This window comes from Amphibalanus amphitrite, unplaced genomic scaffold, assembly GCF_019059575.1.
Source record: "Amphibalanus amphitrite isolate SeventyFive unplaced genomic scaffold, NRLGWU_Aamphi_draft 000083F_arrow, whole genome shotgun sequence".
Taxonomy (NCBI): Eukaryota; Metazoa; Arthropoda; class Thecostraca; order Balanomorpha; family Balanidae; genus Amphibalanus; species Amphibalanus amphitrite.
Window position 1 is genome coordinate 611,599 of NW_024881579.1, and position 60,948 is coordinate 672,546.

General features: G+C 52.7%; 3 protein-coding genes across 3 annotated transcripts; all 3 read right to left on the reverse strand.

Annotated features, from left to right (window-relative positions):
• Positions 1 to 17,316: 17,316 nt before the first annotated feature.
• On the reverse strand, positions 17,317 to 26,619 carry LOC122379747. Its single transcript, XM_043362162.1, has 3 exons — positions 26,255 to 26,619; positions 25,334 to 25,514; positions 17,317 to 17,759 (listed from the first exon to the last, which is right to left on the reverse strand). The coding sequence occupies exons 1-3, from the start codon at positions 26,297 to 26,299 to the stop codon at positions 17,602 to 17,604; spliced, it is 384 nt and encodes a 127-aa protein (XP_043218097.1). The 5' UTR covers positions 26,300 to 26,619; the 3' UTR covers positions 17,317 to 17,601.
• A 275-nt stretch (positions 26,620 to 26,894) lies between these two features.
• LOC122379748 lies at positions 26,895 to 31,765 on the reverse strand. Its single transcript, XM_043362163.1, has 2 exons — positions 31,633 to 31,765; positions 26,895 to 27,649 (listed from the first exon to the last, which is right to left on the reverse strand). The coding sequence occupies exons 1-2, from the start codon at positions 31,667 to 31,669 to the stop codon at positions 27,270 to 27,272; spliced, it is 417 nt and encodes a 138-aa protein (XP_043218098.1). The 5' UTR covers positions 31,670 to 31,765; the 3' UTR covers positions 26,895 to 27,269.
• A 548-nt stretch (positions 31,766 to 32,313) lies between these two features.
• Positions 32,314 to 49,328, reverse strand: LOC122379740 (serine/threonine-protein kinase Sgk1-like). The gene is made up of 9 exons (XM_043362151.1): positions 48,902 to 49,328; positions 43,955 to 44,026; positions 39,992 to 40,189; positions 38,777 to 38,931; positions 38,182 to 38,292; positions 37,649 to 37,744; positions 35,535 to 35,626; positions 34,173 to 34,548; positions 32,314 to 33,906 (listed from the first exon to the last, which is right to left on the reverse strand). Exons 1-9 carry the CDS (start codon positions 49,119 to 49,121, stop codon positions 33,304 to 33,306), a joined length of 1,923 nt encoding a protein of 640 aa, XP_043218086.1. The 5' UTR covers positions 49,122 to 49,328; the 3' UTR covers positions 32,314 to 33,303.
• Between the last annotated feature and the right edge of the window lie 11,620 nt (positions 49,329 to 60,948).

Sequence of the window (60,948 nt, forward strand, 5' to 3'; positions counted from 1 at the left end):
AGTTGGCATTACTTACGCTTCATCCATCTCATTCTTGCGTGAAATCTTTAAGCTCAATCTAAGGCAAAATCACCAGTTCCATTTCCCGTCCAACTGTGTTTCCACCGGTCAGGCCACTGCACCATGACGACGGATCGGTGTAGCATATAGGTACTGGAAGGTCGGGCACGCGGATTCATGACCTTACCACTATAAAACAATTCGGAAAAGCACAGATACCTCTTGCTTTGAACAAGCATGTGAAACCCAGGGAGCATTTTCAGACTATGATATTTACCCATATAGTTGTGTGGCGGCGGGAGAGAGTAGGTAGGTACACCGAACCCTGGAGACCCCCACAGGTTTCGAGCTTTCAAAATTGGCATCTGAGGGCCGCGCGCGACTCCGGCGGGGCTTTGCAACGGCTCTACTCGTATTGGGGCTCACTCAACCTGCCTAGTCCTACTGCTAAAAAGACTGGCCCTGGGCCCGAAGGACTTCATCAGTATCTGCCAGCTCCAGGACCCACACCGGCTCATGGGGTCCCGACGTAGAAATATGAGGGAATCTGCGCGGGACCATCAGGACGTAAAGTAATCTCGATCAGGAGCAACGTAAGGCTGTGCCGGAGTCTGCGTGAGCCCTCTGATCTTCAGAAACCCACCCATGTATGTTTTCACGTAGAGGCCAGTTTAGGACCCTCAGAGACCAGTACACGGCCTGCAAACTGCAAAGGCCAGTAGTTTGAGACCATCAGAGACCGAGTTGGGCTCTCAGAGGCTAATGTGGGTCCTTACTCATTACAGGCCAACATGGGTCCCTCAGAGGTCAGCGTGGGGCCCTAAAAGACCGACATGAGCCGTCATTGGACCCCAGAGGCCAGCAGAGGGCCCTCAAAGGCCAAGATGGGTCCTCCTCAGAGGCCAATGCAGGCCCTTAGAGGCCGGCATCGGGTCTTCAGCAGCCAGTGCGGGGCCCTCATTGGCACCTGAAGGGTCGTCTTGGGACACCAGAGACAGAAGTAAGGCCACCAGAGGCCGGTGTGAGACCGTCAGACGCCGGTTGGGGCCCTCATAGGCTAGATGTGGGGCCTCAGAGGTTGATCTGGGCTTTTAGCGGTCAACGTGAGCGCTTGACCGCCACTGAAGTTCCCTCAGAGGTCAGTGTAGGACGCTCAAAGACCGGTGTGGGTGCTATATTAATAGCTGGGCGTGGGTTTTTTTGAGCCTCGTGACGATCGAATAAGGGCCAGGGCCCCATACACCTATGGGGACCCATTGGTTGTTTAACCCATTTATGCCCAGGAATATTGACCATCATGAAAATCGATGAAATCAAGATATGTTACGCTTCTACCAGGGCCTTGCATGGAATCGAAAATAATTTTTGCCGGCAGCAAAAGTTTTTCGAGAAAAACGTAAAAAACGTGCGTTGCGAAATCGCAACGAAGGGCACACTGGGCGCCATCAGCGTTGCGAAAACGCAACGACGGGCACATCAGACGGACATAAAGTACACTAAACCGCCGTATATGCTAGTTTGTTTTAACATATATTTCACCAACCGTTGAAAAATATTGCTTGAGAATGCGGAACCCACATCCCTCATGCTTTATTACCCGCCTAAGAGCCTCAATGAGGGAGCATAACTTAAGGGTTCGCGAACGGGGAGATGGCAACAAACGGTCATTATCAACAACAATTGTCCATTTAAAGTACCTAGTGGTCGGCACGTACCCTGGGCGGTGCTTTCTTTTTGGAAGTTAGACAGAGCCATTAGCCCATTACCCTCTCATATGAGAACCCCAAACTGAAAACAATTTAACCGAGGATTGGGAGTCAACCAGTGCCTCGCCTAAGCGCCTATCCGCAATACCATTGTTAACCACCCTCCTAGGAGTAAAGACAAATTCAAATGCAGGGTAGTCGTGCACACTCTTATCAAAAAATGAACCTATCCGGCTTTCACAAATTACCTGCGTAAGGCGTAGAGCGTCATAACAACTCGGCTTAAAGTGTCTCCCAGGACCCATTTTATCACTTTTACACCTAATCCAAAATTTTCATTGTCCCACTCTCAGCGACCTTCACACTTGTAACCTCTTTCTCGAGACAATGCCTGCAGGGCAGACTGGTGATTCGACGCAGTTTTCACACTTTCCAAGTGTTTCGTCAATCCGTCCTTTCCATCTTTAGGATAGTAGAATCCTTCTCCATGCCTCAACCTTTGTTTCGAGCTGGACGGGCAACTAGGTATATCGCATTCGAGCAGCTCCCATAGGAGCACAGGTCTGTAGCCGGATACAGAAAGTGCTTGGGAAGGGGGGGCTGGTTCATGGGTGGCCTGGATGGATGGGCTCAGCCTCGACGATTCACCATGCCCGCTCAGACCAATGTTTTCCCTAATTCCAATAATGCTTCTAGCTCTAAAATGGTCTGATTAGACAAAAGGCCTACCCTCAGTAAACAAACAAGCAATGCTTCACATCAACCACCTTATCAATCCGTGCAAACCATGAATTCTAAAAATAAACTTATTTTCCAGACGCCCTCATCACTCCTGCCGAAGGGGTCTGTTACCCCCCCCCCCCCCCCCGAGGGGGCATATCCCACATTTGCCGCTTCTGGGAGTTATCTTTTCTAACGTAAGGGCCAGCGGATTGCATCCAGAGAATGACAATGCCTATCTGTTGTCTGATACCAGACTACGTACCCATTATTTAGTACAAAGTAGATCCAATTTTCAAAGTACCTCGCTATCTCTCAGCTCCGTTAGCATCGCCGAGCGTTTGATGCAGGTCCTTTTTCTACCATGCGATTTTCAGATGCTCGAAAACCCATTGCTCAAATAGCCCGATAATCTGCGAGAAAAAGAAATGAGTGTTTGATAGCTGTTTAAGTGAGTTAATGTGAAACGTGTCGCAACATTCACGTGCAAATGCACCTTGCACTTTACATACCTACACATCCCTCACGACTACAAAACGAGAAAGAGAGAGAGAGAGAGAGAGAGAGAGAGAGAGAGAGAGAGAGAGAGAGAGAGAGAGAGAGAGAGAGAGAGAGAGAGAGAGAGAGAGAGAGAGAGAGAGAGAGAGAGAGAAGGAGAGAGAGAGTTGGGGGAGCGTGGAAGAGAGGGAGGAAGATTGGGGAGAGAAGGAAAGAACCCACACCGTATCTCAAGTGAAGTCTATTTGATGTTCCTATACTTCCGCTGCCCTGCCAATTTGCCCCTCGTTGCGTTTTCGCAACACCCCCGGTCTTTCCGATGTGCCCAACGTTGCGTTACCGCAACACGACTGTAGTCATATTTGAAAATAGTCACAAACCCTATTTGCAGCATAATTTGTTAATAAAATGTATATTCTAGCTATTGTAGGGACTCTGCAGAATATGTTCACACATTATTCATTACGATATAATCAGGGATGCGGAGCCGTGGAAATTTCAGACGGCTCCGGCTCCGGCTCCGGCTCCGGAGAAAAAAATCGGCTCCGGCTCCGGCTCCGGCTCCGGGTGAAATGTTATGGCGGCTCCGGCTCCGGCTCCGGCTCCGAGTAAAATGGTCCGGCTCCGGCGGCTCCGGCTCCGGCGGCTCCGGCTCCGACTCAGTACATCCCCTATGCAATCAATTAAATACGGGTGGAAGAAAAATTGGATTGGTACACGTTGCTTCTGTATTTGCATAACAACTAACAACTAAGGCTATTTTTCTCAACAGCACATGCAATCAGCGAACAGAGTATATAAGCACGTGGCGAAATGTTATGAGCATGACTTATGTGTTAAGTATCCTTCTCAGAAAAAAAAAATACCCGAGGCATTAATGGCCGGAACCAGGAAACCCGTCTCGTCCTGCACTCACTCAGAGTTGCTGATAGTAAGTGACAACGTTCGCATAGTAGGTATGCGCCTGACTAGATCGAACTGACAGACCGCCCTCATTGTGTGCTGTTTATTCGCTGTTGCAGCGGATGAGAAGCATGGCCTCCAGAATGTCCTCCTTCAGACGCGATCGCAGGTCGGTGAGCAGCAGTTTCATAGCCGAAAACAGCCTCTCTACCGATACCTGCGTCGCTGGAAGGGCGGCCATCACCATGCTGGTTGACTTGAGGGGATCGGGATAGTGCTCTATGATGTCCCACACTGTGGCTCCCTTCATGCGCCCCATGTTTCGGAAGTCCATTTTGGCGACCTCCATCGTGGATGTCGATGCTCTTTTTTGCGCTTTGTGTCCTTGTTCCAGCCGATCCAGCTCGCGTTCAAAAGGATCATCCTCCTGTGGAGAATGTACGCAAACCGTTTGTTAGCCACGTTTTTTTTCATTGCAGTGGCAAATAGTACGTACGTATGCATTACACAGTCGCTTACACTTGCTACCAGGGGCGTAGGCAGGGGGGGGGCCACTGGGCCATGGCCCCCCCCTTGGGCGCCGAAGGCGCCCTTTGCGATTGGAGGGCGCCGAAGGCGCCCTCCAATCGCAAATGCAATTGTGATATAATCGAATCGAAAAACAATCGCGACTGGAGGGCGCCCTCCAATCGCGAATGTGTTTACAGGGAAAATACGGATGGAGGGCGCCCTCGGAGGACGCCCATTCCAAATACGCCCTCCAAATACGGTTGGAGGGCTCCCTCGGGCGCCCTCCAACCACATTTGTAGGCTGTAGCTCTCTAAGCGTAACGGTGGTCGCCTATGTAAGCCGCTGTCCTGTAAATAAGCGCCCTCTCACCCGAAGGCGTCCTCCTGTAGGTCGCCACCCTGCTACACATTGCCGCCCTTCTGCTGATCGGCGTCCTCATAATTATTGGCGCTCTTCTACCTATTGCGCCCTCATGTGAAATTTTGAAGGCCGCCTTTCTCCCTTTTGGCACCCTCTTGTTCAGTGCCGCCCTCCTACCTATTGGTTCCCTAGTCCTTCCTGTTGAATGCTAATCGGGGCCCTTCTCCTATTGGCGCCCTCGTGTTGATCGCCGCCCTCCTAACCACTGGCACCCTCCTGTTGATCACCGCCTTCCTATCTACTGGCACCTTCCTGTTGACCAGCGCCCTCCGCACAGACGCCCTCCTGTTCGTGTCATCCTCTTGAGCAAAGGCGCCCTCCTCACCATTGCCACGCCCATTTTAATCGTCACCCTTCCGCTCATTGGCGACTTGCAGTTGATGACCGCCCTCCCACCTATTGGCGACCTCTTGTTGATCGCCACCCTCCTATTGGTGCTCTCCTGTTCCTCGCCACCCTCTTACCTGGTGGCGCCCTCCTGTTGATTGTTGATCGGGGCCCTCCTACCTATTGGTGCCCTCCTGTTGATCGCTGCCCTTCTATCCATTTGCGCCCTCCTGCTGCTCGCCAACTTCCTACCTATCGGTGCCCTACTGTCGAAACTCGGGATGTTGATCGGGGCTCTTCTACCTATTAGCGCCCTCCTGTGGATCGCAGCCCTTCTACCTATTGGCAACATCCGTTGATCGCTGCCCTCCTATCATTTATTTACTCCTTTGGCATGTTCTTCAACTTAGTCGTTCTATTGCACATAGTTGATGTCTTGCCTGTGAAAACTGCCACAAATGAACGTGCATTCAGCACAATGAATGAAGTACCTATACCTACCAAAACTATCTACGCTCTACGATGCATAAAACACGTCTTTGGTCTTAACGGATTGATCCTACTTTACGTGCATCATGGCATCTATATGTATTACGATTAAGTATTGTCAACAGGTTCGGCCGCAACAGCAGGCATCTGAAGTTTCGGTGATTGAAACTGGTTATGTGGGTACACTGTATGCACCTGTGAGAAGGCTATGAAGGCTGGTCTGAGGTAATTTGGATGATGTTTACGCATCTCGCGCTCCGGTATCAATCCGATACGGTGATCTGGTGCGTAGATATGCCACCGCTAATAAACTTTTATACATCGACACCCATGAGCCAAGCTTTCTATACAGTTTGTGTGGCAGCGGCCCGACCAAACCTTAGGTATTTTTTATACCTTCAAATTTGGTAAAAGAGCGAGAGGAGCTTTGAACAGTGATCGTATAAAAGGCGTGCCTAAAAAGCGGAGGAAAAGGTTGTTTTCAAAAATTTCGCGCGCCTTCGGCGCAGCATTTCAAGACCACTCGACCTTTTGTGACCTGGAGTTTAAAGAATACACACGATGCAAAATCAATGCAGCACGACCTATACGAGGTTACGCAAAAAAAAAACTGGTGGCATGGTAAAAAACGCCTCCCAACCCCCCCCCCCCCCCCGTTGAGTGATTTTTTATCTCGCGACCGTATGGCGCCCTCCTTGGGTGAGGTGGCGCCCTCCAAACCCTTGGCCCCCCCCTTCGCGATTTTCTAAATACGCCGCTGCTTGCTACCCAGAATCCTAGACATGATTAGGTACATCAGCGGTGAAGGTGCTGGGTAGCATGTGCTGACGACTGTACAATGTAGGTACATATGGCATTTAATGCTGTTTACTGGGCTTCATGGAATAAATTAACATAACCACAGCCAGCTCATTTACTTTTCTACTTTTGACTATTGACTAAACCGCGCAGAAAAAAGGCTCGTAAAATACGCGGAACTATTAAGATGGAACTGTCAATATGCGATGTGATAAGTTGTAAAAACTAAAGCAAACATTCCTTTCATTTGAACACATTTTATAGTTATATTCGATGTCTTATGTAATAATAAAAGTAAAACTCCTGTATTGTATGCACAAAACAGCCGGGCATCAAATGTTAAACAACAATAGTAAATTAAATCAAAGGGGTACCTGTTCAGAAGTGATGCTTGCGTTGGGGGAGTCGACTGCTGGAGCTGTTCCATGCACCTGCTGAACCCGATCTGCGATGTTTTCGAATGCTTGTCCGGCCCTCTCGAACCTTTCGCCCAGAAGAATACGGTAGCGCGTGTCCGCGTAGATGGCAGCGAGCAGAACATCCGACTCCAGCATCTTCTCCTCACGTTGTTTCATGCTTGCCGCGATGGCAGAACCGATCGCACCTCCTTTCTCCAGCAGCTCTCGGAGCCTGCACCACTCCTTGAAGAACACTCCTGCTGTTAGGTCGGCGCTCTGCAGACGAATGGTGACGGCATAGGGCTGCTCTAGAACGTCCGCCAACTGCTGGACTTGTTGCCAAATCCTTTCTGGCATGTGAAGTTCGGGCGCTACCGCGGCATAGTCTTGCACCACATCTTTCAGGGTCAGCAGCCGCTTAAGCATCAGATAGCTGCTACCCCATCGCGTCTCGACGTCAATTATGGGATGCAGCTGACCCTTGCTTTTTAGGGATGATAGCATGTTTGGTGCTCGGAGCTTTTTCACGACGCTGCGTGCCTGTGCCAGGACCGTGCTTGCCCCTCGTTGCTTCAAACCATCGCGGATAGCCAGTTGTAGCGTATGAACGGCGCACCGCACCGTGTAGATAGTGTTGTCCAATGATGCGCTGGCGGACTGATCAGATGAATCTACAACCAAGGCCAGGATGTCATCGTCATCATCGTCAGCATCTTCTTCCTGTGTTGCATTGATGTTCTCGTGTTCGCCACTCTCCTGCTCTTCGTCATTCAGCAGCTCCACGGTCTTCAGCATTGACCTGGCATTGTCTGTTACAATAGCCAATATCTGGTCCTTCCTGAGCTCATACCTCTCCATCACTTCTTTCACCAGCTTCATTGTCGCTTCTGCCGAGTGTTTTCCCGCACAGTCTACGACGGCCAGCGTTTTGGTGGTCGACCTGCTGTTTTCGACGTACTGGACGTTGATGGCCAGATAGCTCGATCCCAGCCTAGTGGCTCCATCGACCTTCAGGAACACCGGCTTATTCTTCATCGCTTTAATTATATCGAGTTGCAATCGTCGGGCCTTGCTGACGACCATGTCACGGACCGCCTCTCTGTCCAGGCTGACCTTCAGCTTTTTGGCAATGGGTCCAGCGATGTTCCCGAATCCAGCAGAAGAAGAGAAGAATGAAAGAGGAACTGAATCATTGGCTACCATGCTTACTATATCTTTCGTGAACTCATCTTTCGTGATGTTCATGACAACCTTGGTGCTCTCGAAGTACCTGAGGACAAAAGGAAAAGCTATCTAATATTTTGTACTTTAGGCCAAATACGATAGTACCCAACAAGCACTAGCATTCGACGATTTATCATTTTAGGGCCGAAAATGCATGACATGTCACCACAGGTAAGCGCTTTGCTCCAGGTAAGCGCTTTGCTTTTGGTCCGTTGAGCACATATATCTACCTATCGTACAATTCGAACCTAAGCTTCGTATTTGATCAGATCACAACTTTTATGACGTTAGAGATAATTAATTTCCGCCTCTTGGGACATATTACGAGTTACGACCTCGTTAGCCACAATTCAACTCGTTTTTAGCGATAAATGGATGCTAAAATTTCTTAACCTTAAAATTTGTAGTTTAAAATGAAATGAGCGAGTAAATATCCCAGGCAGCACTTAAACTCGAAAGCGTCATGTGACTTCATCTGACGTCATTGACCGCGGATGACTTTAGAAAGGTAACAAGGTCAGCCTATGCCATGACCTCGGCTTGATAACAGCTGGCAAAATGCATGTCGGCGATCAAACGCAAGCTGCAGGCACTGAAGCGCGCTAAGTACGCAAATCCCGATTGATGCGCCGTGAGAATGACCAACACTTCAGTTTTACAGGTCACGCTTCATGGGGATACGGTCTTGAAGTTTTCGGGGAGGGCATCAAATTAATTATGGTAACGCTTGCAAAATTTCGTGGCGATCCCGGCCGGTAAACATGAGAATTGAGAACTATACTAAAAAACTGGCGTATATAGTCCTCCCCCCTCCACCCACCCTCTCCACTGCCGACGAGCATGTAGTAAACGCAATAGGTGTACACTAATAAATACAGCAGAGGGCGATAAAACTGACCTGTCCAGAGATTGCTGCTGTTTTTTTTCCGGATTCGGTGGCTTGGCTTGTGCGTGCGCTCTTCGCTGGCAGTGCGTCCGCGTCCATGACACTTTGGTACACATCTGCATGGTAGCGCTTCAAATGGCGTTTCATGTTGTAGGCACGAGTGCTTCCACTTCCCTCCTTTTTTCCGCTGACGACCTTCCCGCACGACTCGCCATCGTCATCAGTAACACCGCATGTAAACGACCCGTTACCATCCGGCACGAAATGTTCATACGCGTTACTCTTTGCCATGACCGGCTCACCGCGTCCCCGCGCAAACGCACCTTGGAGAGAACTGGCAGTATTACAACTGGCAGTACAAAGGACTCGGAAGCGATGGCATTGGAAACGCAGTCGCCGCGAATCGGAGTTCACTGAACCATCGCAAGCTGACACCCGTCTCGGCTGCATTGGGGGGTGGGGGGGGGGGGGGGGGGGAGACGGTGCTGGAAGTCGCAGTCCACTGCACTGGCTTCAAAACAATGGCCGTCACCTGATGACCGGTCCTCATGTTCTGGGGATGCAGTAGACGTGGGGGGGGGGGAGGGGAGGAGCAGACAGGAAGTTGGTTGCGTACTGTGGGATACTGGGGATATTCGGCTTTTTTCATTCACTTGATGGCCCATGACGTACTTACCAGTCCATATGTTTTACTGCCTTGTACTGTCAAACCGAACTAGGTCAATTATTATTTTTTTCCTCTTCAAAAAATAAAAAGGAGCCGGAGTCGCCCCCTTTTTTGGCGGCTCCGGCTCCGGCTCCGGCTCCGGGCGATATTGCTTCACGGCTCCGGCTCCGGCTCCGGCTCCGGGCAAAATATGCCGGCTCCGGCGGCTCCGGCTCCGACTCCGGCTCCGGCTCCGCATCCCTGGATATAATTAATCACTTAATCTACTTATTTTGGTTTTCGTGACGTCATCACTGACGGGACCTTTGACTTCCCTCTGGGAGCTCTGGACGGTAAGTTACCGGCCGCACAGACTTGTAACTGCGTAGCATCATGCGCGGATCCATGCTAAACGCGCTGAAACTTGTCTCATCGGTGAGACGTTATTATACACTTCTCAAGATTTGATCACGTCGACGCTTGCTTGTGTTGCGAAAACGCAACGAAGGGCGTAAATGGGTTAAGGGGGGCAAATGATATGATAGCCCCCTTTGTTGGCCTTGGGGGGGGGGGAGGGCATGGCCCTGATGCCCCCTCCCGCGACCGCCACCGTGTACACATCACACATGCCTCTGAGATTACATACTAGCTCATGCAAACTCTATGCAGGCCCCGGAGGTCCCACACTAATCCTAAAGTCCCACTAAAGAAACCAAGCCGGCACACGGCGTCACCACCGGGCTTCTAAGGTGCACCGCACCAACCCATGAGGTCTTACTTTAGTGTCGTAGAGCCACGCTCCTTTAGCAGGGCCCACCCGCCACTGTCTGAAGAGGGTCTCATGCCAGCCATTGCTGGGCCCACGAGAGCCTCAAGTAAACCCACGCTGATATTCCATATAAGATCCGGCCATACTCGTGAACCGGTGCCAGCGACGCTGACCGCCAAATTGGCAGAACGCGAAACTGAGCCCACTCATGAGTGAAATTTACGTCCTTTGATGGCACAAGAAAGAAAATGAAACATTCAAAAAGCTTTTTTAGGACTTTTGTTCGATCTAAAAGGTGGGGCCAAAAGATAGTATGGCCCCACCTTTCAGCACCAAAGGGGGGCCATGGCCCCCGTGCCCCCCCCCCCTGGGACCGCCTATGCTCTGGAACGAATCGCTCGAGCATCGCTAACCATAAAACATACGACAAACGTTAACTTTGCAAACTATCATCTTATTTCCAATAACGGCACTGCTTATTTCGCCTCACCCCCGCCCCCCCCCCCCCCCCGGTAACAGGTTTTGAAATTGGTTGAACCCCAAAACAGTGGCTGGATTCGCCCTTGGGCAGGGGAGTAGCGAAAATTCTGCCCACCCAGTGAAAAATCCTTAGAGGAGGCCCTGGTTTATTATGCGTTCCGTCCAAAAAAGCGCAGTTCAATTTTCTCCCTTTGACTTGAGCGGTTGAGCGATCTCAAAATTGACCCGGCCTTTCTGTCAACAATGTCAAACTTGTAAAGTAAACGTTTCAAATACATATACTGTTGCCCATTAAAATTGCTGAAAGTTCTGAAGCGGTCGGTTAGTCGGTATATTTAGATATGATGAGCACAGGAACTTTCCTTGAGGTAAGGTCACTTGACATAACCTGATGTTATGAGTTATGACCTTGAATTGAAAGACTTGGGCGGGAAAATATGGGCCATTTGAAATCTTAAAATGCTAGATTTTAACAATAATTGCAAACACTATCCCGGCCAAATAGTGAGTGAGAAGAAAGCGATTACTCGACCCCATGTTTAGCTCCTATAACCCGCGCCCCGCTGGGCTATTCAGCCATACGCGCCCTGCTGGGGGGGGCAGATTCTGCCCCCCCCCCCAGCGGGGCGCGGGATGATTGAGTTAGCTGCTAGAGCCTCGCGGAAAAAAAACGAGCGCTTGCGTCGTTACGTGACGCAGCGACTGGCACCCCATTTTAAAATATCAGTGACCTCTTAGGGCAGGTCAAGGGCCCCAAGGCATTTGATCGGTTCTTGGTAAATAACTAAACGCATTATCGTCATTTCGATACAATCGTGATTCGTGTTTTCTGTTTTCAGACGCGTCGATTTATATGCTTTTTTGTTTAGGTGAAGCAATTTAGGATGTTTACCTCAAGTCAATGTCATGTTAGGGCAACGCAGGTCACGAAGCTGTTGAAAGGAGGACATGTTGCATAACATTTGATTCGGCAAGTCTTGCAAAGTCCATTGATGGCTGTCCCGACTGGCTAGCTCATTTTGATCGGGAGTTATTGACGAACACTCCTATGACCCTAGTGACGTCATAAATGACGTCACGCAAGGTGAACAATGCAAAAGTGAAGCATTAGACCTTGCCAAGAATGTATGAAGTCACGATTTCATGTGCTTGAGGTATAGTTTCAGATCATTTCCGACGCCAAATTAACAGTTTCCATAATTCCCCATTATGCTTATACGACACTAAGTGCATTGCGAATTGCATCATTTTATAACCGACAACCGTGCAGAGGTTTACCTAAGACGTCATAGTTAAGTGACCTGACCTGAAAACGTGGTTGATGTCAAGTGATCCGGCTTGAATGAAATGTAAGGCATGTGAAATGTCAGCCTTCTATCATCAGTGTGCTTTGAGCTACCGCAAAAAAATGCATGGTGGCGGCATCCTTCTCGACCGGCGAGGGTTAAACCTCGCTTCGAATGATTGCAGATAATGATGTGACCGAAAACAAAGCATTAATCTGTGTCTAGAACGGCCGCTGACTTGTTGGACAGGATCCCCAATCTTAATTCGCTAGATCTAGCAAATCACATACCGAGTATTTTGTTCCCATCTATGGGAATAAAATACTCTGTATGTGATACATATAGTTATACCTCTCGATTTGCCCTCGCGCTAAGTCTATTCTAATCATCACTGTCGCTTTTTTATCCGAGATGATGTCACCGCTAAACGGGTTGTTTTGTTTGCTTGCTTGCGCTGAATGGCCATTACAGATTATTGAAGGATTATGATAAAATAGGAATGGGGCAAGGGAGGATATGCACTGCAGGTGTTTAATTTATATCACAAAGGCATCATTTCCGGCATCGTGCAGAGTCACTATCTTCCCCTCCTCTACACTGCGGCATCTCTGCGCCCCACACGCGGCGTCCTTACTCCACGGCCGGCCGCCGCCAACTGACCCACTCGCCGGGCGCCGCGACCTGACCCGTGTCGCTGCCGCGGCCTGCGCAATAGAGTCGGGGCTGGAATCCGGGGGTTCGGCCGGCCGGCCGCCTCTGGAGCGGGGGACTTTTTTAGTAGACCTACTGTACCTACTCATTCTTCCTTGTTTTGGTACTGGCTTTGCAAGAAGATCAAACAGACGGCCATGTGCAATATCATTCCCCACGATCATTGCAAATAATACCTACAGCGTTCTTTCATTGAGCTCAAGAGATGTTTGTTCTTATGCAAAGGTTTTTATCCCACGCCCCACTGGGGGGGGGCTATTCATAGCCCCCTCCCGTTTTTCTGCAATAACTTCCAAACCACTTGACGTATCAACGCCAAACTTTCAGCACCTTCGGCTGCATCAATTTGACACCTTGTGTCAAAATTTGAACTTCGTAGTTACTATAGGTCGGCCGGAAATGACGTCAGAGTGACGTCATGTTCGGCCGATTTCGACGCAAAACATTGAACCACGGCAATCGCTCCCAAGAGCTCAGTTTTTAAGCTAGATTCAATTTCTTTGCATGAAAGGACTCAGAATTGGCTGCGCTAACAAATTGTTATCTAGGATTTTCAAAATTTTTAAAATTTCGAAAATGTTATATTATAATATTCAAAATTTATATTTTTATATTTTTTTCAAAAAGTTTTTGATTTTTCGAAAAAAAAACGGTATAGATGTGACAGTACGCATGCCTATGACTAACTCTAGCAAGTGTTATCTAAATATCTTCAAAAATGGCCAAGTTATACGCATTATCGCAAAAAATTCACAATTATTAATTTTTCAAATCAATTTTTCAGTACGTATTTGACATCGTACACCAATATAAATAACACCATCATGTTCCTGAGCTCAAACTGCATCCAATAGACACATTTTTGTTGAAAATTTTCAACTTCAAAATTTGATCTTTTTTACCTGAAAGTGACCCGACCTAAGCTAAATTCGACTCAAAATGACCTCAAAAGACACAGACGACATCAAATTTGAAATATTTGGCCTAAATGGACCATAAAACATGTGTCACATGACCGACGCATGATATAATATTTCCGTGACCTGTGATGACCTGACCCTGACCTGAAAATCAAAGTACAAGTTTGGTACCCCCAAGGTATCTAGAGCATCTGTTCACGAGTGTTCAAACCAAAAATGAGCCTGATCTGACTTGTAAGACGGCGGCCAGAGCCAAAAATGTGAACAAGCCAAAATGCTAATAATTTTTACTTTGACCTGACCTGTGACGTCATCGGTGACCTCGAGGTCAATGAAATTTGGTTTCGCTCGACAGTTTTTTTCCGGGGCTATCAGACTCCGTTTGAATTTTGACGATCGGCCCAGTAGTTTCGGAGTTAGGAGGGGGGCTATGGAGAGCCCCCTCCCCCCCCCCCAGTAGGGCGTGTTATACGCAGACCCCAGTGGGGCGCGGGTTATGGGCTTTATCTAAAAATTCAAGCTCGTGTATTCAGTCAGGGAATATCAAATTAAATAATTGTATTATGAACCACAAACAGACATCACAAACTAAAATGCTACACTAATTACTTCTGCACAAATTCTGCGATGTTCTTACCAGTAGTTTCGGTAGTTTCCACTGAATGCATAATACGTGTAAAATAATGAAATACATTCACATCAGCAACCATCAAAGAAAGCACATTGTTCCACCTTTGTGGTTTCCAGCAAATGACTCATGTTATACATTTTGGCTTTCCCATGATGATATGCTAATGCTTTTCGCCTGTCGCCGTAAAGAAGCACGGAAAGTTGTCTGGTAAGTACGAATACTAATCTGAAGACAAGCTAGGTATGTGTATGTATGTAGGTACATATTTTACATCATTCGTTTATATTGCGTCGTTTGGCAAAGGTTTCTACACATGGTTTCGTTTTACAAAAGCGATGTCATCTCTCTAAGTACCAGCTTTTCATGGAATATCAGCTCAATATCATGTCAACTGATGCCAAGAGCATTAAAAGCTTAAAAGCACACAAAGCTCATTCACTGAAGGACGCTGGGTGGAGAGCGCACCACGACTGACTCTCAGCCTCTCAGCTATGGTATTTTACGGGTCGAGGCAATTGTCTGGTGTTACGCTGCATTCACTGATGCAGTCTCCAAAGTGTTTCATGGAGGGATGCTGCTGTGTGAGTTACGCAGTCTGCTGTGTCGGGTAGAATCGGATGCTGCTGTATGGGATAGTTGGTGGGTAGCAACCTCCGTCTCCGGATACTGTTCTATGCTGCGTTGCAGTTTCCAGGCGACGGTGATGCTTTTCTGTGAACAATTGTAGTTTCTGAATGCATTGTGACGTAAACCTCTACATACAGATTACAGAGGTCCGTGATTGTGATACATAATTCTTATTGAACTGATAGCAATATCATATTATGACACTCGATCGGTGTTATATGTAGTGTAGCGCATATACCCATTCTTTTACAATATAGGATAGCGTTCAATGCATTTGTGGATCAACACCAAATATTAACCCGCGCCCCAGTGGCGGTCTCAGCCAACTTCGCCCTAGTGGGGGGGGGGGGGATATGTTACCACCCACCTCTAACTCAAAAACTAAGAGGGCTAGAAAGACGCGGTAAAAAGCGGTCGATAGCTCTCAATGCGTACGTTTGAAAGTATTTCAGTCATTTTTCATCTTAGAGCAATATTGGGATCACTAGAGGTTATCAAAGGTCAAAATTTGCCAGTTGTCATAATATTTTTCAGAAAACATACCGTTATCTCAGGAACTATGGTAGCTAGAAAAACGCATGGAACAGCAATCGATAGCTTTTGAACTCTTCTTTTGATAAGGTCATAATCAAAATTGACCTCAGGTCAACGGTTTAGCCTCTAGCCCTATTCCTGGCGGGGGGGGGGCCTCAGGAGCCCCCCCCCCCTGAGGTTTTTTGGTTATTTCTCCCAAACGCGTTGAGCTAGGAAGCTCAAATTTTCTGACTTTTCCTAAAAGGCTTCTACGCAACATGTCTGAAAATTTTGAGTTGATCTGACCTCAGGTCAGGTCACCAGAGGCGGTTTGGTGACCCTACCTCAGAAAAGTTTGCAATCACGCCAGAGCTAGAGTTTTTGACCGATCAATTTCTTCTCTTCAGCCTTTAGTTAGGGTACCAGTATGTGCAATTTGTATATCTCGGAATTTTGATATCGGTGACCTAAGGTCAGGTCAGTTTCGCGACCTCCCCATTATAAGTCAATGGGGGAAAAATCAACTCCCTGTTTTTACCACTAAAACGGGTCGCAATGGCCCCATATACCATACATGACTTCATATACGATCAACCTTCACTACCTTGAGGTCTGTTTTGCTGTTGGGCAGCTGTGAGGTCATGTGACGTCATCAAAGGTCACCAAAGGTTTTTGGCCAATAACTCCGTACATGAACAAGATACAGACGCGTGGATGGTCTCATTGTGTTCAGCTCGTCAAGACGCATCGAATGATATACATGATGACCTCGAGGTCACGTGACCTGAGGTCAACCTTTGACCTTGACCTTTCGAGGTCAACATATATATCATTCGATGCGGATTGACGAGAGGATCACGATGATGCCCTTAGTTTGTTCCTATCTTGACTAATTCGAAAGTTATTCGAGAAAAACTCTCTCCATATCTAGCGCCGCCATTTTGACTTTTTCGACCCCTGTGACGTCATCTTTGACCTGACCTGAAAATGACCTTTGTAAAAATTGTAGATCTTGACCGTGCGTATCCGATGCCGTTTACCGCTTGTCGCTATCTTGCTTCGTTCTCGAGATCTCAGGGGGGGCCGAATCGGCCCCCCCGCCAGTTTCTTGTCCCGGCGGAGCCCGCCAGGAATAGGGCTAGAGGGCAAACACTCCAAAAATAGCTGTTTTTACGAAAAGTGTTTTTCGACAATAACTTTCGACTACAAAAAGCCACGACATTTCTATTGCCAGAATCGTGTTCCTCTCGCCGACACGCGTCGAATGAACTATAATTTGACCTTGAAAGGTCAACTTGAAATTTTGACCTCAGGTCAAGGTCATGACCTGACCGGAAAAGGTCATGTTGCACATCAGTCGATGCGTCTCAACAAGAAAAACACAATGAGACCATCTCCAGCGTTCTATCTCTTTCCAATCGCGAGTTATTGGCAAAAATCTGTTTGTAGCCTCAAATGACCTCGGATGACCTTTCTAGAGGCTATCAGCAAAAATGACACCTAGGTCATCACGGGTGGTCCAAATCATTGTAATTCTGAAATATTTGGACTGTTCCTATGCGTACACACGGATCTAGAGGCATTTTCATTTTTCTCCATTGACTTGTAATGGAAAGGTCACGCCACTGACCTGACCTTAGGTCACGGATATAAAAAATCCGAGATATACAAAGTGTAGGCGCCCATAACAGCATGCCATCCACCAAGTTTAAAACCTTTCTGACGAACACTGCAGGCTGGACATGATTGCAAACTATTTTAGACTTGATCAGTAAACTTGACCTGGTGACCTGATCTGACATGACCTGGGGTCGAAAATTTCACACATTATCCAAAATTGATGTACCAAAAGCTACCCCAAGCGGCGCGGCGCTACGCGCCGCGGTTTTTTATTCACACGCAAAAAACGCGACAGAGTGGTAACATATGCCCCCCCCACACACACACACACTAGGGCGAAGGTTAACAACACTAAAGAGTACAATACGCAATCAATAAATGGGACAGTTTCTTGTTATGCTTAGCGTCACTTTACATAAATCATACAAATCCTGCCGAAACTCTCCTAGACTCCGTGACATTGATAACAATCAACTAAGACTTGTAACAGTTCTATAGCGTCACACCGCCTGCGCTCATCACGTGCCGCCCTTCTCTTCCTCCACGGGGTACGCCCCGCCGTGCTGCTTCTCGTCGAGGTAGGTTATATGTTCGTCGCCCATCTCCGTCTCCCGGCGCTCCAGGAGATAGGTGCCCACGTGGCAGCTGCCCGCTATCCCGACCACCAGCAGCACCACTGCAGTGAAAGAAACGTCAGAGATCTGTATCAGCACCACTGGGGAAGGGAGTAACGTCAGAGATCTGTATCAGTACCACTGATTAACCCGCGCCCCGTAGGGGGGGGGGCCGAAACGGCCCCCCCTGTACTTTTCGGTCGATATCTCCTAAACGGCTAGAGATATCGCCACCAAACTTTCAGGACCCCTCCGGGCATCAATTTTACACATTGTGACCAAAAATTTTTCCAGAGGCTATGATAGGTTGGCCACAAATGACGTCAGAGTGACGTCATGTTCTGTCATTTTCGACCGAAAAAAGACCTTCGCGAGAAGACCTGTCAGGACTACAGCTTTGAAGATACAGAAAAATGATCAAGACATAAAAGGTGTAGAATTGACAGGGCTACAAAACTGCAATCTCGAATTTTTGAAATTTTTGAGTTTTGACCCCCAAAAATCAAAAAAGCATTTTTTGGATATATTCGTCAAAAAATCCAAAAAGTTTTTTGAGTTTCGAAAAAACCGGAATATATGTGATAGTGCCTACCGTCTTCTATCTACATACCAAATTTCAGATCGATACCTCGTTTTTTGGCCAAGTTATAGCGAAAAAACTGTTCAAAAATGATGACGTCAAATTTTCAAACTCAATTTTTGGCAATTCTAGAACTCGTAGAGCAAAACGAAGACCACCATTAGACTCCCCGTGACGAGCTGCATCGAATCGATACCCATTTTATGCAAAAATATCAACTTTGAAATTTGACCTAATTTGACCTGACCTTGACCTGACCTTCACAAAAACGTGACCTAGGCTGGCCCCAAAGGCTGCCTAACCCACATAATCGCATTTGTCATGTAAAATGGACCATAAAACATGTATCACACGACACATTCATATTGTGACCCCCGGTGACCTGACCTCGCTGTGACCTGACCTGGTATCAGTGACCTCAGATAGCAAAGTATGTGTTTGACGAACAATGTACCATCGATGGTTTTCAATAAATTACCAATTTAATCGCTTTCACAGCACATTTCTTGAATTGCCTGTGAACGGTGAAAATCTGACCTTTGACCTGACCTGTGACGTCATCGGTTTGACCTAGGTCAATGAAAATTGGTCACAAGGTAGTTCCCGGGTGGGGCTATCGAACGCCGTTTGAATTTTGAAAATCGGCCGGTAACTTTCCGAGATCTTAGGGGGGGCCGAAACGGCCCCCCCCCCCCCCTACGGGTGGTAGGGTCCGCCGATAGCCCTACGGGGCGCGGGTTAAAGAAGCGATACCAGACATTTGTCAGTACCTACTGCACTGGAGTGACCATGACACATGTCATTGGCAAATGGTAGCAGGCAGCAGCGCTTTGCTGACATAAGACATACCACCAGCAATGCATTTCTGCTGCTAGAAGGAGTGACGCTATACTAGCCGTCTTCACGACGGGCTATCCGGCGAGTGCACTTCATTTGACCAAATCTGCACCTAATCTCTTTTACGGCAAATATCTTTATTTTATGAATTTATTTCAGCGTTTAATCGATGATGCTCCCTGATAATATGACAAAGCAGGCATATAAGCAATTAGTACAACCCTAGCTGATAGCTACTAAGAGACACACTGAACCTAATTTGACCAAATCTGCACCTAATCTGCACCAGATGTGCACCAAATGTGTACCAGATGACCGTCGTGAAAACGGCTACTGTCGCATACTATGACGTGTGATAGTCAAAGCCTCACATAACTGTATTTTTAACCCGCGCCCCACTGGGGTCTGCGTAACACGCCCTACTGCAGGGGGGGGGGGCTATTCATAGCCCCCCTCCTAACTCCGAAACTACTGGGCCGATCGTCAAAATTCAAACGGCGTCTGATAGCCCCGGAAAACTGTCGAGCGAAATCTAATTTTATTGACCTCGAGGTCACCGATGACGTCACAGGTCAGGGCAAAGTAAAAATTATTAGCATTTTGGCTTGTTCACGTTTTGGGCTCTGGCCGCCGTCTTACAAGTCAGATCAGGCTCATTTTTGTTTCACACACTCGTGAACAGATGCTCTAGATACCCTGAGGGTACCAAACTTGTACTTTGATTTTCAGGTCAAGGTCAGGTCATCACAGGTCACGAAAATATTATATCATGCGTCGGTCACGTGACACATGTTTTATGGTCCATTTAGGCCAAAAATTTCGAATTTGATGTCGTCTGTGTCATTCGAGGTCATTTTGAGTCGAATTTAGCTTAGGTCAGGTCACTTTCAGGTCAAAAAAGGTCAAATTTTGAAGTTATAATTTTCCAACAAGAAAAGGTGTCTATTGGATGCTGTTTGAGCTAAGGAACACGATGGCGCTATTTATATTGGCGTACGATGTCAAATAAGTGGTGAAAAATTGATTTGAAAAATTAATAATTGTGAATTTTTTGCAATAATGCGTATAACTTGGCCATTTTTGAAGATATTTAGCAAAAACTTGCTAGAGTTAGTCATAATAACGCGTTCTATCACACATGTTCCGGTTTTTTCGAAAAGTCAAAAACCTTTTGAAAAAATGTAAGAATGTAATTTTTGAATTTTATTATATAAAATTTTCGACATTTTCAAAATTTTGAAAATCCGAGATAGCAGTTTGATAGCGCAGTCTATTTTGAGTCCTCTCATGCAAAAAAATGGATCTAGCTTAAGAACTGAGCCCTTGGGAGGGATTGCCGTGTTCAATGTTTTGCGTCGAAATCGGCCGAACATGACGTCACTCTGACGTCATTTCCGGCCGACCTATGGTAGCTACGAAGTTCAAATTTTGACGCAAGGTGTCAAATTGATGCAGCCGAAGGTACTGAACGTTTGGCGTTGATACGTCAAGCGGTTTGGAAGTTATTGCAGAAAAACGGGAGGGGGGCTATGAATAGCCCCCCCCCCCCCAGTGGGGCGCGGGTTAAGCATGTTCTTGCTAAATATTCCATGGCTCGTGCTCAAAGATCAAGGTGCGCAAACATCAACTTTAGAACGATCCCCTCTTTTACCAGACTAAGAAATTACAGAATGTGTACTGCATAGGCTAATTTGTACCTATTCAAAGTCAAAATCTACACACAGCATCCACGCGCTATGGCAGCGCCAACGGAGGCATATCATATCCGGCACCTCTGCTCTGCCTATCTGTGCATTCTTTCCTCAGGCGGGGCCGTGAGGAAGGGCGTGGCCATCCCACGTGGCGCTGCATGACTCGGCTCGGGCGTTCCAGCAGCGGTCCAGCCCGACTGAAGGGACTCTCTAAAGTACACGAATGATCCTATAGGGGTGCCAGAGGTGGCCCACCCAGCTTAGATGAATAGAGTCATGGGATGCACAAATAGTCCGAGGTGCTGATGGTGGTCCAGCCCAGATGATGAGACCTTTTAAACGTAGAGTACACTAATGATCAGGAGGTGCGGCCTAGAAAACCAACAATGCCGGTCACCTCGGGACTTTACAGTTCACACTGGTAAATCTGCAGGACTTCACGGGCCGTGATATGACGCAGTTCTCGGTGAGCTTGGAGCGCAGTTAGTGCATGGGTTCGGCGCAGCTGCGGATGAATTGCAATTCGGAAGTTTGTGCCCATGGGTGTCTGCATGTGCGATGTAAACACAACAGCAGACAGGCCCTTTTCCAATCAAGGTGGCACACGTCATTGAAAAATACACATGCACAACACCCAGTGGTAATAGCTGAAAGGGCAGAAGAATATGCGTAAAAAATGCACAGATTCGTATCCACATGCCTAAATCGTCGTCCATGGTAGCAACAGTGAATTGGCTCATTCCATATTTGGCCACGTGTAGTGCGTATCAAGCTGATAGGCGTCTTTAGGATGCTGTTTTACTTAACATTCAAATAATCCTCTTCTCTTTTTAACACGACACTATAGAAATGGGCAATGATCTCATCTCATGAACTGACATGCTTTCATTGATGCTTCAAGCCGGGTCTCTGTCCGCCTCACGGCTAACCAATATTCAGCGTTTACCATAGAGGTCGAAGCGGAAAGAACCTCCATGTTTGGCACTTCAATCTCACCGGGAAGAGCTCGAAAGTCCGGCTCACGCAACAGTTACAGCCTGCACGAGTGCTGCTTTAGATGCCTCTCTCCGGTAAACCCACACAACGAAACATTCGTGACGTCATTTTATGTTCATGCAGCGTCGATGAAATCAGAGGGCATAACATCAGCATACACCCATTATGAATTCGGGCCACGCTTTCTACCGTATATGAACATCCCTGCAGGTATAATATCAGCGAGAGTCGCCATTACCATTAGCCAGTGCACGTGCTGGGCTTTGGCAGACTGCCAGCCGTGCCACGTGAGCTTTGCTGCTTGTTTCACGCTCGCCCACACATGGCTACATGCATTCAGAGCGCGTCCCTCCCGGCTTCATGTGTCCCATAACGGAGCTTCTCCCGGTCCGCCACTTTTCATAATGATGGCAATAGAGCATAGGGGCTGCACCAGCCGCTGAAGAGGGATGCATCGGTCGAAGGGGATCTATATTTGTAACCGTAACCGACTATCTCCGTTTGTATGACTTGATTCTTACATATTTACGTAGTCTGTTTATATAGCCTTGGCCCTTGAGTTTGTCAGGGCTTCCCTAAAGTTTTTTTTTTTTTGTAACACACGCACCGACGGGGGGCGGATATCCGCCCCCCCCCCTGAGGTTTTTCGCGAATAGCGGGAAAATCGCGGCGCGTGGCACCGCGAAATTTGGTACACCTATTCTCTCATCAATTTTACACATGGTGTGCAAGGTTGAACCTCCAAACTTTTAAGGTCAGGTCACTAGGTCACTTTAAATGACCCAACCTCAAGTCACTTTTTTGCAACTTTGTCACTGTGCCAGAGCTACAGTAGATGTCCGAGGCCTTTGAAAGTCGCAGGATGTTATTAAGTCAATAGTAGCTACAATTTGTATCACTCGGAATTTTGATATCGGTGACCTAAGGTCAGGTCAATTTCTCGACCTCCCCATTATAAGTCAATGGGGGAAAAGCCAACTCCTTGTTTTTACCATTAAAACGGGTCGGAATGGCCCCATATACCATACATGACTTCATATACGATCAACTTTCACTAGGTCACAACCTTGAGGTCTGTTTTGCTGTTGGGCAGCTGTAAGGTTATATGACGTCATCAAAGGTCACCAAAGGTTTTTTGCCAATAACTCCGTACAGGAACAAGATACAGCCGCGCGGATGGTCTCATTGTGTTCAGCTCGTCAAGACGCATCGAAAGATATACATGATGACCTCGAGGTCACGTGACCTGAGGTAAATCTTTGACCTTGACCTTTCGAGGTCAACATATATGTCATTCGATGCGGATTGACGAGAGGATCACGATGATGCCCTTAGTTTGTTCCTATCTTGACTAATTCGAAAGTTATTCGAGAAAAAACTCTCCATATCTAGCGCCGCCATTTTGACTTTTTTTACCCCTGTGACGTCATCTTTGACCTGACCTGAAAATGACCTTAGTAGAAATTGTAGACCTTGTCCGTACGTATCCGATGCCGTTTAGGTACTGCTTGTCGCTATCTTGCTTCGTTCTCGAGATCTCAGGGGGGGGGGCGGTCATCCGCCCCCCCTCGTCGGTACTAAGTTGGCGCAGACCCCCGTCGGTGCGCGTGTTAACAGTGGGTGCATCTTCACGCGATACCTCTGCAACTACCTGTGTGAAACACTTTATCTTACCAAAAACCATAAACGTCAGTGTGGTATCGCATAAAAATACAATTCTATCGAAAAGTGTTTGTTTATTTCAAACAACCTGCGGTTATTTGCGGTGCTGGTGCACCATCTTGTTCTAAAACACACGTCACATCAGTAGGCATGCTCCCTGCGTACCTATACAAAAACTCTTATCTGTAGAGACTATAGAGTATGTACATTGTACATGCCGTGCTATCTTATCTGTCCACATATCGGTTGTGACTTTTATCGTATGAGTATAATTACTGATAACTGTGCATTCTGAAGGATTATTCATAAACATTACGAGGAACGCGGTCAAAGCGGATGCAATAGCAGCACAGTTATATGTGTGGACTAGTTTGTGTGGTTTGACCCGTTACGAACCAACAATTTTCCTTCCTCTCTTGAACTGGCATAATGGAAGGTTTTAGCTGAGGAAAACTACCCGGAGATCGGTGAATGCTTGTATAAGTGAAAATAATTCGATTTAAAGTTGACAAATACATTACGGACAAGGATCACGCAAGAATGGGCTCAATCTTCTATGCTTTTCGGCATCCTGATTTGTTCGGTGTCGTCTTGGTTGATCGGACTGTTGATAGTTGCTGGCAATATCCAAAAGATGAATTGTCAGCTATATGTATGTAACTACAATGTAGCAAGAATGAATAATAAGCTTTTGCTCATAACTAAATGACGCCGAAAAAATCCAAAGTTAGATTTATGTTTTTATTTTCTTTAGTTATGAGCAAAATGTTATTATTCATTCTTTGTTCAATCACGATCATGCTAAAAAACGTTCCAAACAATTCACAGTTAAATATGTCACATCAAACTTTACAATCTTAATTCTTTTGTCTTTACTTCAATGATCAGGATGCTGCAGCAGTGGAAGAAACGAAACGCATTAGCCAAAGGAGTTGGATAGCGTGACAGTTCAAAGTATGTTACATAAGCACCTGTTTCGTACAGCCTACGATCAGGAATTATGTAAGAAGTGCCGTGCTGGGGGCCTGGGGCATTCTTCTCAGCGTTTCCGAGGTCACGAATGGAGGATTATGGGATCACCGGCATTTACACGGCTTGTCTTCAGAGACTTACGCAGCCTCTCATGATTGATGCAAGCACAGTTCGTGCCTTGCATATCCTCAGTCTGGTTCGAGACAACAATCATGGACGGTATCTTTGGAACGGTATATTCACACCCATAAATTTCCAGACTAGGTGACTAGAGGACGGCTAAAGCTGTATCGGTGTAGTTGAACCCATGCAAGGCGGCAGTCTACTTTTTATACCCCTGCATTTTTGTTTCCTCGTCTTAGATTCAACCTTTAATTCCACTTTTCAAAAATAATATGAGTATCGGCTCCTACCATTCATCCAGAAGCCCGTTTTGGCACGTGTTTATCCATTACCGCGCACTCTAATCTCGCATTTCTCAATTATGATCTTGTTTACATTTTATACCTAAATATTTATTTCTTTATGTCCCTGCGTTATTTAAACTCTACAAATCCATGTTTTATATTCCACTATTAATTATGTCCTAGCGCTTCTTTCATCACATACTCAGACTTCCTAGTCTCTCTCTCTCTCTCTCTCTCTCTCTCTCTCTCTCTCTCTCTCTCTCTCTCTCTCTCTCTCTCTCTCTCTCTCTCTCTCTCTCTCTCTCTCTCTCTCTCTCTCTCTCTCTCTCTCTCTCTCTCTCTCTCTCTCTCTACTCTCTCTCTCTCTCTCTCTCTCTCTCTCTCTCTCTCCCTCTCTCTCTCTCTCTCTCTCTCTCTCTCGCTCTCTCCTAGTCTCTCTTCTCTCCTAGTCTCTCTTCTCCCCTCTTCTCTCTTCTCTCTCCTTCTCTCACCTGTCAGTCCGAGTATGACCGGTCCAGCGGTCTGCAGTGCGGTCAGCAGCTCCGGACTGGGCACAGAGCCTGGGTAGTGGTGGCTCAGGATGAATATCGATATCCCGGTCACCAGCATTGGCAGGCAGATCCAGGGCAGGGCGCGCATGTATCGGCCACACAGGCGCACACTGGTCGGCACCTGAGAGGGAGGGAGACGGGGAATAATGAGAGATTATCACGGTAAGGGCGGCAGACTGTGAGGGCAGTCAGCATTGGGAGGTGTGTGGAATGATCTGGGAAAGAGTGCGGATTGGAAGGACATGAAAAAGTCATGGGTACCGGCTCGATGTATGGTGACCTGTAGCCCGGTCAAAATAAAACGCGCTATGGACAATTTTACAAAGTTATCTAGGTTTCGGACACTTTGAATAACACGCCAAATACAGGGTAAACAGAAAATGGAACGGTCAGCTAGGGTTTTAAACAATGAAACGTCGCTCGCCGATACGGTCAGGTAGATTGCAAGCATGGGAACGATCTGTGGGTCACGGGCCTATTTAAACGGAAGATAAATGAATGGATCGCTTTGTCCTTTTTTCGTTCAACCTAAAACACCTAAGGCTAAAATGATTTATGGTTATTCGCTAATTGAATGCTGACATTATGACATATTTTTAAGTGCTGACCGACTAGCATGTAACAAACTGACTAAATAAATGCATGAAAAATAATTAAATACAAATTTGTGGTGACATCCATCTACCTAAACAATAGACAATCAACAAAGATAAATGCATATGTTTGTGTGACATCGATTGAAAAGCAGGCTGTTGTCCAATAAAACCACAGCCATGCGTCACGTGTTAGCTAATCCATGATCAAAAACGATTTACTTCCCACGCCGTTGTTGACTCGACGCCGCTCACCCCATGCACCCACCTTGTTCATTGGAGGTAGCTGGTGGGTTTCCGGGAATGATTCCATGACTACGTGCAGGCTGTTATCTTCGCCACACTTGATATAACTTTTCTATTTTTCTATACTTATTCGAAACAAATCTCCTGACATGTGTTAAGAGTAGGCAGTAAGGGAAATTACCTACTGATGTCCGTAAAATGTCTTGGAATTGGTGAGGCTACGTTTGACGCAGCAAAATAACCTCCGGAACTTCTTCACATCATCACATAAGTCGGCAGTGTGAGTAATCAAAACAAAATAATCCTCACATAGCTTCATTCAACCTCATCACTCTATACATTTAGGGCCAATCGTAAAATAACAAAGAAAAGAACGTGCAATTGTTAGAATATCATTTGCAATGATTTATCTACATGTTCTTATCTGTACGTACTGGTAAGGTTCAAGAAATTTAGAAACTTTTTCTTTGGATTGCGGTGCAAGATTTCATGATTGCTATGCAATGCAATTTCGTGACGCAAACAGATGAACGAAGGCTGATGAGAATAAGATGATCGATCATCTTATTCTCTGGGATCCTGCGTAATTGCAAGCATTCATTCGCAAGACCGAAGAGCCGTTCTGAGATTCTCGCAGGCTGCTTTCATGCAAGATGTTGAAGTTGCAGTTTGTGATCCCCTTACCCTGATGTTTTCATGAGTATACTGTATAGGCCTCTAAAATAAATACTCCCAAGCAATAAAAACAATTTTCGTTGTTATGAAAAGTACGAAATATAAGCTCAATATAATGTATCATTTCCGGTTTTGTTTCCGGACTTAATGTATTCAAAACCTTGATGGCTAGAACAGCAACAAATTCAAATGCAAAAATTGCGGATTCATGTACCTGACTTCGCCAGACGTAGCTCGGCTGTCTCAAACAGTCAACTACCAGCCCTAAAACAACTGTTCTGTGAACGTGCGACTGCCACACGGCTCAGGCAACAGCGACAAGATTACCTAACGAAAAACTGAAAGGTCACACAATGACTCACTTATATAACAATATTTCTTCCAGCCATTTGTTTGTTTATGCCGATCACCACTGATTGAATTTTGCTTAGATTTCTTCTCTTCTGGTCCAAAGTCACTGTCGGTGCAACCCTCAGTTCAGCGCCCTCTGCAGGTGACAGCAGAGGCCTGCCGCCAGATGTCAGCAGTGGCGCGGGCATCTCTCCCTCCAGGACCTCTCGCCGCCGCCGGAGCCCGATGTTGACGTCGAACTCGTTTCCGAGCAGGATGGGGATGGTGGCCAGCAGTGTGGCGGCGAACGCGAACACCAGCAGCTCGTTCTGCAGATTGCCATCAGAGTCCAGCAGGTTACCGATGTCGGTCATACTCATCCGAGGCTGGACGGTGATCGTGCCGACAGCAGCTGCCGAGAAACGTCAGCAGGGTCAGGCTTGGGGAGAGTGTGTGACACGCGTTAGTTTGCTCGAGGGACAATTGATTATCAATCTGTGGTTTATAATTTTATCTAGTGGCATAGTATAAAATACCTAAATCATTTGATGCATTTCAATTTACCTATATGCCATACGTGCTGTGCACACTGGTGCCTTTCGTTTTGCTTTATCCTAACCTACCTAAAGGTCAGAAACCATTGACAGATTCTAGTAGACGAATAGCCCATAGCCTCTAGAACCCATGAAGTATTGACCGAGGGTCATAATTTTTGCGCAAGGGCGAACTTATTTCCGAACGGACAACCAACCATGCCCATGCAGTTTTGGTGCTTCCGTCATAGGAACTGTTCGCCAAGGTATCAGCCCCCTCCCCCTCCCCGACCGGTAGCAATATGAGAAAAGACCTGTCTATCTCTAATAAATGGCGAGCTCTAAAGTCGTACAATTGATACGCCATCTCTCGCCAGGATGCGCTAACGAAATTCCAAACCATAGATGGCAGCAGCGTCGAGCGCCTGTAGGTATGCTGTGCCGCCGGGCAGGAAACGCCGAATCGGCCGCTCTCCGCACAGCGCCGCCGGAATGTATGACCTTTTATAATAAGCCTGATCGAACATAATTAATGAGAGTTGATAAAGTGTCTGACTAAGTGAACCGGGTATGACCTTCTACTTTCAGACGTATGCCTATAGATATTTTGAAGTTGATTATGGACGTCAAATTTTAGTTCCATTGGACGTGTCTCGAGGAGAGCAATACAACGCTGGTAAAGTTAACCCGGCAGGCGGTGGGCCTACCAGCCACCTTCCGCGCGGTGGGGGGGGGGCACTTTTTTGCCCCCCCCCCGTATCTCCGAAACTACTGGACGGATCCGGAAAATTCAAACGGCGTTCGATAGCCCTGTCAAATTTGACAAGGGAAACCAAATATCATTGACCTCGGGGTCACCGATGACGTCACAGGTCAGGTCAAAGATAATTTTTTTCACCGTTCACGGGGCTTCTAGGGAAAGCGCTATAACACCGAGTAAAACGCATTTTGTCGAAAAGCAGCGATAAGGCGTCAGTTGTCTAGTACATATGTTGCTATTAGAGGTCACTGGTCATACCAGGTCAGGTCACAGGTCAGGTCACCAAAGGTCGCCAAGGGTCACCAAATGAGCCCAGGATAAATGATAACAATAACACGTCAAATGTATATTTAAACACACAAAGCTTTCGGTATGAAAATACCTTGATCACTGTGTTAACAGAAATGAGGACAGAAATTGTCAGAGGTGACAATTTCTGTCCTCATTTCTGTTAACCCGCGAGTTGCTGGGGGGGGGGGCGTTAAACGCCCCCACTTTTTTCGCCGGGCCATAGCATAAAAATGGCGCGCCGCAGGCGCGCCAAATTTTGGGTACCTGTAGGGAATTGATTGAAGTTCATTGTGACAAAGTTTCAAAAAAATCGGTCGGAAAATTTTTGAGATATCGAGGTTTTGGTGACGTCATGATTTCTGAGTTTTCGACCAAAAACGGCATATGTTCAAAAAATCATATAAAATCACAGAATAGACATACAGACATGCCGTAAACGCCATTAGACTGCCAATACCATGATCAATCAAATGGCTATCTTCGATTATTGATTACCGTTCCACATTTTCCAAAATCTTGAACTGAATCTTGGCAATTTTTCGTGACTACTTCACGACCATGATACATGAATTTCTTAAATTGAAGTTTTTGAGCCAAACACGTACACATATGATAAAATGAATGTCACCATCGTGTTCTACGCCCCAAATTACTTATAAAACACGTGTCACAGGCTGCGAATATCAGTTTTGATTTTCGGGGATATGTGCCTACCCGGTTGACCTGACCTTGACCCTGACCTATGCGTGACTGACCCCTATATGGAGCTGACACTCTTGTAGGCCTTATAGAGTGGATTGTGCACCGTTTTGACAGAGTTTATGGCGAGAGGCGCCCATTGCGAAGTCCTGAAGTCCATGCTACTGAAAGCCCGATTTCAGGTGTTTGACCTGACCTTGACCCGACCTGTGACCTCAAAATTCAACTTTTAAGTACTCATCTGAAGCGTCTCGTCGCGCTCTTTCGTTTGCCGCCTCGTGCGTTTCGCTGCGCCTATTGGTTCTCGAGTTATCGGCTGGGGGCGTTTAACGCCCCCCCCCCAGCAAACGGTGGGTGGCGAAATACCCCAGCAACTGCCGGGTTAACACAGTGATCAAGGTATTTTCATACCGAAAGCTTTGTGTGTTTAAATATACATTTGACGTGTTATTGTTATCATTTATCCTAACTGTCTTGGATATTCTACAAATGAGCCCAGCTTTACTAAGGTTATGCGATGCATGTTTTATGGCCAGTTTTTCATTTCCAACTCAATGGTGTTGGTTATAAGACCATCAAGTACGGTTTAGGTCACTTTCTGGTGGAGGTCAGGTCAAGGTCAGGTCAAAAAAGGTCAAATTTCAAAGTTGATAGTTTTGCATAAAATGGGTATTGATTCGATGCAGCTCGTCACGGGGAGTCTAATGGTGGTCTTTGTTTTGCGCTACGAGGTCTAGAATTGCTGAAAATTGAGTTTGAAAATTTGATGTCATCAATTTTGAACAGTTTTTTCGCTATAACTTGGCCAAAAAGAGAGGTATCGATCTCAAATTTGGTATGTAGATAGAAAGCGATAGGGGCTATCACGTATATTCCGTTTTTTTCGAAATTCAAAAAACTTTTTGGATTTTTTGGCTATTATATTCAAAAAATTTATTTTTCATTTTTGGGGGTCAAAATCCAAAAAAATCGAAAAACCGAAATAGCAGTTTTGTAGCCCTCTTAATTCCACACCTTTTATGTCTGAAACATTTTTCTGTATCTCTAAAGCTGTAGGCCTGACAGCTCTTCCCGCGAAACCTTTTTTTGGGTCGAAAATGGCAAAAATGACGTTACTCTGACGTCATTAGCGGCCAACCTATCATAGCCTTTGGAAAAAGTTTTGGTCACCATGTGCGCTAGCTGCTCCCGGGAGGGTACTGAAAGTTTGGTGACGATCGGCGCAGCGATTCTCGAGATATATCGAAAAAAACTAAAGGGGGGCAAAAAATGCCCCCCCCCCCCCCACCGCCTGGAAGGTTAATGCCAAAAACTAAGCGTCAGAGGTACTTGCTGTATAAACTTGCACCAGAAAGTTTTTTTGCCATCTAAGGGCAAATGAAAAATAAATGAATCTATCTCAATTATATGAACCGAAAGTCTGAGGACGCAATAAACGAACAGCTAGCAGAAGATATTTCCTATAGGAAAGCTAATAATTGTTTATTCATTGTTCTATCTTTATCATTTTACATAGTAAATGCAAAAATAGCGTGAAAGAATGTCAAAGATGTGACAAATTAACCTTCAATGACCTCTGGCGACCTTATCTTTGACCTGACCTTAGAATGACCGAAGTATGTATTTCTTCATAATTTTGCCCCCATCTGGCACCGTTTATCTTACGACGAGAAGGCGCCCTTAGGGTCATTACAGAAGGCGCAAAACGTCTCACCACCGTCTCGAAATGTTACTATCGGACCACTGCGCGCCCCAGGCGTGGAGGTCGTCTGTCATTCCAGTTGCTATAGACTGTATGAAACGACTTTAAAAAACAGTTAGCAACAATAAAATGAAGCTCCAAGTAATTTCCCTAACTTCAACGCACATTTATCATGATTGGTTAGAATAGTAATGAAATAACAGATGTTACTGGTTTAGCGTTTTGCAAAGCAGCTTCAATATCCAATTACTGCAAATTCGGATGAGTTTACCGCGGGCTTTAGTCATTAGGCAACTCAAGTACACCGACATACGCACGCGCTGACGGGGAATCAATGGGATATCACGCGATCCAGCGGGTTCTGTCCGGTGTGGACCGGATCGGTGCCGAGTTCGCATGCACAGTCTCACCTGGTCCACGGTCCGACGAGGTCACTTGGTTTCCCATCCTCTACCTGCTGATGCAACCACTACAACCGCTGCAAGAATTGCGTACTGCGTGCGGCCGACCTACGCAGCCTCGGCAGCGGACAGAGTTACATCAGCTAACGGCCGACACACGCTGCATCAACAACCCCAACTCAGCTCTGTACGACCTTTGTGTGCCCTGTGTGTGTCTGTCACCTATCGTGAACAGGGGTAACGGTGCCACTGCGTAGAGGTGCAAATTCGGACACCCTACAGCCTGCCCACTCCACCGAGCGTCACAGTACGCCACCCAGCGTGACGGATTGCATGGCGTGTTGTGCCATGGAGATGCGCGTTACGCTCTAGTGGGAACGTACCGCTAGTTGGGAGCTGAAACCGGGCTGGGGGAGGTGCACCTAATGCCCGGGTGATGAGTCTGGTCTGAGAGGTTCAGTGAGTACAGCGGGCCGCCTGCTCCACTTTTGTGCTCCCCCGTCCGCATCATAATAGTGTGCAGCCAACACGCCGTCTGTCGTGTGTTTCGCCGTGACGCTAATGGAGTGATTCCTGAAAGCAGTAGGTTGTATTGCAAGTAACTTTTGCATTCGTCGTATCGGCTCGATTCAAATTTCTTTCGTTCGCAGGCGTAGTCATAACGATGCTTATCCCATTGACACAAGTGGATACTTTGTGGTATAATATATATTCTTTAAAAATATGTACAATCTAGCTAGGTCATCGGGCCGGGTCCCCGCTGGGCTGTAGTCACAGCCACCAGCCACGGCGCCTCACCGGAAAATTGCACAAATCATGAGCCGACTGTCTGCGGGACCCGCCGGGTGGCCGCGGGGCCCGTTAGCCAGGCCCGCGTCCCACTCTTCGCCGGGCCCACGGAGCCCTGCCCGGACCCCGCCGGCGACCCGGTGTGGCCCGGCCGAGCCGAACGCACGCCCACACGCACGCACGCACGCATACACCGAACCGCGCGCCGTTTGCACACGCCCGGGACCATACCCATAAATAGCATATCTCTCTGCAAAACACGAACATGGACCAACACACGGAATCGACAAAACGGCTAGAGCATTGGTAATAAATATAGCTGTCCTCTGGCTGCGCCGGCGCTGCCGGTCTGGTCGGAGTCGGTTACAGGACAACACCGGACTCTGACCACTGGGCCGAATACCCGACCTTCTGACTGACTGACTCACTGACTCACTGACTGACTCACTGACTCGCTGACGACTGACTGAATAGACTTTGAGGCACAGTCTCACATAATTCGCTCGCGATTTGTGGCTTTGCGCGCACCCGCGTTAAAAATACATGTCATACGAAAGCTCGCGGTATTGTAATTTACCTAGAGGTCTGATTCCTCGGCCAGTCCACGGGGCGTACTGGCGAGGGCCGCGGCTAGCACGGCTCGGCAATGATCCCCCAGGGTGCGCGCCATATATCGGTAACTACCAAACAGTTGCTGTGGCAGCACAGGAACGTGAACACTTCGTAAAGATCTCATAAAACTTGTCAACATTCACAACAGAACAGAAGGTTGGTTCGCCCGCGGCGCCGCCGCGACCCTCACCCGTAGCCCGCCAGCGCCAGCCGACTGTAGCGGCGGCTGACGGCACTGTTTGTACTGGATCTGGCCACCAGGGGCGCTGCGGTCGCTCGTCAGTGGAGACCGGCCGGCCGGGGCCGCGGCGACTGCAGCGAGCTGAAAGGGGGCAGCGGCGGCAGCGGCGGCAGTGCGGTCTGCACCACCACGCGCCGCTCCACGGCCGCCTGCAGGAACCTGCGCTGCTTCTTGGGCGGCAGCGCGTCAGTCGGCCAGTCGGCGTCAGCAGCGTCAAAGTCGAGTCGACGCTGACACGAGAGGTGTCGTTTCTGGCCACGAGGCGCGGCGATCACCTCGATCACCTCGATGTCAGAGTCGGAGTCCTCTCGGATGGGGCTGGGGGAGCGAGGGTGGGGCGGCAGGAGGGCCGAGGACACCCACTCCTCTTCCACCTCCTCTTCCATGCCCTCCTCGTCGTCCTCAGTCTCCTCCTCTCGGGACTGGCCGGCGCCGCAGGCGCTGTCCGGACTGACGGGGCTGGCCGGCAGCGTCAGCAGACTGGCCACCTCGTCCAGCGGCGTGCCCGGCTCCGTCTCCCACTGGGCGTCATCGTCTTCCACGACGGCACCCTCGGGGACCAGGTGCCGGGTGTCAGCCGGCACGGCCAGCTCCAGGTCCGAGTCGTACCAGCCCAGCTCGCTGCTGCAGTACGGGTAGTTCTGTGGAACAAGACAAACAGTCGGTCAGCGAAATGTAGCCGTAAAAGTCGGAGATAACACGGAGAGAGATCGGTAAAGCCTTCAGTGCCAGGAAGTGGCTCCCGAGTGTGAGGATAACTGCCAAACTGTCCAGCTACGGTAATCGTTCACAGTTAAGCCATGGCAATGTGACAGCAATCTAACCGCGCTTCCTGAAAACAGTCGCCCAACCCGTCGGGCCAACTTTCTACGGACGGTGTTGTCACAAGTCGCCAGCGACCTCTCACCTTGTATTTGGCCGGGTTGTCGTAGCCAGTGCCGGCGCCCTTGTCTCTCCTCTCCTTTTTCTGCGAGGGCACTCCGGAGAAGGCGGACGGCAGGCGGCGCGCCGAGTCGTCTGCCGGGAGCTCGCGCACCACGCGCCGGATGTCGAACGGCGGATCGTCGTGCCGGCCAGAGGCGATAGCCGGCCAGTCGAGCGGCGCGAAGAAGGCGTGGTTGGGCAGCTCGGCAGCCGTGGGTCGGTCGGCCGGCCGGCGCTGCAGCAGCGTCTGCACCATGTTCAGCGCCGAGAGCACCAGCGGTCGCTCGTGCCACAGCAGCACGCCCAGCTTCTCCTCAACGTACGAGTGGGGCAGCTCCACCGGATCGTGCAGGATTGAGCTGAAAAAGAGAGAGACGAGCGGTCAGATCTCGGCCGGGGCGGGGTTCGCGGAAATTCCTGACAGGGTGACAGGCGGTGCCGGGGCGGGCCCAGGCGGGGTAGAGCGGTGGAAAATGTGAAGGGCGCGAGCTGTGCGTGTCGATAGAGCTGCACGACCGGTCGCGCGACTTGGCTGGCACTTCCAGCTGCCACGCCGGAATCCTTTCACTTTCGGAGTTGGAAAGAGAGAGGGGGCGGCTCGGAACGAGGCCAGTGGGTCAGGCTTGCGACAGCGCGCGCTCCGACCGACGCGATTCGATTTCAGCTTGCAGGTCAGACGGCCTGCACCAATTGACTGGTCAGCAACAGACGCCGCAACAACTGAGCTGCAGTTTCTATCGCTTTTCCCAGGTAATGAGTTTCTCCGGGCCGAGCTTAGCTATTTCACGACAGCATGCATGGCGGTATGCTGACGCGCTAGTTGACATTTGCATGCCGCCTCGGGAACAATTTGAAATATGTTCTATCTTGAGCCGCTCATGATTTACGGTATCAAAAATAGGCCTCTAGCTCGGCCACTGTGAATTTAACCTTTAGACAGATAGGTACTGTGCAAACCGCGCTGTAGTTTGTTCACGCTATGACCGGCACAGGGCAGCGGAAGTACACAGCACAGCGCTGGTGAGGTCGCTCCACCCGCAGCCGTCGGTGACGGTCGGCTCGATAGCTCGGCCGCCGTGCCAGCATCGATTGTCCGCCGTCGCCGGCGACACAGCGTTCAGCGTAAGTCCGACGGAAACCCACCGACGGAAACCCTCCGAGCCTTAGGTCAGGGAGAATCCCCGGGCACCCAGTAAAAACACAGAGTATTTAACGACAGCTGTAAGCCCCCATCTCGCCCACATGAACACCCTCTGGCGCTATTATAGCCAGCGCCGGAGCGTTTCTACGCAGAAGGCGTTTGAGGCGTCACAAGCGAACAGATGCGTAGATCAGTTGAACTTACTGTTCCAGATCGATGAGCTGACGTCCGCGGAAGGGCAGCTGGCCCACGATCAGTTCGTAGGCGATCACGCCCAGACCCCACATGTCGGCCTCCTGTGAACAGACGGGTCAAGGTCAGGTCACATCGCTGCGCACTACGGCACGTGTCGATTTATATATGCAGCTCCGCGCGGCGTGGTGGCTGCTCGATGGCGTGGCGGGAGGAGATAATTTAGTGGCCCACATCGAAGCGCCCGGCGCAATTTGTTGTGATAATGGTGTATGTGATCGAAATAGCTGCACTGATGTACGATCATGAGCACCTAGTTGGAGCTGATTTTATGCTGGTTCAGCATTTCTACAGAGGTTTCTAGCTTACGGCTCGTTCGATCTATTCGTTTTATCTGTGGACCTGTGTCGGCGCTGTGAAAGTGTCCGCCGAGACGCGTCTTTGTGCCGCCGTGAGGCGGCGCATTTCTCCTGTTCTGGCGATGTCACGTGTGCGTTGTCCCCGTTCGGGGGGGGGGGCAGCGTTCGTCGGCTGGCGGCGGTCGTCGGACGGGGTCAGGGCGAGGGCGGGGGCGGGGGCGGCGGGCAGAGGCACGTGGCCGGGACGACGCGGCCTGGCAGCCCCATCGATCCGTCCCGCAGCGAGTGCGTGTGGCCGATCGGTGACCCGAGGTCGTCGGACGACCCGGCGACGACGCCGACTGCGTGGACACATACACAGTCCCTCCCCCACAGATTGGGGATAAACCGAACGGATGGGTAAAGCCAGACCCAACGGGACATCCCCTTTAACCTCCCCTGGAGCACCGCTGATGTTAATCATCCCGAGGACCGCCAGAGAGCGTTCAGCGCCTCGCTTCCCACCGGTCCGGCGCCGTTTCGAGGCCGCATGGCGCCCCTTTGACCGGCTGCCGGTCAGGAGAGCCGGTCGCCGGTCATCAGATAGCCACCAGCTGGCAGCGCGCCCGGACTGTCCTCGGACAGACCAGGCCTCGGGCCGACCAAGCGGAAGGCCTCCCGTCCATACCACGGCTGCGCGCCGTGCCGCCGGCCGGGCCAAGCTCGGCTGGTCGGGAGAGCCGGCCGGCAGCTCGTCGCCATTACCGAGCGGCGGCTTTCACTTTCCAGCGCGGCCGCCCCCGCCGCGGCGCCGGACCGACGCGGTGGGGGTCGGTGGGGAGGGGAGGGGTTGGAAGAGCTCCGGCGGGCAGAGCGCAGCATATGGTGCAGGAGAGTCACCGTCGAGCTCCGTGCCGCTCCGTCGCCAGCCCCGAGCGAGCTCCGCCGCAGGTATGGGGCAACCGGCTGCGACACAGTGACCCAATTCCTGGGCGGCGCTGCCGACGGCCACGCAGCCCCCCCCCCCCCGTTCCACCCCCGCCGGTGCTGACCTCCGCTGCTGAGTTAGGGCCGACCCTGTGCCGCTCGCTATCAGCCCGACCACACCACAGCCCGAGTGACTGCTCGGTGAGACACGCAGATTTCACCACGCCCTGCGACCGACCAGGACTCCCAGGGAGTTACGGTCGACCCACGCGAGCCGCAGAGGGACCAACTACGACGCACCGGCTGTGTGCGCCGCCGCGTCGGCACCACGCAGCCAGTCGTGTGATTTGATACAGTCGACCGGGTGCTGCGATATATCTCCGCACAAGCGATAAATTACTCTCCTCCCTGACCGGTGGCGGGTTACGCGGAATCTGGTCAATCATATGATCGTTATAAATGCCGAGAAGACGCGGCAGCGCAATGCCTAGGTCGAGGTGTGTGCCTGACGCGTGTTTTTGCGTTCGCTCACGTGTGATAACGTCGCATGTGGTGCGGAGGTTTCTCGTAAACCATCCGCCGCAGCGCAGAGCCGCCTCCCACGACTGTGTTCGACGCCTGCCTTCGACGGAGCGCGAGCCTGTGTTGTGTAACTTGTCTGTGTGTCTGTGTGTCGTGTGTGTCTCTGCGCCCTCCGTGCCCTTGTCAGCTATTCTGTGGTCCGTCTCAGGCATCTGGTGTGCGCTCTGTCAGAGTCCAGACGCTGTCGCGGCCCTGACGGGTCCGCGACCGACCCTGGTCGACGCGCGGAGTGCGGAGTTGTCCCTGTGCCCTCCCGACACACCCCTGCCGGGTACTCACATAGCTGTACTGGGTCGCCGGTCCATGCGCTCCGTTTGAGCGGATCACCTCCGGGGCCATGTAGTCGGGCGTGCCCGTCTTGCCGGTGATGTGAGCCTGAGGACAGAGGGAGCGACCGTGAGACGATGAACACGCCAAACTCGTGCACTTCGCACCGGGCCGTGCTGGTGGCGCCGGGCCGCAGCACAAACCTGGATGTGCGCGACATTTACCGAGACGAGAGCTCAAGGCCAGGCGCCAGTCACGACATGCTTGTTGTTGTGCTCGACGCTCGTAGCGAGCCACAAACTAGCGGACTGCTTTAAATGCACAAAGCGCTGCGCTCGACCACTAAATGTGAAGGCTGGTACAAAGTTCATTTCAAAGCTGGCCGAGGAAATAAGTGGCCACCAGCGGCGAAACAAAAAACATCTTGGCAAACAGGCTCTCGGCGTCCCTGACTAAACGCAATCCCACCCGGCGCCAATTGTGTCCAGTTTTTTGTGCGTCTGAGGCGCAGGGTGACGAAAACGCGTCTCTCGCCGTTCACTTACCGACTCTCCGATCTCGAAGTGACGCGACAGGCCGAAATCGGCTAGCCGGATATGGCCGTCACCGGACACGAGGATGTTCTCCAGCTTCAGATCTCTGTACAGGATCCGGTTCTGTAAACCAGCGCAGAGAGGCATCGTCAGTCGCTAATCACACCGGACCGTCGATCGGGAGAGGGGTGGGGTAGAGTGAGAGAGGGGAGAGAGAGAGGAACCCAGGGCACCGGGTCACTCTCTGACGTCAAACGGCGCCGCAAGAAAGCTTGGCAGGCCGGTGTTGCAGCAGCCGAGTTTCGACGGCCTTGCATTCCAACCGGTGGACAGCGGCGAGGGCAACTGCTCTATCTCGGCACCTTGGCTCGCTCTCACCCTCTGCCTCCCATCCCTCTCTCTCTCTCCCTCCTCGGTACGTTGTAGCTCAGGTTCTCGGTTACATCAGCCCATGCAGTGGCCCTGTCCCGTCAGCCGAAATCGGGTCCCGTGCTTTTTAAATACCCCGTCTATGCTTTCTGCAATGGCTGGGTATACTGATGAGGGGCAGTGGAGGTTCTCACCCCGGATAGACTGGGTTCTCACCCCATGTGTACTGGATTCTCACCTCGTGCAGACAGTGGAGCGCCACGGTGAGCTCGGCCAGGATGAGTCGCACCCGCTCCACGTACTGGGGGTAGGCCAGCACAAACATTTTGCGCAGGTAGCCGGGCCGTTTGCCGGGCCCGGCCAGTGAGAAGAGGTCCCGTCCGATGGCATACGCTGTAACAGAAGAAAAAACATGTCAGCTGGGGTGTCGGGGTGGTGTATAAACACACCAAACGGCGCAGGGCTATCGTCAGATGTCAGCCGGATCCACGTCCTGGTTGATCGACTCTGACCGGCCTCCACCCCTACTTCCCTGTTCCCTCCCCTTCCCCTCGGTCCCCTGGTCTGCAGGCGCCCGCCTGGCATTTAACCGCTCGCCGCCAAGGCCGCGCGGCCGGCCGGCGGTCGGCCGGCCACCGATCACGACACCCTCGGCCGACCGGCGACCGTCAACCGTCGGTCAATCGTCCCCGCCGACGACAGAGACCATTGTCCAGCGTCGGCGCGACAAGGTCGAGCCGCACGCGCCCGGCCGGTGCCGGCTGCCGCCCGTCACCCGTCACCGGACGGCGCCCGGTGGGTGACGCCGACCGATTTCCCCGGCTCGGAGAGAGGCACAGCTGCTGGCTGTCAGTCGAGCACGCTCCGGTGCGCCGCGCTCTGCCCTGCCGAGCGGCGCCAGCAGCCGGCCCGCCGGGGACGCCCGCTCGCCGACGCCAGGTACCCAGCCCGCTCGATGGCCGGGTCAAGGCCGGCCGCCGTGTTTTCCAGCTGTTTTTCGTCGGCGCCGATGCTCGGCAGAGCCGGCGCTCTTTGTGGCAGCTCCACAAAGACGGAGTTCCAGGACGGCGCGCTCGTCGAATAACTACAGCGCATTCCCAGCACTGCTCCCCCCTCCCTCCCTCCCTCCCCTGTCGCAAGAAACGAATCGCTTAGTGCGCTGTTAATCCGCGCTCAGCGCAATGAAAGCTGGTGAGCGTTGCGCTTTGGGATCTAACCAATTCAGCCGGCTCGTTTTGTCGAGCGACTCGCCAGCTGGCGCGGTGTGCCTGCTGCCGGGAGCTCATGCCAGTCATGCACACCAGACAAACGCTGCACCGAGCCACCGAGGAAAAACAAATAAACCGGAGGGCGCGGCGCTCGGCGGCGTGGGCTACTCGCCAGTGGCAGCCACCAGCTGGGGAGTCCTGGGAGTACACCGAGTCACAATACGAGTCACGAGCCATATACTCACGGAGGGCGAGGAAGGCGCGAGGCGGAGAGGCCGTGAAGAAGGCATAGGCCAGGTCGGTGGTGTACGGCAGACCGCGCAGTCGGGGCAGGATGTCGCGCTCGACCAGCGCGGCGCGACTCAGACTGCTGATCTTGAGCGCGTAGCGGGCACCCTGGTCACGGCCCCGCCGCTTTTCCACCAGCACCACGCTGCCGTAGCCTGAAAACGAGGGAGCCATCGGTTACATAAGTGTATCGGGGCGGGACGGAAAATCCAATCATAGGTAACAATTGACTAAAAATGTGCACAAAAAAACTTTGAGTTGGTGGAAATAATTGGTAGTTAAATACATTGGCATTAGAAGTGTTAACTTTTGTTTCAAAACATCACGAGTTGTAAAAAAAATAACTAGCGATTTATCTGCCATCGAGCATGAGTGGATAAAGCCTCTCTGAGCCTAATCCGCTGCCCGGACCACAAACAGTTTCCCCACAAACTATGCCATAAATCCCGTCTCGACTAGTTTCTCGCCGGCGGCGTCAAACGCTCCCAGTCGCCGGACCGCTATCCTTCGGCGCCGCAACTGGGCGCAGCTCGCCGCGCTGCCCATTGTTCCGGTGAAGGCCGGCCGGCAGCGCGGCGCGGCAGTCGCCGTGACAGCCGCCCGACCGGAGGCGGCCTTCAGTGTCCCGATAGCGGCACGCACCGCCCGAGCGACGGACCAAGCGGCGGAGCGGCGGCCCTGACCGAGCTGCGTACCGCCGCACCGCCGCGGAAGGGGTCACGACGGACCCGAGTGGGACTGGAGGTCACCTGAGCACTTCCTCGGGTTCCTCGAAACGGGATTTCGAGACTAGACCGGTCAGTTTCGTCCTCACAACTGAGGACACCTTATTGTCAGAACTGTCTCCTTGTTGGATGAAATTTGTGTATTTTATGCGACACACCCCATCGGTTTCGACGATCTACACAGAAGCAGGAGCTCAGCGCGTCGCAACACGCACGGCACGGCGTCCGTCGACGAAAGCGGAGCGCTGAGCGCGGCGAAAGCGCCTCGCTGGAAAGTCGGCCGCTCGCGCGCGGCGCGCCGATATGTGTTTCTGTGTCAGCGGTTGCGCCATCTAGCGACTGGCGGCGCGGCGACCCTGGTGGGAACTTGACCCACTTGGGTCGGCCGCCACCGGCCCGAGTGGGCGGCGCAGTAAAAGGCGGCGGCGGCTCCGCGCGCGTTTCCATCCGTGTGATGTAACCGCGCGCCGCCGAAGGCTGGTGCTGGGTGCCGCCCCGCCCGTCAGTTTACCCGTCCTGCAGGCCCCGGTCCGGCACCGACCACAGGAGCGCAGCTGAGTCGCGCGGGAACCCACTTTCTCGGCTCAGCGCCGTCCGCAATCCCGTCACAGAGAATGTTCCATTTTTACTGAAGCCGTCCTGTCGTGGGAACGTCCCGGCAATGCCCGTACTACATTGAATTCACTGTACGGTGGGGAGACCCAGGCGCGCACGGGCTGTCCTCTCGGCCTCTCGCCTGTCCCCGCGGAGCCCCCTGCTGCGCAGTGGCCGCTGTACCGCCGCCGACAGCTCTGAGCGAGGCGTCAGCACGTGCCGAGGCCCGGGCGGCAGATCGCCGCACCGGTTAGCGGGCCGGGCGGCCAGGAACGGCGCAGTGGAGACGAACAACGGTTTGGCTGAGCGAGGCCAGGTGTGGGACATGCAGGAGGGTCGGGACAGTGGAGAGCGGACCCGCTGAGTTCGAGCGGCTGCCGGAGAAACCGGCGGTGAACCCAGATCGGTCTGACAGACCGGTCAGACAGCTGTCCCACACCGGCCGACCCAGGCTCGCCCGACAGGTGTCTGCTGCAGGTGTCGCCATGCCCCACATGCCGCATTGCATAGCCGACCTGCACGGCGGCGCGCCGAGTCTGAGCCCGCTCCGACCCGTCTCAGTAATCCGATTCCTCTCTCTCTCCCGGCATGTCGCCGAGTGCCGCCCGGCCGACCTCCGGCGAATTCCCTTCACCCACACACGCGCCGTCGCCGTGCGGACAGAGACCGGTCACCGACGCCAATCGACCCGAGCGGTGGCGGCCTTGGTGGCCGGCTGCGAGACGCGTGTCCCCGCCCCGCCGCGCTGACGTCACTGTGACGCACACGCACAGCAGCGCGTGGCGCCGCGCCCGGCCGCCGTAGAGGTCAAGCACTGCGCCGACGGCGGCGGCGCTGTTGCCGTGCGAGACGCAGGGTAAATCCCGGAGGACTGGTGATCGCCGATTGCTGATCACCCGAGCACCGCCCCGGGGCAGGCGGTCACGGTCTCCGGGTGCCCCCGGCCGGGGAGTGGTCGATGTGATGCTACAGGACGCCGGACGGGGCGCCGGTGAACCGCTGTCGCCGCCGGCAGCGATACCGTTACACCGGAAAAGCCGCGCACGCCGCACGCCGGGCGTTCTGCACAACGCGCCTTGCACAATGGCCCGCCGTCCAGCGTGCCTTGCGGGATGGAAAGATTTTCCTCTGAAGCTGCGGCTCGATCGAACGGTTTCCGATACAGGAATATTCCACAAGGCCGCGCTGTTTGGTGGCGGGTGATGCCTGTGGTTAGACGTCAGTCGTCATCAATAAAACCCGACCCTGCAGTGTATCTAAAATTCCGACAGTCGCGAATAAGCATCTGTGCCGATTAACAAAGACGACTGCTGAATAGCGCCCTCTCGGTGGGAAAGCCTGTCAGGTCGACTGGCTATCGAATGCCACTGCCGTCTCATCGCAGGACGTATTTTCCACTCTCTCTACTGAGTGTGGCGGCCGGTCGGTCGGTCCCAACTCAGAGGAAAACAGAGCGCGACAGGAGGGGACCGAGCCGCGCTGCCTGTGTCGATCGGCGGTCCGTCAGCCGGCGGCCGGCGCTGCACGGCTTCCCGCTGCAGTAGGACGCCCCAGTGCGCCGTGAACCCGATACACTGGGGGCAGAAGGGCCGCTCGGAATGCCGGAAACGGCGGGGTCGCCGACTGGCCAGGTGGCCGGTGTAGCGGGGCGGTCAGTGCACCCGCTCAGTGCCGCCCAGCCTCCGCGCGGCACCGGCGCCGTTTCCGGAGGGCGGCGGTGCGCCCGTCGCGCCACTGAGCTCGTTGTCTCTCACGGCGGAGAGCGGCGCGCCGCGACTCGGGGCGGAAACGCACTGCGTCCGGGCGGCCCTGGCGGGCACCGATCGGGCATTTCCGGCCGCCGCGCGCGCCGTGACGGCCGCCCGGCCGGGGCGGGGGCGGGGGCGGCTGGGAGAGCACCGTCTGCACACCGCCGCCAGCGGGGCGGGGCAGGTAGATAGCGTGTCGTGGTGCGGGCCGGACCTTGACGCTGCGGCGGGCAGGCCGGCGCGCCCCGACCCGAGGCAGGATAGCTCACCATCCAGACCGGATCTGCAGGAGGCGCTCCGGTCTACAAACGTCACTCCGGAACGGGAGGCCCCTCGACCGGCCGCGCTGACTGCCCAATACAGCAAGGGGTTCCCCGCCTATCGGCGCCGCGCCGGGCGAAAGGAAGCCGCTCGAGTCATCGGTTCAAGCCCTGTGCGGTTATCGGGGAGCCCCGAGGTCACTGAGCCACAGAGTGACCCTCCCGAGGCTCCCGACACCATTTCCAATCCTACTTGTCCACATTACTAGCGCCTGTACCCGCGTCAGACGGCCGCAGTAAGCTGTCTTTGAGCTGTCTTTGGGCTGTCTGTGAGCTGTCTGTGAGCTGTCTGTGAGCTATCTGTGAGCGTCGGTCGGTGAGCGGCCGGTAAGCGGTCGCGGCCGTCGACCCCGCTCGCTCGGTCTGCCACTGGTCCAGCTGATAACCGGCCTGTCCTCGACCGACGCCAGCCGGCCGCGCCGCCGCTGTGGCCGAGTCGCAGAACGCTAACACGCCTGCAGAGTGGCCCGGCCAGCGAACTTCGTAGAACGAGGCCGCGCGTCCGATTCACGCTACAGTGCTACAGTACTCACCTCCGGAGCCGAGCTTCTTGATAAAGCTGAAGCAGTCGAGAGATGTGCAGTCACCGGCCTGATGACGCAGTTCTGAAACAAAACAACAACACGTCAGTGGTGCGTCATAATGCGTCATAACGCGTCAAGGTGCAAACAGATGACGTAACACTGACCTCGAGTGTCCCGCACCCTCCCCAAACCTCCGCGGGTAATCCATGGCCATCGCGGCGGTACCTCGGCTGCAGAGTGGGACTGGGGTGGACCGACAGCGGCCGACCACACAAAGACGACCCGCGGCCACCGACCGGCCTGTTTGGCTCGACGTATCGGCGGCGACCGGCCGCTGGCGCCGCAGTCAGGGGCACGGGCGTCGGACAAAGGCGGACAGGCGCGCGCCACGGGCCGGACGAACGGCCTTGTCGGCCGTTGGCAGCGGCGCGGCGCCGACCGCACGGGGATCAGCGCGCTGGGGACAAACAGCTTGCAGGGACGGCGCCGGCCGGCGCGGCGCACTCGACCGGCTCAGTGAATTGAGGCGCACAGACCGGCCCCGGCGCCGACCGTATCAGTTTTTGTGGGCGAGGACACAAGATGAGCTACCGCATCTACGACCGGCTCGGTTTTGTTTGTGTAGCGCGGCTTTTTCGCGGTGCGTCTGATAAAGAGCGGCTTTGTTTTCCTCCGCTGTGTTTACGCCTGTGAGCCAGATTGCCCACAGATACTGTCCGTAATCCGCGGCCAACTGACGATCGCGGATCACTAAACGGTGCCGAAACACACGCCAGCTGATTGCACAAACGCCATTGGGAGATACCATCTCGCGGCCCAGAAGCCGACTAGGGCTATTGCACGTTAGGTATATGTTTGACAGTCTGGTCTCCAATGTATGCTAATTCACTCTGCAGGCTTATCCAAAGCCACGGCGTAACAAGCGCCTGTCGCGTTGGATATCTCCTCACAAACCTAAACAAGGTTTCCCAAACCCTCTGTCGAAACTGCCTTATCGGTTTGCACAAGACCATGAACAATACGATGGCAAATGAGCGACTGTGTGTTTCGGCCGTCCGGCCAGGGTCTCGGCGATTATCGTGCGATCGCCGTTTGCAGAGTCAACGGTACAGCAGCGGGGAGCGGACCGACGCTCCGGTCGTTGGTCTCGAGCCTCTGCACACCGCACATTAGCTCACTGTGAGAACACCGAAACGGTGACCTATCACGAGACAGTCTCCACACTTGAGCGCAATGACCCGACCGAAACCTATCCCTCCCAGATGCCGGACATGAAGTAACATTTCCGCGTCGCCCACTGGTGACCTGCGCTCGAAATACGCTCCGTCTCGCACTCTGTCGCCGAGAATAGCCCGGGGCACGCCAGTTATAGCCGTGCTCTCGGTACGGCCGGTGCCGTGCTGGAAATAGCTCGGCCGCCGCTTGTCGCGCTCCCCGTGACGTCACTCGAGGTCAGACGTCATCGTCGGAGGTGGCCGGAACAGAGCGGGGTGACGTCACCACGGCGGAATACGGTGGCGTGGCTCGGTGCGCCGGTGTGGGTGGAGGTGGGTGGGAGGGACTGTGACGTACGGGGTGGATGTTGGAGGCGTGCTCTGTGCTGGGCGGAGAGGAAAGGGCAGTGTGCAGGTGGGAGGACCGAGTCTGTCCGTCGGAGCGCGCTCGGCGGCAGGTGGTGGATGCAGGTGCCGTCGGCCGGCGCCGCCGCCGACACCGCGCACCTGCGGGCCGTACCAGACCGTACTGCGGGCAGGTGGGCCCTCTCTGCCGAGCCACCGCTTTGTCCCAGACCCGGCAGCACCCTCAGCGGCGCTCCATACCCGGTAAACAGCGTACCGAGACTCATCTGCCGCCTGCACACAGCAGCCAGCGGCGCGTGGAGCGAGCGTCCGCTCTCTGCCACACGCGCGCCGCCGTCATATAGGTCACAATGGACTCAGCGGCGGCGCGTTTCACAAGGCCCGCCGCTCGCGCTGTGGTGAAACGCCGGCTTCTCCGCGGTCCGGTGCGCCGCCGAGCCGAGGCCGGAGTCGAGCGGCCTCTGCGCCAGTCCAAATAACGGTGTGCGACGGCAGCCCCGCGGCGCCGGCGGCCGTCCTGCAAACGGTGTACGCTGGGCTCTGTACACAGGTTGAGCGGGCGCTTTTTGTCCGCACGGCCCCGCCAGCTGACGGAAGCTTATTGATTGTTCGCGGGATGTGTTACAGGATTCAGGAAGCCCGCGGTGACATGCTGGTTGAGGTAGAGTCAGTTGCAGCGGGAGGCCGTATTATTGTGAGCTGCCACCGGTCGACCTCCCTTTCCATCCACGCGCGGCCTCCGATGCGGCTCAGTTCCGCTCGGCAGCACCAAAACAGAGCAGCGCGCCCAGTACTGCGCGTGGCCTTCCTCGGAGCGCAGACCTCCACCCGGAAGGGTTCGCTTCCGCACGCGCGGCGGCGGCGGCGGCGCGGCCTCCCGACCGAACCAACACTTTCATGGCCGGCGAGCGAGCGAGCGGCGGCGCCGGCCGTGACCCAGTTCAAACATCGGTCGGTCGGGGACGGCCCACCCCCGCCGCCGCCGCCGCCGCCGCCGCCCGCACCTTTCCCGTGCGTGTGCACGGCGCGCCGTTTTTCCGGACCGTCAGCGCTCGTCGGCGGCGGCGGATCATAGCGGTGCTCGCTGGTTTGGTTCCGCCTCCGGCCGCCGGGCGGCGCTCAGGTCAATATCGTCGCGGCGCACAAGCTGCCTGGAATGATGACGCTACCAACGACGCCCTTTCACAAGAATCAGGCGGCTGGCTGTCCGCCGAAAGCCGGACCGTTGATCCTGCATCGTTAGGTTCTAGAATCGGACGGAACTCCCGGCGCTGGGGCTGGCCCACCGTCGAAACGTCAGCGCCCGTGCCGAGCCGGGAAAATCAGCGGTACTTTCCCAACAAGGGAGTTTACCGGTACTAGTCATCATCCGACCCGAGCGCAAGTCACCAATGCCATCACTATTGACTTCTGATCAATACACCAGTTAATCGTACCATCCCATCTTTGCTTTCACGGGTTGGGTGAATAGGTTTCCGAGCGTGATCATATGCCGGTCGTACATATAACGTTCACGCCATTTTCACAGCCAATTACTAATCTCTGAGTTGTGTGGCGGCCAGCGGCAGCTGGTGTTTCTCGCTCGTGAGTGCCAATGAGTGGGTCGGTATCGTGAAATGGGGCGCAGCGGGACGGAGGTATTCACGGGGCTCGTGCGCAGCGCGGCGCCAGGTGCAGTGAAGCGGTGCGCGCTGGGGCCTGTCGGCGGGGAGGTAACGGGCCGAGCCACCGAGGAGGAGGCGGGAGCAGCGGGATGGCGTCCGACCGCGCCGAGCGTGACCAGAGTGGAGCCCGGCGCTGTCGCTAAGCGACTCAAACCGGACCGACTGGCGCCCCATTGATTGACACCAGCCTACCGTTCACAGACCCGGCGAGCACAGACCGGCAATACCTCACACCCGCAGACCCGTCTACAGACCGGACAGAGTGGACATTAGTCACGGACTCAGTCGCGCTCACGGCAGCCGTGAAGCCCGAGAGAAATCCCTCGGCGGGTCGGCCGAGCCGGCCGTGCAATCGATGCTCGCCCGATCGATGGGACTCATCTCTGGCAGCGGGGCAAGCCACGGGTCTCAGGTGGGGAGAATGGTCCTCAGTGGACCAGTGGACCACAGACCACGGACCAGCGGCGGCGGGTCGAGCCACCGGGACCGGCCCATCTGGTCCGCCGGCGGCCGGTGTCGCCACAGAAACTAACGGTGACTGGCAGAACGCGCGGCGTCGGACACGATTCCGGCCTCTCCGGCCTCTCCCGGTGGCACGCAGTGGCGGCGTGAGACGGTATCGGCGGCAGGGAGAGCGGGCGACCTCCCTGGCGCGCTGGGACCCCCGGGGGGACGGCTACTCGGAGAGAGAGGGGAGGGCGCGGCGCGGGGGTGGAGTGGGCAGCGCACGTCTCGCCGGAGGTCAGAGGGCTCCTGGCGCCGCCGTCTGGTCTCCGCGACCAGACGGCGGGCTCGGGACTGTCTGGCGGCAGGCTCGACTCTCAGACAGCAGCTGCGTGGGCCGTCGGCGCTGTCTGCCCGGTTGACAGCCAGCCGGCAGCCGCCGGGCAACAGACTGCACAGTTGCCGTGGGGACGGAGCGCCCTGTCAGGTGCCCCCTCTCGGCCTCTCTAGCTCACAGTAGGCCGCCGAGCCGATATACCGTTTATCGCATCAGCTGTAACCTTGCACTCGCTTACAAATCCCCGTGGTAGCCATCAACGCTCGAACATATGGCCATCTCACCCACAGTAGCTTACATGGCGGCGTTTGTACATACATAGCCGTATCTCAGTCCTGGCCACTGTTTTGTGAACGTGCTGCGCGGCGCTCTCCCGGCGAGCTCGCCGAGCGACGTGACACGCTCCGGCGCTTGGAGAGAGCCCACAGAAACGAAAGCAGCCGCGTGCCAGAAAGAATGAAAGGAAGTGCGCGGCGCCACGGCGCTGGCTGGCCGCTCGCTGCTGACCTAGATTGAGCTGGCGGCGGACCGGCCGGCCGGCCGACCGGTGCTGGCTGCTCTGGTGACCAGCTTGTGCAGGCCAGGCCCCCACCGGTCCTGCCAGACCAGCCAGCTTGACCTGCTGCCGCGTCTGTGTATGTGGGACAGCCGGCCGCACACGGAGCCAAGTCAAACGGTTGGCTGGCATGTCCGGGCTCCGAGCCGGCGCGGGTGGAGGCTCGCCGGCCGCCCCCGCCCCCGCCCCGCCGCCTGACACCACCGCCGCCCCCGCAACCCACCCACCTCGCGCGAACATATGGGACACCGGGGACAGACCCACCAACATATGGCACAGGTGTAACAACACTGTATGAAGTTTATATACCGCAGACAACACCAAACAAGGCTCGGCGATGCACAATGAAAAATTGAAATGTTACACGGTACTCACCGGTCTGGGCTCCACACTGGCAGGTCTGTCCGGACTCGACGGACGCATCCGAGCGGGGACTGCTCGGACATGACTCGAAGCCGCTCTCCTTGTCAGTGGGCTTCTCTCGCAGCGCTGGCTTGCCGCGGGGAGTGTGTCGGCGACCCACGGCACGGCGCACAGATGTAGTCAGCGAGTCCTGGCCGGCTGGCCGAGAGATGGGGCACTGGATGCGCGACATGGCTCGGCGGACACTAGTCACTGTCCTCTCCGGGTGAGCACTGTCAGCGCGCAGACAGTCCGTCTGTCCTGGCCCGCACACCGCCACGGCACGACCGTCCTGTTCCCCGCCTCGACGCCTACTAACCGATCAGCTGTTCGGCCGACGGAGAACCACCTGACGGCGCGGGGCTCGGGATGCCGGCCGGCCCGCGGACGACCGCCGGCGGACACGCGAGCCGCGCAGCCACGCGCCGCTCCGCAGCGCCGTGCAACGTCGTTCGAGGTCAGCGCGGGGTATCCGGACCGGCCCTGCAGTGGGGGTCACCGCCCACCGGCGTCCGCAACAGCAGCCAAACGGGCGGCACGCACTCACGCAGCGGGCTCAAGGCGCGTGGCGCTTGGGCAAGGTTTGTGCGGAGGTGTAACCGTTGAGGGACAAGCACTACGTTGGGTGTTGCGGGGGCAAAAAACACAGCTGAAACCAGCCCCAACCAGAGCAGAGTTGCCAGCTGCAGCTGCCTGTGTTGGCAGCCGCAGCACGCGCTTCATGTTGCAGGTTTTGCAGAGTGGTACAGCGTTCAGGGTGTTGCCAGTAGTGGTGTCAACAAAGTCGATTGTCGGGATCAATAGGCGGTCGGTCAGGGCAGGGCAGGGCAGGGTGGGGAACGGCTACAGACACTGATACACTCACCGCGGCGCGATTGTTGAAGGCCGGGACCAGGCGATAAAGGAATCGGACGGGGGTGAACCGCTGATTTCACCGCTGCAAATCGTGACCAAATATGGATTTGGTGGGAGCGATAGTATGCATCGGTAGCCGTGTATCCACTTTTCGGTCTCCGGCAAGATTCCCACGTAAAAAATATGCAATATATATTCTGCTAACATATCACCAAGTAACGATTGTATATCCATCGTATTGAATGTCAAATTATTCAAATCTGCATTGAAACATCTTCCAATGAGCCGTTTTCCCTGTATTCATTTTCCCCGTAGCAATGCAGTTACGAGACGGTCGTGCGGTACAGCCTATCTTCAGGCGCTTACCCCTGGCGCCATCTATTGACGGGAATGTAAGTAAGCTCTCGTTGTCGCTATCACTTTTGTGTAACGAAAAAAGCGCAAAAGGAAAAAATAACCTGTTTGAATACAACATCAAATTAAATGTTTATGCGTTAGATTCTATCGCAAAGCATTCCAAGAGGCAATTCTCAACGAAAATGTTTTTTTTTTGTCAGTCGTACCTAGGCGCGAAATGTTTTTTTTTTTTTGTCAGTCCTATCAGTATGGTGTAGGCGCGAAATATGTTGTCATTCGAAGCGTTTTATTAATATTTTTGTCCTTGTCTTTATTCCATTACACACTTGGGTGTGTTTCTTTTATGCCTTTTTCTGCAAACAAATCTGATTGAAAATGCATGAAATTTAGGTAGGTATTGCAACTACATTTACAGCATAAAAATATTTTCAAAAGGACAATGAAGGAAAGTGAAGTAAATGTAGGTATGCATACCACATGAACCTGGAAAATCAGAAGATATTTGCATACACTGCCGCATGAAGCCATTGAGCATTTGGCCAATTTACATTTCTCCCCTGTCCGTCTCCGCGTTCCTAACGATGTGTGCTGACCACTAGCCACTCCGTTGGAGCCACATCCTGGATACATTCGACCACCAGGACTAGGAAGATGTTCGCGACAGGCGAGCGGACCGCCGAGCTGCCATTTTCCGCGTGCGGCACGGCGCGCGGCGAGCCCCGACAGGGACCTTGGAGTGAGCGGCGCGGGCCCAGCCCCGTGCTGGCAGACGCCGTGTGACTAACACCAACCACATCCAGGAGCTGACGAGGGTCACACCGCCGCGGCTGCCAGCGCTCGGCCCTCTGAGTCACGCTGTTCGCCAAACCCGGCCTCCGGAAAACGACCGTAGCAGCCCGCGCCGTCCGAATTTAATTCATAGCTCGTCGGCGGTGTCGTGATTATCCTTCTCGACGGCACGTCGGTGTCTTTGTGCTCGGCCGAGGACGGAAGGTGGTTTGAGAAGTTTTGTGGTCAGCGGGAGGCGCGCTTGAGTGTCTGCAGAGAGATAAGATTTCGTCCTTGCTCTGAGCATTGTGCGATGGTATAACTGCGTATGACAACAGTGGATGATTGTTATAAGGGGTGGGCAGAACGAACGGAATAAAAACTCATCAGTCCTGTTTTACTCCACGTGCGCACTTAAAAACTTCCCGGATGAACAACGATTCATCATCAACATTAGAACGCAATTCTAGGGACGCAAACAAATAGGTGCATGCGTACTTGGACTTTGATTTGACGATCGTACCGTACTGTGCGGCGCAAATTGTCTCATTACCGGGATCATCCAACCTGGTTCTTACGCAGTGAGCACTGAACGTCGGACAAAATCAGACGCAGTCGGGCGTCATGGAAGACCCTGTTCGCTCCTAAGCGCAGGGACGCTTAATTTTCACGATAGCATTATACAGTCTGCTGAAAGGCGCAGTTTTATACATAATTTGCTGCTCATTTTGATATACTGGACCTCATCTTATCTTTTTGTACAAGGGCAGCGTCTAACATGAAAAGAAAGGAACGGTCCAGAAATATCTGCGAAACAGGCCGATGTCTCTGAATTGTTTTGATCCCGCCTACTGAATTCCTGTCATTCTCTGCCGGTCGGGGACCCGCAAATGGCGGGGATTTTCGTCAGTCGGCCGTCATCCACTCGGTTGTCCTCCGGGAATGTCCATCCGGTCACGTCACCGCCGAGGCCGACTCTCAGAACCCGTGCGCGTCGGCAAACACAAACACAGTGGCGCCGGACCGGACCGGAGCAGACGGCCGGCTGAGGCGTATGTTGTGCGACGCTGACCTCTCGCTGCCGTTAGTTAGGGCGGGGGCGGGGGGACGGGGGGGGCGTCATCGTCCTGCGCATCCGTTCGCCGGCTGGTACCGGACCGCGCTCACGCTGCAGGTCACCTGTTCGACCGGCGCGCCCGGCGTCGGCGCGTGCCGTCATGACGTCACGCTCGTCGGCCGGTGACGTCACGCCGAGCGGCACACGCGCCGGCGCTGGGCGTTGCGTCACTGGAGCGGGCCGGTTGCGTCACCTGGTGCGGCGCGTCAACAGGCCGGCAGAATCTGGTCCGGGGCCGGATACCGGCGTCAGCGTCACGGCTGCAGATCGGCGAGCCCTCCCGATCATTGCCGCCGCCTGTGGAGCCTGCCGGTGCACTCGCACTGCAGTGTTGCACAGCGGGCCAGATGACCCGGGAGCTCAGAGAACTGTATGTACACAGACCGGCCGGAGCGGCCGGGCCGGCCCGGCGCGACAGGCGCTGTCGACGCAGGCCAGATGATCACCGCGATAGGCCGCACAGAACGTGACAGTGACGGTGACAGTCAGCTCACCGTGACGGGGGTGTCACGAACTGCGTCACACCCCGCTGGGCCGTAACAGGGTGTGACTCACCCTCAGAAGGTGTCTGCTGACCTGACCTGGTTTGGACACCCCGCTGAGGCCGGCCGCGCCACGGCGGAATCTGACCTGGCCTTGGCCGCCTGCGATGGCCACAGCGCCGTGAGGTCTGCTGAGGTTGGCACATCGATGGGCGTATTAGTCATATATCATTAGACACGATCAACAGATAATCAAAGGATTCGTCAGACGTGTAGGTACCGAGCGTCTGTCCCGAATCGCGGTCTTATCGTGCGGTTTCAACACGTCAGTGCCTGCGGTGGTTCATGCCGATCTGTACTTCACCGCCGGTGGCTTGCACCATGTGTTGTGAGCCGGACATCAGTTCACATTTCTGTGCACATAAGTGGTCAGATAACGAGGCGGGCCGCCGCGATGTTAGCATGCCGGCAGGGATGACGCTCCTAGCTACCAACATTCCACAAGCACACAATGGCACGTAACCTGCGACAACGCTCATGCCTGCGGCACAAAGCCACCAAATTCCTCCGGGATCATCCGTTTCATTATCTGGAACCTTTTGTCACACCATACCTTTGCTAGGATGTTATACGATAAAGCCAGCAGCAGCTGAAGCTTTCTTCATTTTCGAAAACGGTTCGCCGAAGTGCAGGCGCGATTGTAGGTCAGTTACAAACACTGAGTTCTTATGAAGTCGGATTATACAGATAAGCTTCTCGAGAGTCGGATATCTCTCTGTGGGCTCTAACAAGCCACCCATGCAGCTAGAGTGTAAGACCGCTGTGCTTTGTGAGGTATAGGGACAACTTTTTCTGGCGTACGTCGTGATGAAACTGATCGATATGACCGGTGGTAAATAAGGTCAGTGCATTTAACTACCTGCTGACATATAGGCTAGCCAAGCAGAACGTCCGACTGGGCTATTAACGGAATTGTATTTCTCTGAAATAAACACTGAAAAGTTAGCTGGGCTGGGCAATTGCAGGACTTTGAAAACAGGAATACCTAAAACATTGGTAGTTGTATTAATTCAGCAATACGACCGCTCGATGCTAAACTTGCATAGTGTGACTGTGTTGTGTTTTGTGTGCTCAGATAAAATGATTTCTTCAAGTTGGCCATTTGTCGGGCAGACGTTCCTCCAGGGCGATTTCCTCAATATCCACCAGTTCAGCCTATAAGTAGTTATCCGATACATTAGGCTCTATGATTTATACAGCTATACATAACGACGCGCTGGATGAGTTATGAGCCTTGCAGAAGCTTCATGAATGCATTGATTTGGACGCACACCACAGCGCCATTCCAACCTATAGCTGTCTAGCGGTCGGTGCGATGACGTCGGAGCTATTGATGATTGGGATGACGTGCGCTTCTTGCAGCAAGACTGGTCACATTTTCTTTATCTCATCATTTGATCGCTGTTTGTTTTCGTCCGAGGAATGACGTCATAGAACATCGCTGCCCAAAATCGCAGTGATATTCTGGTGTGTTCGTATTAGCGCAAAACTATCAACGCCTACAATTTGACGAGCGTGCTGGGGTTGGTATAAAATTTGACGGCAGTGAATGATATGCGGTTGGCCATTACGGGCACCATTTGCTGAGATTTGGCACCGTAAGAATTGAGATTATATTGAGTTTATGAAATGTAGTATGTTATTTAAGAAAAACAGAGGGGGGTCTCTACATACACTTAACCTTGAGTACAGATACCTTAAATACAAGAACAACAAACAAGAACGGTTATGGGGACGGGGTCAACGAACAATATCAACTATTCAGAAAGGAAATCCAATCATGAAACAGGCTCTTATTCGTGATTAAACTAATTTCTGGGAAGTCACTCTTAACTTGCTTTCACTGAACAAGCAAATCATCGAACATTGATCCCTCACTGAAGCAAGTTATGACTCTTAGCAACTGTGCCACGACCCTCACGGTGGATCCTTCAAATCCAGCCTCGTGTTTCTAGCAGATACAAGCTACACGCCAAGTTACCGGGCAACAGGACTATTTTCACAGACCGTGGGCGAGGTTATTAGCAGCGTGACAAGAACCGTTAATTATCGACAGCTTGCGGGCCCGAGAGGAAATCTGCCTTGACTTTGGTGTAGAAGGGAAGCCCCCATCGAGCTATAGGATGGTTGGGGTACTTACATTTTATTGACGCTCGAGTGCAAGTACGGTCAGTATATGGTATGTCCAAAGATACTAGATAGGCAATGCACACATACAAACATATAAGCGATACACATTACTGTATGCACTTAAGTTTCCGACGCGCACTATCCCCGACCGTCAAATTCTCCACGGTCATTTATATAACGTCTCGTACACACCACAAACAGGACTAACACGATATGCGGCCTTCAAATAGGAATCACCTCACTGAAAGTAAACCAACAACACAAACAAAGACACGCTCAAAGGCAGCACAAAAACATACAACGCAGTTACATGGCCTAATCAGTGCAAACTGCAAACAACATGATGTCCCGCGTCGCACAGAACCTCACAGGTAACCTGGTTTCGTTTCCCTACCGCGGTTACAGCTTTATTCGGCGGTCCTCAGTGGGCCGGCATTATTGACACCGCAGGGCCCATGAGCGCGGCGCTATCAGCAGTCGGCTGGCTCTGAGTGGGACAGTTTTTACAGGTGTCTGCCCGGCCGGCCGCGACAAAGGCCCCCGCCGAGCCAGCGCTGCACCGCGCCGCGCCGTCCGCAGTCGATGAGCGGCGGCCGGCGGTTTTTCCGCCCCTGTGTGCGGATGGGGCACGAGTCCATCTGGCTCGGTGGCGCATCGGGCCTCTGTGTGGCCGAACTGCTAAAAACGCGCCCAAAAACCGGCCCAGATCGAGGACGGCGGCGCAAGAAGTGCAAGAAGGGGGTGGGGCGATCGACCTGGCGAGGTCACTGGGGCGCTCGGCTGCCAGCACGCCACTCGCAAGGGGGTCGCTCGATGCCCGGTCGACCCCCTCCCTGCCCGGCTCCCCAGGCCGTGACCCACTGGTCTTAGCCGGCGGACAGAAACGGGAAGGGGGAGGGGGAACGTGCGTCATCGAGTTATCCATCACTCAGCCGATAGCGCTCGGACGGGAACGGCACCGGAGGCCTCTGTCCGGCCGGACAAAAATGCCCGGCCCGAGCCCCGGCAGCCAAGGCGCTGCCACACGCTGTCACCCGGCGTCTGATGCGCGCCACCTGGGGCTCAACTAGAGCTCGGGGTCTGACCGAGTCAGCGCGGAGGGTGAGTTTTCCCGTGCCGGCCCGGCCCGGATGTCCGGGAGCGTATACTGGGCCGGCGCGGGGCCGGAGCGCCGCGCGGCGGCCCGGTTCGGCCCGGCCCGGTCCGCCGCAGCCGCCTCCCGGACCCACCAGGAAATGGGCCAACACTCGGAAAGCAGTCACGGCATATTTAGCACGGCACAATATCCAGCGAAAGGAACGGCGCTACGATACTCTGAAACAATGGGCCGCTTTCCGAATATTGTCTTGGGTAAGAAGTCTGATGTTTTCTAGCGCCAATGGCAATAATTGTGACATTTCTTGTTATACAAGTGGTGATACCTAGGTGGCCAGTGGTAACAGGTACCCACCGAGTCTTTTTAATTAAACTCATTCAGTTCGGCACAAAGGCTTGACGGGTGTGACTGGTGATTTCCCTAAGGTGTTTGCCAGGCTGTCTGCACCGTCACACGATTATCTTCGCCGCTATGTATGAGGCTGCTTATGACGTAAGTGCTCAAATCATGGAGGGCTAAGCACTGAACATTCGCTGGCACCGGTTGCACCTGTGCCTGAGTCAAACAAAAACATGACATCCACGCCGCCACTTTTTCGTCGGTGGTTCCATTGCCCACTGACACACAATGCACAGATCTCCTAACGACAGAGTCTGGGTGACCTAATGGTCCCTGGAACCGAGCTATGGGGTGTTTGCCCCGAACGCTGCCAGAGCCCAGTAAAACCCTTCACTGGCACGTAAATCCCGACAAAGCTCCACGGCCGGCTCTGCTGGAAACTTTGCAAGTCAGCGGTCCGGCTGAATCGTGGGCGTCGCTGTAGGACAGCAATGCCAGAGCTGTTCTCTGTTCAGTGCTATCAGTGTTGACAAATGATCTGAGAGTACACTGTACAGAGAACTCTGTAAGTGTAGTATCTGGAAGTCTCCAGTTTAGTCTTTGGAGAGATGTGTTATTGCACCTCTTGTATTTGTGCTGTTTGCCAGTAATTCAAACTGTTTGGCTGCTAGGTATTGATCAGGGAAAGCGAGATGTGCTGAAACTTCTCGACTCATCTCAAAGGACTGCCTGCGTATGGGTATTCCTGCCTTGACTGCGTTTGTCCGTATATTGATTTTCGGCAGCCACAGCGTCACAGCCTGCAATCAGAGAGGTAGGTGGCGGCGCCTGTGTGTAGGTGGCGGTGCCAATTTGTTTGGCCCTCTCAGACGCAGAAATGATGCAACCCTCGTCGCACGGCGTCACAACATCTGTAGGAATAAAACGGCAATTGTCGATGTCAGAGGCCACGTTGCTTCTGAAAGAAATGATTAATTGGCTTGCCACATGATTGTCTTTGCTATTTAATTGGTGCAGTGGTGTTGGAGAAAGTAACCAATCGCAAAAAAGTAGGTAAAAATAGATCATATATCGTTCAACTGTGCAATCCACACATCCTCCGATGGGCTGCCGCATGACGCATCGCGACTCGCGGTCCTATTTATTGCAGGCAACTTGAAGCAAATTTAGGCAACTTATTTAGACAAGTTAGAAGAAAGTGTATAATACATAAAGCTAAGTTAAACAATAACTGCAGTGAAAGTGTTTGCCGACTGTACTGAACAGCTAGAGTCCTGCATGGGCTGCCGTCCGCTTCAAAGCCTGGGTGGCAACAGATCGGCGCTGAATCCACCGTTCGCCGACTTCCTTCCCCATTAGAAACCGGTCACGGCCGCCGCTCGGTCGAGGTCGACTGTGCTGAGCCCTGCAGGTGAGCGGCACATTGCACACTCGGCTCAGCAGAGCGGGCTGCAGCCCGGCTCGGCGTGCCGGGGCGTAACGTGATGCAACAGAGCAGCGGGCCCGGTCGACCTGTCGACTGCTCAGCGCCGCCGCCGCCGCAGCCGCCGCCGGTGGTACCTCCGACAGACAGAGTGGGACCTTTGGCGAGACGGTGCACAAGAGAGAAATGCATGAATGGGATAAATATGTTCCGAAGCATAAGGATAACATTGTTTTCTTTTGGACGATGTCGGAGTCTTGCTGTGCCTAATGGGGAGCGGAACGGTGAGGACCAGCGCGAGTCATATACCTTGGGAAACTAGGTCAGCAACAGCCACCGAGCTCTCGACGGGCTGCAGTGCGGCCTGCGGACGACCGATTTCGAGCCATTGCAGCACAGCTGTCAGAGGCTGAAAGATCGTCAGGCCAGCCCAGCGACTGATATGCGCTCACCGCGCTCACCGTCTCAGAATGCACGCACTGCTGCGGTGGCGGAGCATGAGCGGTATACTTATGTTTATATATAATATATAAACATTCCAGGTATACCGGGAAGTCATCTATCACCTGTCCCTGCGCAGTACCTGCGTGGTCGGAGCTCAAACAATCAGAGCCAGAAGTCGGAATTCAATGCCCATATTGCCGGCTTTTCGAGTCAGTTTCCGTACCGTGTGCGTCATAAAATAGACAGGTTGCAAACTGTCAGTATGTAGTTTCCACATTAGGCGTTACATAAAATTGCCTGTGGCCATTACTTGCGGTCTGCGTGGTATGGGATGAGCCATATGGCAGCAGACTCTGTGCAATCTATGCAGGAAGTTCGATGCACGAGACGCGCACACTGGTGGAATTATACCGGCATAGGTACTGAACAGAAAACTCGAGTCGAACTTATAATGTCGATCATGAAATAGCATAAAACCATGCGGTAGAATAGCTACCGTATGTCTACATATATTGGGCTGTTTAACTGGATCTATGTTTTTTGTTTGTGTAGGTATGGACAATAAACAAGCCGAAATGTTAGGTGTATTTAGTCCTCGAGAAGCTATAGCTGTCATATAAGTATGATCGGACTCCGCTCCAGCCAGCTTGCTACCCGCCGGGCAACGTTTCACATGGACTGTTTTCTGACGAAAAACTCGCACATCGCATTGGTGGGCGCAGTGACACAAATATTTGTACGAGCCAACAGCGGCTAATTGATAAGAATCAGCTATTGGTAAAGAATGGGAACTGGGAAGCTTCAATAGAATGCGTGTGCCGGCTGGTGAATGGAAAGCATCAAAACAATCCGACTTTGGGAGAGGCCCGGGCAACTTTGGCTAACAGATAATGAAGGGTTTCCCGGGCTGGCATAAGTGGAACGATTCAATTTTATGACTGTTTTAGGGGCACGTTCCACGGTAAAATGTAGAGCAGAGGTTTTACACTGTTTCAGAATTAATAAAGAAATAACCAGCGCTTCTCAGATGGTTTGACATTTTCAGATAACACAACAAGCTTCGAGAAAAGTTGATGGCTGGTCGCTTGTTTGGCGTCTCGAATGCTACCTCGTATACCGTTGTCGGCGTCTGCCGTGAGCGAGGTCCCGGTGATTTTAGCACCTCCGGGAACACTGGGCTGCGCCCGCTCCGGTCCCGTTCCATCACCAATGACGTCATGAATGGCATCGGTGACGTCACGCAGCGGGGCCAGCTGGCGGGGCGCCGCCGTCGGAAGGTGGCCACCTCACCGGAAGCAGTCAGCGTCGGCCGGGCGAGGTCAGAGTGGTGCTGATCCGTCGGCTGATCGGCTCCTCCCGGCCATCAGCTGAGACGAACGGCGGCGGGCGGGGCAGGTGGGACCCCCCCCCCCCCCCTCCACTCGCCGTAGCCGGATCGCCCACGCCCTCAGGTGGCCGGGCCGGTGCGGGGCTCGCCCCGCCCGCCGCCGTGGCCTTGATACCGTGGCAGTGGCGGCGGCTCCGGTCTGGCAGCGCCTCGAACGAACGCTTCAATCGCCAGGCCGTGAGGAATGTATTTCACAAGCCGATCGATGAGATTCAGTGTTTGAATTCAAATGTCCCGTGAGCATTGTTGATTTGCAGTTCACGTGTGCCGGCGTGTGGAGTGGAGGTCACGACCTCACGCGAGTCTCGACAGGTGCGCCTAAGGAGTTGGTTCGACCGTCGTGAAAACGTCTGAGATACCGTATCGAATCGCGCCGAGACCTCGCTGAGCTGAGCTCGTCTGATTCACTCCTCGGGGCACCGTGAGTGCAGGGCGAACTCTGTCGCCACTGCTCTGTTCCACCGGCTTCACGAGAACCGTCGAGTGTCCGGCCCGAATCATGCAGGACGTATATGACTAACCGGACGGACCGCCGTCCGCCGAGCTGCTGTGGTGACGTCATCACGGCGCTGATGACGTCATCACGGCTGGTGACGAGGATGGTTTGGCCCGGTACGGCCGGCACGGGCGCTGGAGCACGGCGCTGAGCCGTAGACAGTGTGTGTACGGCGGCTGCGCGACCAGACGGCCTTTCCTAATTCGGCGATATGTTTTAGGAGCAGATAAACAGTCGACTGTGACATACACATCTGCAGCCTGCAAGCAACAATTTATGGGTCATGTGTCAACTCTGGCAAACATTCATGCCCACACATCGCGATAGTAAAAAAGTCACGGGTTGAGGTGCTATAGGCTGCAGTGTGTGTAGTGTGTAGAGTTCAGCCTTAGACCACGTTTAAAACTATACCGACAAAATGTAAGGCAACGGAGTGAATCAAGCGACGTAGAAGCATTCAATATAAAGGAAGAGATAAGTTCAAAGTTCAATATGCGCTCAATGTAGTCACGAGCGAGCCTTCAATCTGATGAAACTATTAACCCGCGCCCTGGTGGGGGGGGCTATTTTTTGCCCCCCCCCCTCCAGACTTTTCGATATATCTCCAGAACCGCTGCGCCGATCGTCACCAAACTTTCAGTACCCTCCCGGCCCGGACATCAATTTTACACATTGTGACCAAACATTTATCCAAAGGCTATGATAGGTTGGCCGGAAATGACGTCAGAGTGACGTCATGTTCTGCCGTTTTCGACCCAAAAAAGGGTTTCGCGGGAAGAGCTGTCAGGCCTATAGCTTTGCAAATACAGAAAAACGATAAAGACATAAAAGCTGTAGAATCGACAGGGCTACAAAACTGCTATCTCGGATTTTTGAAATTTTTGGATTTTGACCCCCAAAAATCAAAAAATAGATTTTTTGATTATAATAGCCGAAAAATCCAAAAAGTTTTTTGAATTTCGAAAAAACCGGAATATATGTGATAGTCCTTACCGCCTTCTATCTAGATACCAAATTTGAGATCGATACCTCTTTTTTTGGCCAAGTTACAGCGAAAAAACTGTTC

Coding starts and splice junctions, on each gene's coding strand:
- LOC122379747 (XM_043362162.1), bottom strand. CDS start 26,299: ATGGAATCATTCCCGGAAACCCACCAGCTACCTCCAATGAACAAG. Junction 25,515..26,254: donor AGCTACCTCCAATGAACAAG/GTGGGTGCATGG, acceptor CCTCCCTCTCAG/GTGCCGACCAGTGTGCGCCT. Junction 17,760..25,333: donor GGTCATACTCGGACTGACAG/GTGAGAGAAGGA, acceptor CTTTCACTGCAG/TGGTGCTGCTGGTGGTCGGG.
- LOC122379748 (XM_043362163.1), bottom strand. CDS start 31,669: ATGGGAAACCAAGTGACCTCGTCGGACCGTGGACCAG. Junction 27,650..31,632: donor CTCGTCGGACCGTGGACCAG/GTGAGACTGTGC, acceptor GTTTCTCGGCAG/CTGCTGTCGGCACGATCACC.
- LOC122379740 (XM_043362151.1), bottom strand. CDS start 49,121: ATGTCGCGCATCCAGTGCCCCATCTCTCGGCCAGCCGGCCAGGACTCG. Junction 37,745..38,181: donor ACTTCGAGATCGGAGAGTCG/GTAAGTGAACGG, acceptor CTCTGTCCTCAG/GCTCACATCACCGGCAAGAC. Junction 34,549..35,534: donor CAGCTCATCGATCTGGAACA/GTAAGTTCAACT, acceptor TCTCTTTTTCAG/CTCAATCCTGCACGATCCGG.